Here is a 64834-nt window from a genome sequence, read left to right on the forward strand (position 1 = left end):
GACTTACACATGAGATTTGCATACAACACAAGCAAGTTTCTAGATAGGAGAGAACAACGAGAGTAAGTGCTATAGAACTAAGTTCTGGTCCAACAGGACAAAGGTGCTACGAGACAGTGCAACAAGATAAGTTCTGGTCCAACAGGACATAGGTGCTACGAGGGAGTGCTACAAGGTAGTGCTATGAGGTAATGTGTAGAGTGCATCAAATTTTTTTTTTTTTTTTATTTATGAAAGGAGGTATTCGCTAAAGAGCTGGGTCTTTAGCCTTTTCTTAAGGATAGAGAGGGATTCTGCGGATCGAATGGAGTTTGGCAACTCGTTCCACCACCGGGGAACCACAGAAGAGAAGAGTCTGGCTAGAGACTTAGGGCCTTGCTGAGGTGGCAGCACCAGGCGCCGCTCCATGGCAGAGCGTAGTGAGCGGGAGGGAGCGTAGACCTGAATGAGGGAGTTCAGGTAGGTCGGAGCCGTTTTGGTTATTGTTTTGTAGGCGAGCATCAAGGACTTGAACTTGATGCGGGCAGCAACTGGGAGCCAGTGGAGGGATATGAATAGCGGAGTGACATGTGCTCTTTTGGGCTGGTTGAAGACCAGACGCGCCGCCGCGTTCTGGATCATCTGCAGAGGTTTGAAAGTACAGGCCGGGAGCCCTGCCAGTAAGGAGTTGCAGTAGTCAAGGCGTGATATTACAAGAGCCTGTACCAGGAGTTGTGCTGCATGCTCAGACAGGTAGGGTCTGATCTTCCTGATATTGTATAGAGCAAATCGGCATGACCGAGTAACAGAAGTCACATGCTCCTTGAAGGTTAGCTGGTCATCAATCATGACACCCAAGTTCCTGGCAGACTTTGTGGGTATGAGCTCAGTTGATTCGAGCTGGATGCTGATTTGTTGTTGTATAGAGGGACTGGCTGGGATGACAAGGAGCTCAGTCTTTGACAAGTTAAGCTGAAGGTGGCGTTCCTTCATCCAAGCCGAGATGTCGGCGAGGCATGCCGATGTCCGCGCCGAGACTGTGGGGTCGTCTGGCGGGAACGACAGGAGGAGCTGGGTATCGTCAGCATATGAATGATAAGAGAAGCCATGTGAGCGGATCACTGCACCCAATGTGGTGGTGTATAATGAAAAGAGAAGGGGTCCAAGCACTGACCCTTGAGGTACCCCTGTGGACAAGTAGTGGGATTTAGACACTTCCCCTCTCCAAGACACTCTGAAGGATCTCCCTGAGAGGTAGGACTCAAACCAGCAGAGGGTAGATCCTGAGAAGCCGAGCTCAGCGAGTGTGGAGAGGAGGATTTGGTGGTTCACCGTGTCAAAGGCGGCCGATAGGTCAAGTAGCAGTAGGACAGAGGACTGACCGGCAGCTCTAGCTGATCGCAGTGTTTCTACTACAGACAAGAGCGCAGTCTCGGTAGAGTGTCCGCGTTTGAAGCCAGACTGGTTGGGATCATACAGGTTGTTCTCAGAAAGGAATTCAGAGACTTGATTAAAGACCGCCCGCTCAAGTGTTTTGGAAAGAAAGGTGAGTAGTGAAACCGGCCTGTAATTATCAACCTGAGATGGGTTGAGTGTAGGTTTCTTTAGTAGCGGGGTAACCCGGGCTTGCTTAAAAGCAGTGGGGAACACACCCGCTGAGAGTGAGGAGTTGATGATGTGCGTGACTGCAGGGATAAGTGTGGGAGAGATGGCCTGCAGGAGGTTGGAGGGTATGGGGTCCAACGGACAGGTAGTGGGACGAGAGTCAAGTAGTAGTTTGGAGACTTGCTCTTCAGTGAGATGGGAAAAGGACAGGAGTGAGGTCCTGTTAGTTGGTGGCAGCAGACTGAGTTGGTCAGGCTCAGAGAACTGATTACTGATGGTAGAAACCTTATCAGTAAAGAAGGATGCAAAGAGGTCAGCCGTGAGCAAACTTGAGGGTGGGGGTGGTGGAGGTTTGAGGAGTGAGTTAAAAGCTGAAAATAATTTGCGAGCGTCCTTGGCGCTGCTGATTTTATCCTGATAGTAAGTGGTCTTGGCATTTTTTAGATGGGAGGAGAATGCCGACAAGAGAGTTTGATAGTCGGTGAGGTCAGTGGGATCACTGGATTTGCGCCATTTTCTCTCCGCTGCTCTGAGCCCCGCCCGTTGCTCTTTGATGACACCGGTGAGCCATGGGCTAGTGGGGGTTTTATGAGCAGGTTTAGATGAGAGTGGGCAGAGATTGTCTAGAGAGACAGCTAGTGAGGAGCAGAGTGTGTCTGTAGCCTCATTGACATGGAGTGAGGAGAACTTATTATGAGGGGGCATGGTAGCCGTGACCTCATCGGAGAGCCGAGCCGGTGTGAGGGACCGGAGGTTCCGTCTGAAGGAGACCATTTGCGGCGGAACGTGAGGATGTTCCGGCAAGGAAACCATGAATTGAACAAAGAAGTGGTCTGACAGATGTAGGGGAGTGACAGTCAGATTTGCCGTGGAACAGTTCCGAGTCAAAATCAGATCAAGTGTATTGCCCGCTTTGTGTGTGGGAGCGGTGGAGACCAGTTTGAGGTCAAATGAGGACAGTAGTGTAAGGAAGTCAGCCGCTTGGGGTTTGTCAAGATAGAGATTCATGTCCCCCATGACAATCAGTGGGGTGCCATCTTCAGGAATAGCTGAGAGTAGCATGTCCAGTTCAACAACAAAGTTCCCCAGTAGCCCTGGTGGGCGATATATGATAACCACAAATAATTTGACAGGAGCGGTAACCATGATTGCATGGTATTCAAAGGATGAGTTATTGCTTAGAGGGGAAAGTTTAGTGAATTTCCAGTCTTTGGAAATAAGGGCCCCTGTGCCACCTCCACGCCCAACGGAACGGGGTGTGTGGGAGAAAGTGGAGTCAGCTGAAAGCGCAGCTGGTGTGGCTGTGTTCTCTGGACGGATCCAGGTTTCGGTCAGGGCTAGGACCTGAATGTCGGATAGGTTTGCAAGTGCTTGGATAAATTCTGTTTTATTTACAGCAGACTGACAATTCCATAAGCCAAAGGAGAAAGCAGAGGAAGTAGCAGAGGCTTTTCTGAGAGAGTAGTGATTCTCAGGATTGCGCTGTCTTTTATGACCAATGCGTTTTTTGCGGTTGCCGTGGATGACAGGGATATATTGATAGCACATGGTGAGTGCGAAGGGAGGCCAAGAGAGTAAAAGAGAGTAGCTTATGTGTGTCCTTGCTCAGTGGACTCGCACAGGTAGACTCGAAGGTCTTTACCCAGTTAGGTCTTCACACAAGAAGGACTGACATACAAGGGCTGACGCTACAGCACAGCTTACTTGTTTAAATACCAGGAAATGCCACGGCTGTGCCCAATCACGGCTCGTTAGCAGGGCTGAACCCGCCCCATTCAGATTTCCACAACAAAGCAACAGATAGAGGGCGTGACCCGCGTCAGCTGACCCACCTATTGAAACTCAGAGAGTGAAACCAGGAAGTGCTCAGCCACAACAAAGCCTGACAACAGCCTAAGTCCAAATCTAACACAGAAACAAAGATTCTAAACTCTTACTGACCGACTGCTGTTTCCTGTCCTAGATCCGAGCTTGTTCTGCTTTGGAGCTCAGTTCAATCTCTCTTTTTAAGAGTTTAGTGAAAATCCCGCCCCATTCAGATTTCCACAACAAAGCAACAGATAGAGGGCGTGACCCGCGTCAGCTGACCCACCTATTGAAACTCAGAGAGTGAAACCAGGAAGTGCTCAGCCACAACAAAGCCTGACAACAGCCTAAGTCCAAATCTAACACAGAAACAAAGATTCTAAACTCTTACTGACCGACTGCTGTTTCCTGTCCTAGATCCGAGCTTGTTCTGCTTTGGAGCTCAGTTCAATCTCTCTTTTTAAGAGTTTAGTGAAAATCCCGCCCCATTCAGATTTCCACAACAAAGCAACAGATAGAGGGCGTGACCCGCGTCAGCTGACCCACCTATTGAAACTCAGAGAGTGAAACCAGGAAGTGCTCAGCCACAACAAAGCCTGACAACAGCCTAAGTCCAAATCTAACACAGAAACAAAGATTCTAAACTCTTACTGACCGACTGCTGTTTCCTGTCCTAGATCCGAGCTTGTTCTGCATGAACGCGGCTTTGATCTCAGTGGCTACAGTGAAGATTTCGGCTAAAAAAGGATGTAAATGACGTCTTTTCAAGTTGGGACCTCGGAGTGTCCAGAGACTTGGATTACGCCGGACGAGCTGTATGGAGCCATTTTATGTTTGTTTTTTTCGGTTGTTTTTTTTACATTTTAAGACAAGTCCCCAGCAACTTCGGTTGTTTAGGAGAATGCTGCAACGCTGTGTTGCTGTGAAGCTCCAGGATTGTTTTGTGGACTAAGAAACTTCACCTGACTTTCCATCGGCATGGGGGTGAGTAAATAATGACTGAATTTTCATTTTTGGGTGAACTATTCCTTTAATATTGAACGTATCGCGTTTCCAAATTGCACCAAATCCGACATTGCACTTCCTTGGGTCCCCAGCAATACACCCACCAAGTGTGAAGTCGATCGGACGAACGGTTCTTGAGATATGCGATGGACACACACACACACACACACACAGACAAAGATTCCTTGCTTTATAGTATGATTTACCTTACTTGTATTACTTTATACTTTCCTATACTTTGTTCTGTCATTGTACATAGGATCAGTAAAGTCCAATCTTAATCTTAAAGGTGTAGAGTATTTTAAGCATCTTTGAGTATTTGGAAAAGTGCTATACAAATGAAATGTAGTATCATTATTATTATTATTTTCGGAATGTTCCAGGATATCTTGCCTATTCCAAAACGCATGGAAGCATAAATTCATGATTCATAGTCTACTGTATATAGTCATGAATTCATGAATTTATGCTTCCGTGCATTTTGGAGAAAAAATAACATGTTTGTGACATTTTCCTATAATATACCACAGGAATGACAAAAGTACCATAAGGAATGTACCACATAACCTGTGGTACAGTACCACAGGAACGTGTGGTACAGTACCATGGGAACGTGTGGTACACAGTGGTGGAAAAAGTACTATACAAATGAAATGTAGTATAGTACGTTGCTACTTTTACTTAAGTAAAAGTAGCAACACCATAATGGCATAATACTCCAGTAAAAGTAGACGTTCTGCATTCAAAAGTTTACTTGAGTAAAAGTATAGAAGTATTAGCAGTAAAATGTACCTAAGTTTTAAAAGTAAAAGTACTGCATTAACCTGTAAGTATTTTAGTATTTTAATGTTGTAGGTCTAACTGCTCCATATACTGTTGGGGAGTTTAAACTCTAACAATGCAACATAATTTATGAGCTTATCGTATGCTTTGCATGTAAAACCTTATTCTGCAGAGTAACTCCAGCCTTCAGATAAATGTAGTGGATTAAAAAGTACAATATTTCCATCTGAAATGTAGTAATTTCTGTCAGGCAAGAGTATTCATCATCTTCAGCATCTTCATCATCACCATCATCCTTCTTGTTCTTGTTCTTGTTCTTCTTCCTATTTATTATCATTGGAATGGCTCTGATGAAAACGGGCCTGATAATACATGATCATTCATTGGATCATTCTGGGATCGCAGGAATATTTTGTAATATTTATTGTGGTTCTGACCCTTAACCTCATAAGTATTTGGTTGCTTATAATGTTGACTATTTCAGAATTTAAGTTTCCTCCCTGTTTTTTCTCATTATCTTCTATTGGTTGTAATTGTGGGATATGTCATGTTTTAAACCCTCTGTCCTCCGTGCTCTATCCCCATTTACATCTGAGCCACTGCTAGATCCTATTCTTTGCTGCTGTAACGGCCCAATTTCCCCACGGAAATCATTAAACATTAAAACTGCTTGGCATAGGGAGAGACTGGATCAAGTCAGAGGCAATCCAGTCTCAAACCAAACACTAAAATTTGTCTCTTCCCTCACATTCGCTCAGAACAAAAATAACTGACCATTAGTGACTTTATCAGATGGAGTTTTAAATCAAATAAAGCCTAAATCAACAGTGTTTTTTTAATCACCAAAACTCAAACTGCAAGTCACAGAGACCTTAAAGAAAAGAACAAACTTCTGAAAGCCCTGAACCCAGAAGTAAATAGCAAAACCACATAAACAATTGATAGTCTAGTTACACAGACACTACTGACTGTAGTAGAACTTACAAATCTTTACAGAAATGAAATTATACAGGCTGCACATTATTTTTGATATCATTGTTGATATATTTTATTGGGGGAAAAATACAAGGCAAAGGGTTTGTGGGAATTTGGGGGATATAAGGGGGTGGTTGGAAATGGGTGTAAGAGGGTTGGGTATCTGTGTGTGTGTGTGTGTGTGTGTGTGTGTGTGTGTGTGTGTGTGTGTGTGTGAACACAGGTGTCAATGTGCTCAGGTTGTTCGCATGAAGAATTTAAGGAATTTGTTGGAGTGTTAGTTGGAAGTCGATTCCATTTTCTCCTCCTTGTTCTTCTTCTTCTCCTTGCGGGTTGGAGTTAGGGCATCGATGAGCCTTCAAAGCCAGCTACGCTTCTTCTTCTTGTTTCTCTTCTTCTTCTTCTCACCGATGTCCCACTCCAGATGAGCAATCTTGTCCATCATGAAGCTTTCCTTCTTGGTCCGCTCTCGCTCCATCTCCTCCAGGGCCTGCTGGGTGTCATTTTTGGCCCTGAGGAGACCGGTCTTTTCCTCCTGCCACTGGAGGAGGCAGCTCTCCTGCTGCTGCTCAGCCTGCTTCAGGGCAGCCGTGATTCTGGTTTCTTTATCACTTCGCTCCTGCTGAGCCTGCTGGGAGGCCAGACACTTCTCCAGGGCCTTCTGGGCCTCCTCTTTCTCTTTTTGGAGAGTTTCCTGAAGCTGCTCTGCTTTGAAGAGAGCCTCCTTCTGTGCGATGTCCTGCTCCATAATGTGAAGCTCCAGGTTGAGGATGGCTGCCTGGCTTTTGTTGGCAGCCAGAGTGTTGAGGCTCTTCTCTCGGCGGAGCTCCTCTCTCAGCTCCTCTATTTTAGAGTGCAGAGTCTCCTTCTCTTCCTCAAAGGCCTGAATCTTAACGGCCCACTGCTCTGCATCTTTTTGGCCTTTTTGCAGCTGGAGCTGGAAGCTCTGGGATATTTTTCTAAGCAGTCTGGGCATACCAGGTCTTCCTCTCAGCTGCAGGGGCATTGTCCTGGATGACTTGCTGCAGAACCGTCATCTGGACATTCTGCATCCGGCCATTGAGTTTAACAATTTCCTCTGCAGCCCGGGCAGACTGGGTCTGCTGGCAGAGGGCATTCTTCTCCATCTCAGCAGCATTACATTTGATGGCCTTCTGAAGAAGATGCATCTGCTTCTCCTGCACGTCCAGACTGAGCTTTAGAATATTTTCCTCCAAAGCTTTGGTCTCCTGGGGCCGGTTGCAGCAACAGGGCTTACGCCTGGTCTTAAGCTAAGTCGGTCGTAACTTGGCTTTCTAAGTCCAACCTAATAGTTACGCCGGTTGCACCATCTAGGCTTAAGCCTTTCTCTCACTAAGACCGGGCATAAATCTTACGCCTAGTCAAGAGCAGGCGTAAAGTCAAAATCTAGGCCGTTTCTATAGTAACAGCACAGCTTGACAATGGCGCGTCTCTTTTATATCGACTTTACAACGAGCGGGCTTTTAGACGGGAGAGAGTTATTCGGGACAGAAGCAATCCATTGGACATATACAATGATTGAGAGGTTTCGATTCTGTAGGAGAGATCTATTTGAACTTACTGAAGAGCTTGCAGTTTGTGTCGGACCACAACGCAGCGTTGTCACCCACGTTGCAGCTGCTAATGGCACGTTTTTACGCAAACGGTGTGTTTCAAAACACAGTTGGAGACATGATCAGCGTCCACAAGTCCACCCCACTGAAGTGGAGTCGGCAGGGATGAAACAACGATTCCGCCAGGCCTCCGGCATTCCTGGGCCCTCATTTATCAACAGTGCGTACGCACAGATGTGTGCGTAATGGGTGCGTACGATAATTTCTACGCAAAGTGTGGAATTTATCAACTTGTACTTGTACTTAGGAATGGGTGTAAATATAAGCACAGCTCTGACCATGCTTACGCACAGCATCCAGTGGTAGAATAGGGAAACTGCAAATAGAAAGCATTGCGAGTGAACAGTCCCGGCATGCATTAAACAATCTCAACATCCACATGTGTTCTGTATTTTCTTTTATTAATAATCAGAAACAGACATGAAGCCTAATTGGTGTCAAAATCTATAAAAGACATCTGTGACAGGTATTTGAAAATGTAACATGGCTCATCTTGCATTACTGGAAGATTTAGGACACCATGCGCTCCGCAGGGAGCACGTTTTCAGAGAGCGCGCTGATCTGTTTGGTGAGAGCACAGAGTGGCTTCTGAGTAGGTACCGCTTCCCAAAACAGATATTGCTGGATTTATGCCATGATTTGGGACCTATGTTGGAGCGAGAAACGAAACGCACGAAAGCCATTCCTGTGCATATCCAAGTCCTGTCCACCCTGGGGTTTTTGGCCACCGGCACGTTCCAGCGTGAGGTTGGAGATAGATCGGGCATTTCCCAGCCCTCAATGAGCAAGATTATGCCAGCAGTGTTGGATGCCATAATTTCCCTGGGCCCGAACTACATCCAGTTCCCTTACACGGCTCCACAACAAGCCGAGATCAAACAGGGATTTCACGCTATCGCTGGATTTCCGAATATAATAGGAGCAATAGACTGCACTCACATAGCAATAAAAGCACCATCACACAACGAATTTAATTATGTCAACAGAAAGGGGTTTCATTCCATCAATGTACAGATAATCTGCGATGCGCATTTGGCCCTGTTAAACGTTGTTGCCCGGTGGCCTGGAGGAACGCACGACTCCTTCATTGTGCAGAACAGCTCTGTGGGTGTTCGTCTCCAGGGAGGAGCTGTTGAAGATGGATGGCTCATTGGTGAGTGTTGCAACATGTTTAAAATGCTATTGCTTAATTAAAGTTATTAAAACGTATCTCATCTGTAGGTGATCAGGGTTATCCACTGAAGCCATGGCTCATGACTCCCTTAACCAACCCGAGGACCCAACAGGAGCAGAATTATAACCGGGCCCATGCGCGCTCTAGATCCACCGTTGAGCGCGCAATAGGCCTGCTGAAAGGTCGATGGCTGTGCCTGTCTAGAACGGGGGGAACACTGCAATATCGGCCTGAAAAAGTCTGCCACATCGTCATGGCTTGCTGTGTGCTCCACAACCTGGCCATCAGACAAGGCGTCCCGCTGCAGGAACCCCCAAGACCAGACGACCCCATACCTGACGCAGAGCCTCTACCACCTCCTAATGCCGCTGCCATTCAGACAAGAGCTGGGATCATACAGAGATTTTAGGTAAGTCTGCCCATTAGCCGAGCTTAGAAAAATAAGAGAAAAACATTTTTCAGCATGGTGACAAAATGACTGACATCACAATATTAGTTAACAGTCTAAGGTTTATTAACCATTTGGGTTGCACAGGAAGCAATTTGTTTTAGTGATGCATTTATTTCCATCAATACATTGGAAATGTTTGTGAGTTGGTCCTTTATTTCAGTTATTGCTTTGGTCGTGTCCTCTTGATTTTGTAGAACCGCGTCAGTCAAGACCCTTGGCTCCCGACGCACCAAAGGAGGTATGGACGGCCCCTGCCCCTGCTCCTCGACCACGGGACTGGCCAAAGTTTCTGAGTTATTTAGGAAAATATATTTTCACATTAATGTCAAATTTGGTTTAACATAAATAACATTTATTTCATGGTTAGTCTGTCACTTACAATAATTTTCTCTTACACATCGAAATAAAGGTTTTCAAACACAGTGGTTTGTTTCTCTTACCGTCAATATGGATGTTCGATGGTCCAGGTTGTTCTGTGGGTACAGAGTCACTGTCTCCATGTTCAATGATGCCAGAGAGAGCTGTATTCGCCAATGATGCTGGCAATGCGTGTGTCTAAAGGTGAGAGTTCTGCTGTGCTCTGTCCTCCTCCAGTTGAACAAATATCACGCTTATGTGCAGTGACACGTTTCTTTGCACTGAGTTTAATATCAAACCATTTTTTTTTAATTTCTGACAAAGATCTCTCCTCAGATCCTACAGAATTAACTGCACTCGTTACCATCTCCCACGCAGTATTTTTTCTTTTGTTAGTTACACCTGCACTAAGTGAACTAAACAACAGCTTTTGGTTGGTTTCTACTTCAGCAACAAGCACCTCAATTTCGGTTGCAGAAAAGTTTCTTTTCTTTGTTCTCTTCGCCATAATTCCGGTGAGGAAAAAAGCAATTTTCACGTGGTTTTTAAAGGGATGTTTTGTTACCATATATGGTTAATTAGGGGCGTTTCTGAATGCAAATTACCTCGAACGTGCACGAGCATGGTGGTTTAGAACGTGTGGGATTTATCAACGCTGATTACTTACTGGTGTGCGTACGACCGGCGTGCGCATGTTTGATAAATACCGATTTTTTTGTACTTAGGCACATTCTAAATTGTATTCGTAAGAGAGAATTTAGAACCTTTTCTACGCAATGTTGATAAATGAGGGCCCTGGCATCGTGGGCTGCATCGATGGGACTCATGTCCAGATCCAGGCGCCATCTGAACATGAGTATCTTTATGTCAACCGCAAGGAATACCATTCAATCAATGTTCAGATTGCTTGCGACGCCAATTATAACATCTTTAATTTGGTGGCAAGATGGCCTGGATCTACCCACGACGCACGCATCCTCCGGGAGAGTGTGTTATACCAGGACTTCGAGGCTGGAAGAATAAACGGGCTGCTCCTCGGCGACAGTGGCTACCCACTGAAACGCTGGCTGATGACACCGATAATCGCTCCGAGGACTGAGCAGGAACGTCGGTATAACACCATCCACGCCACCACTAGGTCAGTTGTTGAGCGATGCATCGGAGTCCTCAAGCGCAGGTAAGCTACATAATGTGCATATCTTACAAAAACTTTCCCTTGCACAGAAACTATAATTAGCCTATTTCTTCCATTACTCCCACTTAAACTTCAGTAATTGCTTTTATGCTGTCTTTATTCTGAATTATTCATTTCATGCCTAAAATTGTCTGTAAATGTATGCTGAATAACTGAACAAATGTGTAAACATGGAGATACCTAACTTGGAAAATGCAGGATAAAGCTAAATAAAATTGAAAAATAAAGGTCAGCACCATGGATAGCGCCATGGGCGGAAGGGGGGAGAGGGAGACAGAAAATGACTATCCATGGTGCTGATACGTTGATCAGGACAGATCACCGCACAAAGCAGAGCTGACCAAGATATGCGCGCAATCATCGCCTCATGTTAATTCTAAATATGAAAGAGACAAAGATAAAGAAAAATAGACTAAATAAAGAAACAAACAAACTCGCCACTTAGAGAGAAATTTGAGCCTGACAGCACCCTAATCATTAGCTATATTTTCTAGGTTTCACTGCCTTCATGGGGAGATGCGGATGCACCCTGAAAGAGTCTGCACCGTAATAGCAGGGCGCACTGTCCTCCACAACATCTGTGTCACCAAGAGGATCCCCCTCCCCAGGCAACACCGGTGCAGGTGGAAGATGTGCACCCTGTGGTCCCTGACTAGTCCTTACACACATTGTTAACGCCTTATAAGTTCAGACAGATCTCTCTAACGGTTTCAAAACATCTTAATCAGCTCCTTGTCGAACTGTTTCCAATGTATTGCTTCAGTTCAAAATAATTCCCAGCTAAATGTCTGCTCGTTGTAAACCAAATATAAAGGACATATACAGAAAACGAATATAAAGAATTGACAGCGATGTTTGTAAATAAATATTTTATTGTTTACATAAGATTGTGGTTGATTATTATTGATATTATTATTATCATGTTGATTTAATTCAAAACCACATAGGACCGATCCTCCTCTTCAAAAATACGAGAGGAAGGCCTATTTAGTTGTTGTTGGAGCAACTGTATTTCTAATGTTATTTTCTGTTTTTCAAGCTCCAGCTTTTCCTGCTCCGTCTGTAATTTTTTGGTTTCAGCCTCCACTCTGAGGATTTCCTTCTCAAGCAGCATCTGCTGAAGATCGTCCTGTCTCCTCCGTTTTCGTTGGTGGTGCTCCGCTGCTGCTGGGAAAGTTTTGTGGAGGAGTGGCATCAGTCGAGTCTGAAATCAAATAGCGAATTCATTAAATCTGGCCCATACCGTTATGTGACAATTTCTCAATACTTAACGTTAGCCTAGTTTATTGGCAGATTTTATTATTATTAGTTTATTTAGCTATTGTTAAACTAACAAACTAAATAAATAAATAGCCTAAATAATAAATAAATGGGTAGTTTATGTGGAATACACACCTTCGCAATTCACAGTAACGTTACTGCTCTCTTCATGAACATCCATCTATAGAGAGACATCACTGTCTTCCAGCGGTTGGTCGATACTGCTGCCGCTTTCCACACCGACCAGACCGGTAAAAGCAGGGGAATCCTCCCCAAAAACATCAACAATGATGTCACTGTATAGTGAAGTTTTCGGGGGAGGACTCCCGCCGGTTTGATGCATTTTTTTTTAAAGAAACATCTTTCTTTGCCTTGTTCAGGAGGTCTTTCCACTTTTTCCAGACATTGTTTTCTGAACGAAGGCTGCCTGAATCTGAACAATCATTTACGGCGTCTGTTATTTCTTTCCAAGTCGACTGCTTTTTCTTGTTTGTTATAACGTTGGACTGCTTGGCAGTCAGCGTTTTCTTGTGCTGGCTGTACAGCTCTATTAATTTCCTGATTTCAATGTCCGTGAAATTGCCTTTTCTTTTTCTTTGTTCCTCCATAACGTTGAAATGATTAGCAACAAACTAGAAAGACAGCGGGAGATTGTTAACAATGTATCCTAGCAACGCACGCCGCTAGACAATAGCCATAGTCGCGTGGGCATTCACATGGACGCGCATAGCTAAGACCGGGCGTAGTTAAGACTAGGCTTAAGTTTGGTTGGTGCAACCGACGTAAAGTCCATTCTAAAGACTGGTCTTAACAAAGACCGACTTAGCAGTTAAGACCAGGCTTAGTAAAGACCAGTTGGTGCAACCCAGCCCTGGCCAACAGGACTGACCGTACGGGCCTCAAGCTGGAGGGTCTGCTGGTCTACATCATGCTGCAGTTTCTGCAGCTGTAGCAGGATCTCTGCAGCCTGGGTCTGCTGACCAACAGGCTTTTTCTCCAGCTCAGAGGCATCGGCATTGATGGTTCTTTTGGACCTGGGCCTGTTCCTGGACCTGGTTCCGGCCCTGGCCAGAAGAGTCCAGGTCCAGAGGCAGCCTGATATTATCTTCTGCCTCCATTATCTTCTGACAATCCTGGCTGCTCCATTTCCTCTGGGCCTGGGTGTGTTTCTGGTTCTGGGCAGGAGAGTCCAGTTCCAGCCTTTTCCATTTCTTCCCCTGTCTCTTGTTCCTCTTCTTCCCTTGGAGCTGGGCTGGGACTGGCTCAGTCTGCCTCTCAGCAGGGGATTCCAGGCAGGCTGATTTCTTATCAGTACTGATCTGACAGGATGAAATATTTATTATTCTCAGGCAGGTTGCAGGCAAAACTCTGTGTAGCGGCTATCGTACAAATGTTCGTTAGCCGCTGAGAGGCTAAGTAGGGGAGGCTATCTGTCTGACTCGTTGGCTTCAATAAAACACGTTGACTCCGCGGCTGAGTTTTGATGTTTATTTGTGCAGTCCGTAGCATCTGACAATGCGGTGTGCATACTTGAAAACAATGCCGGTTGTGTAGAAACAAAAGTGTAAAACGTACGGTCAACAGAAAATAAGGACTCCCCACTCACCCCCTCGCTGCCTAACCAAACTAACTGACTAACAAACAGGTGATATCCCTTCCGCAACCAACACACACCCCCCCACGTCATGCCCCAAATTACCGCAAGTGACGGTGAAGCAGTGTGAGCACAACACAAACACATACATGGCTCCTACATTCCGGCCCCTAATTATTATGACATAACAATAATAATTACACAATAACACGTAGGCTATAGGAGACAAGAAAAAACAATCAAAGAAACTTAATCCGGTATCTCTTCTTTGAAATCTTCCTTTTTCTTTCTTCTCTAGGCCAGAGGTTACTAGCACTTAGCCTAGGTCAAGAGTGATCTTTACCACCACTCTTAAGTCATGTCAAGTAAGTGTAGGTAAGTCAAGTCATGGTAAACCAAGTCATGTCAGGTCTGTAGTATCCATCAGCACTCCTCTGTCTCTTGAAGAAGACAAATCTTGGTGACAGGCCTGTCCAGACAACCGGTTTGCGTCTTGATCTTTACTTGACGTACAAGTCCTCTCCTGTCTGGAACAGCTGCCACGACCTTCCCTGTGATCCATGAATTACAAGGTGTTGAATCTTCGAGACCCTGTTGGCTACAAAGGTTCGGAATCTAGATGTCTCATTTTTGATATACTTCAACACTGAAGTACTATCAGTCCAAAACACTGAGGCTGCATTGAGCTGCATTTGTAGCTCCTTTCTCCATAGCTTGTCCATACGAGCTGCTACCACGGCAGCTGTAAGTCCCTTGCGAGGGATGGTTACCTGCTTTAAAGGTGCCACCCTGGCCTTGCCCATAACAAAAGCACTGTGTAGCTGGGAGCGAGCATTACAAGACAGCAAATAGGTGACTGTGCCATAGCCATCTTCACTTGCATCTGCAAAGTGGTGTAACTGTGCAGAAGTTACTTCACCAAAGTCCACAGGCTTTAAACATCTGGTGATCTTGAAGTCTCCCAGCAGATGGATCTCCTGAACCCAGTCTGTCCATTCTTGAGCTATAGGTGTTGGTATTTTGTCGTCCCATCCAAGCTCTTTCCTGCACAGATCCTGCAGAATTTTCTTGGCCGTGAGGATCACAGGGCAAAGGATTCCAAGAGGATCATAGATGGAACTGACAGTGGAGAGGATCCCCCTACGTGTCAGAGGTCTGTCTTGAATTACTATCTTGAACTTAAAGGTGTCAGAATGAACACACCACTGCACGCCCAATGCTCTTTCCACTGGAAGTGTGTCATGATCCAAGTTCATATCTTTAACCTCTTTTGCCCTCTGCTCCTCAGGTATTGCTGCCAGCACATGACGACTGTTGCTCATCCACTTTGTTAGCAGAAAGCCCCCTTTTGCACAAATGGCTCGAAGATCATGATAGAGATATACTGCCTCCTGCTCAGAAGCCACTGATGCAAGGCAGTCGTCCACATAAAAACTGTTCAGAACAGTATCGACCACTTGTTGGCTGAAGAGCTCTTTGTTGTCTTCTGCACACTTCCTGAGAGCAAAATTTGCACAACTCGGGGATGAAGTTGCCCCAAACAAATGGACAACCATCCTGTACTCTATGCGCTGTCTGAAGTCTCCATTGGGCCACCAAAGAAACCTCAACAGGTCTGCGTTTTCAGCTGGTATTCGCACCTAATGGAACATGGCCTCAATGTCTGCCATCAGAACAACGGCCTCCTTTCGGAATCTGGTCATGACTCCAACCAAAGTGCTGGTTAAGTCAGGCCCTTGGAGAAGTTGTGCATTAAGTGACGTCCCTTGGAATGTTGCTCCACAGTCAAAGACAACCCGGATTTTTCTTTTCTTGGGATGGTAGACACCGTGGTGCGGAATATACCTCACTTTACCGTCACTGTGTTCAAGGTCTTCATCTGGCACTCTCTCAGCATAGCCCCGTGATATGACGTAATTCATGAAGGCAGTGTAGTCCCCATGAAATTTCATCTCAGTGAAACCTCCTTTTCAGGTTCAGGGCACGCTGCTCTGCAACTTTGCGGTTGTTCGGCATGCTTACCTCCCTCTTCTTTAAAGGTAAAGCGATGTAATAATGGTCATCCACAAGCTTGGTAGACTTCTTGGCCATATCACTGAACTGGCAGTCCTCCCTTGACGGTCCCAGTTGTTCATCATGACTGCACTCAGGGAAGTCTGCTTTAAACTGCTGTTTCCACAGTTCATCCAAGCTCACTACAGAAATTCTATTGATGGTGATCTCATGTTGTTCACCAGAAGCTGCAGCACTGCTGTCTCCGCCAAGAGGTCCATTCACAGTCCATCCCAGCATAGTCTTGATAGCATATGGCCCATCATCGACACTCCGGATGACTTCTAATGGTTCCAATGCTTTGGGCACATCCAATCCAATCAGAAGCTCAACATCTGAATTGATCTCAGGTAGATGCACATGTTTCAGGTGAGGCCACCTAAGCAGGTCTTCCTGTCGTGGAATGTTACCTCTGTTCACCGGCATTTTCTTCTGCGTGAAGATACCAGGTAACTCACAATACTGGTCACTGTCCAATCCAGCCACCTCTAAGTCTGGGACAGTGCAGCTCTCCACAACCTTTTCTTGACCCATGGTGCGCAAGAGAATCCTTGTTTTCCTCCCTGAGAGATTCAGCCTGTTCATCAGACCCACTGTGCAGAGAATGATGCTGAACTCCCTTGGTCTAGGAAAGCATAAGTCTCCACTACTTTATGCCCCTTCTTGGATTTAACTTGCACTCGAACAATGGAGAGTTTACAATCTTGATCACCGGCCCCAGTAAGACCACTGGTTTGTACTGCAACCAGAGTGCTGCCCACTGCTGCATCTGAGTTGATCTTAGCTTGCTCTGTCCCTGCTCCTTTCTCCTTCTGGTGGATGTGAAGCATACTAGGGTGTTTGGAACCACATGCCTTACATGAGAGACGCTTCCTGCAGTCCTTACTGATGTGCCCTGTACACAAACAGCCAAAACAGACTCCATTTTCTTTCAGGAAGGCAATCTTCTCATTGTGAGCTCTCTTCTCCAATAGAGAGCACCACTCCAATGTGTGTCCACCTTTGCAGTACAGACAAGCTGTTTTTCCTGATGAGCTTCCCTCCTTCACTCTGATTTCAGTTTGAGCCTTTCCTTCCATGGTAGCAACAGTAGTAGCAAAATTACTCCCCTTGGGTTTCAAGCGAGGTTGAGTGTGTATTTTACCTCGGTCTTTGTTCGTTGTTTATGTTGGGGCATCCTGTATATCCCCAAATATAGGATCAGTTGCAATCTTCACCTGCCTCTCGATGAAGTCCACAATGTTCACAGTAGCCCTGCGGTGGTGCCTCTCTTGAATTTCACAAGCTACCGTTCTCCACCTGTCTCTCAGCTTGTAGGGCAGTTTCTTGATTACTGTAAGCATGTTGACAGGCATATCCGACTCACACAAAAAAGTCTCAAAAACAGACTATATGTGACGCGTTCTATCATTTTCAGTCGGAAGTCGCAACGGCGCATTTGTGGATAAACATGATTTTATGAGAAAAGATCGATTTTTGGCTGTTTTGGGGTTTCACCATATTTTAATAAAATAAAGCCTTGGCTTTCATTCTGTGTAAAAAATATTGTGAAATTCAAACGTTAAATATAGTTTTGAAGCTCATAAAGGTCGGGTGACAAGCAGAACTACTAGCTTAGTTTGTCAACAAAGCTCGCATTCCTCATGTTGCCAGGTTTGCGGTTTTCAATGTATTTGGATATGTTATAAATGCTGTAGGACTTAAAACGCTGTTTATAAAGTTTGTCAGGGTTGTAATGTGGAGTTTTGTTATTGGTTTGTTATTTGGACTAGTTTCATTGATCATTGGGCTGTTTATGGGTTGGGTTTAATTGGCACTGGGAGGGTTTTATCGCTAAGAACCTGGCAACACTTCTCCCCGCCCCTCTCTCCCCTTACTACTGTGTGTGTCCCTTAAAATTATGAATGAACATCTGCATAGTAACAGGTTGACCATGTTCACTTTATTGTCCAATTAAAATTATTGTTTCATCCGCGGGAAAACGTAGTTGTCAGGCATCTCAATCTCTGTGTGTGTGTGTGTGAGAGAGAGAGAGAGAGAGAGAGAGAGAGAGAGATATAGATATAGATATAGATATAGATATAGATAAAGATATAGAAATGAATTCCCGTGAGGCAGAAATTGCTAGATTGTCAAACTCAATTTCTGTAAGAGGAGCAGCGACTGACGCGCAATGGACTGATATTATATCAGACTACTTTTTAACTCCGGTGCCGGAGGATGCGCGACCTGTCGAGAGTGACACCGGTGAGTCTTCCTCAGAGTCGGACAGTCCACACACCAACAATACGAGCCCTGAGGCTACAGGCGGAGAGACTGAAGTTGAGGAGGAAGATATTTCACTTATGGCAGACCCCGCAGCTGAGGCTCTCCAGTCTGTAGATGGTGCCTATGTAAGCGAGGATTGTGGCCACGAAATCAGTGGCCCGCGACTACCGGTGCCACTGTAAACTCAATGAAGGAGGGCCATGTTATCTGTTTTTCACACCAGAGGAGATGGTCAAGAGAAGGGACCAAATTAGTGAAATGACCAATGGTAAGTGCTTGCCTTTCTCCTATTTTTTGCTAGTGATTGAGGGAGAAACAGAGAGAGAATCGGAGGTGACCCCCTCTCTCTCCCTCTCTCTCACTCTGTCTCTCTGTGTGAGTATGTGAGAGAGAGTGAGAGAGAGAGGAGCGGGGTGGGGTGGGGTGGGGGGCAAATGGAGAGAGGGGGCACTTCGACATTAATTTAAAGGGTAACACTATAATAAGGGTATAAATAACACAAAATTTAAATATGAAGTAATACAATAATGAATGAACTGTCAGGAACTTATAGCTGGAGATTAAAAAAAGGAATGATTCATACCTTGGTCACTATTACTTAATGTTGGGGAATACCATTGTACATAATGATTTGGTATTAACTATTTAATGGTGTTAACTAATACATGTGATTATTGATTATTAAAACATTAAAAATAAATAGTCATTAATTGATGGTAAATATTTTATTGCTGCCATTGTGATTACAGGAATGTCATTGAAGATAATACCTTTGTGTCATTTTACAGATGAAAAACATCTGGTGCTCCTGGGAAAAATTAGTTCACACATGAACCACTCCAGAAATACTACCTGCTCCAAGAGAAAGAAACAACAGGAGCGTAAACACCAGAGGACATCTTATTTCCTTGATGGCCAACAAATTTGCCGGGAAACCTTTACGTTCCTCCATGCAATTTCACAACACAAACTAACAAAGATAATACAATTTTACAAGGAACATGGATTGGCCCCAAGGATGAAGAGATGTGGTGGACGGCTGAAGTGTAAGAGGGTGCTAACCATTGAGGACATCCGCAGAGTTAATCAGTTTATCCACAACTTTGCTGAAATCCATGCCATGCCACTCCCAGGAAGAATCCCAGGGTTTAAGAGGACCGATATTCATGTGCTTCCCACAACTGAGACCATGTCCTCTGTGTGGCGGAAATATAGGGGTCAAATGCAAAAGAGTGGTCACCGTGCTGCTGGCAACAGCACATTCCGGACGCTTTGGAAACAGCTGGCTCCAAATATTGTTATTGGTAGACCAATGACGGATCTGTGCTGGGTCTGCCAAAAAAACAATAACGCAATCTACCGCAGCTCCAACCTGCCAGAAAGTGACAAGTCAGCCAAGCTGAAGATGCAGGAGCAACACCTCCATATTGTCGGCATGGAGCGTGAAGCTTACCAGGAGATGGTCACCAGTTGTAAAACAACAGCTGGGATGCTGGACATCCAGCTTGGCCCAAATCCACCCTGTAGCCAAGATGTCACCATGCACTACAGCTTTGACTATGCACAGCAGGTCCACTACCCCAGTGACCCTCTGCAGCCTGGGCCCATGTATTTCCTTGTTCCCCGAAAGTGTGGAGTGTTTGGTGTATGTTTTGAAGGTGGGCCTCAGCAGGTTAACTGCCTCATAGATGAGGCACACTGCACCGGCAAGGGCTCCGACGCTGTCATCACCTACCTCCATCACTTCTTCTCTCAGTACGGGCTGGGGGAGAAACATGTCCAGCTGCACTGTGACAACTGCTCTGGTCAGAACAAGAACAGGTATCTCCTCTGGTACCTGGCTTGGCGTTGTATGGTGGGGCTCCATGACAGCATCTCTCTTAATTTTCTGATTGCTGGGCACACCAAATTTGCCCCTGATTGGTGCTTTGGCCTTTTCAAGCGGAGGTTCCGTCGCACACCTGTGTCCTGCCTGAAGGACATCTGCGAGGCTGTCAGGTCCAGTACTCCGGAGAGCGGCATCAACATCCCTCAGCTGGTTGGTGATGAGTCTGGGGAGATCTTCGTGCAGACCTACAACTGGCACAGCTTCCTGACTCCCAGCTTCAGACCACTGCCAGGGATGAAGAGGTATCACCATCTCCGCTTCACCAGTGCAGAGCCTGGAGTGGTCTACGCCAAGGAGTTTGAGAACACCGAGGAGGAGTCCTATGTGCTGCTCCGTCCAGGAGGTGTTACTGACCCAGAAGCAATGCCCACTGAACTGAGTCCACCTGGGCCGGATGCCAAACGCCAGTGGTACCTATTTGAGAAGATCAGGGAGTTCTGTACAGAGGAGACAAAGGACATTGTTTGCCCAAAACCATCAGTGCCTCATCCATAATGTGCAAGAGAGTGAATGAATGAGTGTTTCCATGTTCACAGTAATTTAGTGTTGTGTTATCTAAGCATTTTTGGTAGTAATTGTTTTTATATGCATCCTTAAATCAAACATATTTAAAGTTATGTTTCAATTGTTTTACTATTCCTGTTGTGCTTATTCTATTTATTCTAGTGCTTGTATGTACACAGTTAACTTGAAAGATCATCATCCTTATTCAATCATCAATCATTTAGTATTGTTTAACACCCTGTTTTATTCTGTTCGTTTGTGCATGTTCCTGCACGATTATCCATACATGATTGTATGTGAATGTACAAGTTCACAGGTTCTTATGCAGGTCTGGAAAGAGTGGGAAAGTATTGTTTTTCAGTCCTGGTAGATACCGTATTTCCTCTAGCCGGGTCTCTCTCCGATAATGGCCGGGGCCGTGGTTGACACAAACGAATAAAGGCCGGCCCCAAATACATGACGGGGAAAAAAACTCTGTGAATTCAACAAGCGTGAATTCGCCATAGCTGCGACCACGTACTGTGCAGCTATAGGCCACCAAAGGGTGGGGAAATTTTTGTGGACCAACCAACCGACCGACCGACCGACAGAGCGAGCTATTGAGCTGCTGGTTGCTAAAAACAATGGTGGATACGGGTAAACTCCTGGAGGAAGTCTCTGGAGCATGCCGCCGCCGTCGATTACCGTAATTATCGTAATGCATTGCAGTAACAAAAAACGGCTACCTAACGAACCCCAACAGAAGCAGTTAATAAAACAAGGAGGCTTCATACTAAAATATGAGCAAATATACCAGAGGGAATTAGAAATAAAGTCCTGTCTCTAATATAAGCCTGCTTCCAATAAAGGCCTGGTAGCCTCTGCAGTTGAGGTAAATAAAGGCCCGTCCAATATTAGAGGAAATACGGTATGTAAATAATTTTTTACTGTATAGTTGGAGTCCCACTATTATTTAATGTGTTATTTATTGTTATGAATATCAATTTTCATCATTAGACTGATATGGCCTGGTTGACCTATGATATGACGTAGTTAATACCTTTGGTCAAGCCAAAGGCATCATCATACTACACAAAATCTTCAAAATCACGTGCACGTGCATGTGCACGTGAATTGTGCACGTGGTTGTGCACGTGCACATGGAGTGTGCACGCATAAATAACCATGTGCACATTAGTTTGCTTCTCCACATACTGTGAAAAGTTGAATTTCAAAACGTTTGTGTGTGTGTGCGTGCGTGCGTGCACACATGCATATCTGCTTGAGAGTGTGTGTGTGTGCGCGCGTGTCTGTGTATGTATGGGCACTCAAGACTGCAAATGTAATGTTAGTATGTTATGTTATGTTTGAATGATTTCTTTATTTGAATAAATGTCTCAGGATTGACTTCAAACTTTGAGGCCCTTTTTCTCAAAAACATAGTTTGGAAACAGTCAAGACATCAAGGGCTGCATCTCACTCAATCTTTGGAGTACAAAGATAATTTTGATATCACCAGAAAGCTTAAATTCTCCTCTTTCCAACAGTGTATTAAACTCAAAATGGTTTGAGGGGTCAATGTGACTGGAAATGATAGAGCAGGTCACATATGCTCTCAGAGCCTTCACATCCTCAGACCGAATTGGTGGCCATGAGAGAGCCTTTTCCAAATAGGCCGATGCAATTCTCTGTTCATTTCCAAAATGCTCCTGCAGTAAAGCCTTGGCCTTGTTGTATCCTCTGTCTGCAGCCATATGCTGACAACTTCTGACAAGCTCCCTTGGCTGCCCCCTAGTGTATTGTTCCAGGAAATGCAGGCAGTCTCTTGCATTGTCAGTCTTTTCCTCTATGCTGTGTTCAAAGGCTCTCATAAAGGTGCGGTACTGCAGGGGATCTCCGTCAAAAATTTGGATCTCTCTCTTTGGCAGGGAAGAGAGATATTGCTGCCGCACCAGCAAAGCTGTTATTTCATTTTGTCTCTCCATTATGGAAAAAACATGGTTCTCTTCATTGTCACCGGCAATGATGGCAGGAATGCGAGCATCTCTATGCTGAGATTGTGGAGGTGCTACAACATTTGATTTTGAGCTCTGTGACATATACTGGATTGTTTCTGACTGAACACCTGCAGCCATTTTCCTCTCTTTTGGCCTTGTGCCGATCACATGGGAGTCAGCAATTCCACTGTCTGGGAGGGTTTTCCCATATTTTCCAAGTCGGTGTGGAATGAATGAATCGGCATCAGCATTGAAAGTGTGACCCCTTAGGAATCCATGCCATTGGACTTGCGAGATGCAGAGCTGTGTACAGCAGATCCACCAGAGGTTCTTAAAACATTCACTTTAGCCACAGATGCTGCTATTTCCACTTCAAGTTCGAATTTTTCCTTTTGTTTCCTTAGCTGCGCCTCTTGCTCCTCAAGAGCATGCTTGTCCTTCATCATCCTTTGGCGGGCTAGGAGGGCAGCCATTTCAGCCTCTGCCTTGATACGAGCAGATGAAGTTGTGGAAACACTGGACCTTGATCCATGCCTTCTACTGCTAGTATTTGAAACACTGTCACACGGCTTTATTTCATCCAGTGTCTCAACAGCTAGAGCATTGTGTTCTTTGTTCAGTGGAGAAGCATAATCATGAGAATCAGGCTCATCTGCTGCTTCCAAGCTGTGCAGGTTTCCATGAGGCCTTTCCTCGTCAGGTGCCTTCGCAGTGTTTTCATTACTCTGTTGGTGTGATCTCCCAGTTTCAGAAAGCCATTGCTTTACATCCGTTGTAAATCCTTGGTTATATTTATTGATGCTTGTGAACCACACATTTTGTTTTTCCTGTTCCACAGAGGGAATTAAAGGCAGCAATGACTCATGCAATGAAATGCTATCCTTAGACAGCTGCAGCATATTTTCTAGCTGGGATTGCACTTGTGAAGCATTGTCATTATTTTTCATGAGCTCTTTCAAAGCAAGTATCACACTCTTTATTTTCATCACCTTGGTTTGGCGCTCTTTCTGGAGACTTTCAATTTTGAAAACCAAAGCCTTTTCAGTGAGAGTGATTGTTCTCTTTGGATTTTCATTTTCAGGTCCTTTAGCAGCAGAACCAGTCCCCGATCCACTCATGTTGCCGTTCCTCAATAACGCTTGCACAATAGAACATCCAAAGCAGAATCAACATTTAATGGCAGACAATGCATGAATACAGCCACAGCCAATGCATTCCAAAAAACAACATCCAACGTCGATCGCCATGTTCAAACCATGTACAAAGATGAGCGAGTATTCAGGCCTCCATACAGCGAACAACACAACCCGGGCAATAGCCATCAACACACCAATACGCAACAATCACGTCCCCAATGGACAAGCGGCAGTAACCCATTCAAACTGCGTCAAGACACAAACAAATACACAGCAAGAATAAACTTTGGGTTACACTGGTTGCGGTGCGTTGCTGTCTGGTTGTTCTCCCGGAGAAAGTGATCAGCTGGTCGGATCCCTCCTCGTCGGAATGCCTGCATCTGACAATGCGGTATGCATACTTGAAAACAATGCCGGTTGTGTAGAAACAAAAGTGTAAAACGTACGGTCAACAGAAAATAAGGACTCCCCACTCACCCCCCCGCTGCCTAACCAAACTAACTGACTAACAAACAGGTGATATCCCTTCCGCAACCAACACCCCCCCCCCCCCCCCCCCACGTCATGCCCCAAATTACCGTAAGTGACGGTGAAGCAGTGTGAGCACAACACAAACACATACATGGCTCCTACACTCTGACTGGAAACAAATCACTTAAATTCCAAACTGTTAGACTTTTCCATGTAACCTGAGAATTCATAAATCGTTTCAATTAACTGTGCAAATGACTGTATATAACAGTCCTCCCCCGAAAACTTCACTATCTTCAGCATGCATAACACGTAAATCATCTGCATCTATTTAAGCATCTCTATAGCAACAAACATAAGAGACATACAGTATAGGCTACATAATGCTATAAGACATACTGTATTAAAACACAACATAAGGCATTTGAAAGCAAACTTAAAGGCATTAGCCTCCATCAGGTGGCACAAATATGAATAAAAATGGGCAAAAAGTAAAACCTGATAAAAAAAAATGACTTAATGTAGCCTAATGTAGAACAGGGCGGTGGGAATCTGAGTATTTCAAATATACAAAGCCATTATGTTTATGGTTTTTCCAATAAATGCCTTTTCTTGTGACATAATGAATATTTGCTGTTTCTACAGTAGCTTCACTCCAATAGTCGGCTAATTAAAATAGCTTGACTGAGGAAAATACTGTTTGGTGTCCAGGCCTCTGTGATGCTGTGTGGGATTTAACATGTTGAACTGGTGACCTTTTATTTTTGTTAAGAATCACTGATGTAGACAAAAAAAATACATGATAAAATGTTACGAAAAAATCACTACGCTAAGTGTTGCATATGAATTGAAAGCATCCTTAAAGGCATTAGGCAGTGGGAATGGGAGACAAGGGTCACAAAATCATTCAAGTTTTATAATCTATTCTAATTTTATTTGACTGCTGCTGTTGTGACAAATTGGTTACAGTCTATCCATCCAAAGGTTTGCTTCTTTTAGCCAAGCCAATTAGCACGGTGGTGACTGGATGACATTAGTTTGGTTCTTTTACTTCCATTAGCAAACACTAACCTTTATTGTAGATAGATCAATCTTTTACAGTTCTTGAGTTCTTCTTGCCTTGCGTTTGTTTGATTTGGATAAGAACTGTTTCCCCTGCCGCCATCCAACTACACCAAACTAGGTGCACAGGTGCATATTAATGCCTAATTGTGAGAACCACCACCATAGCTGTGCTATTGCCCCCCACTGGCGTAGAGTGAAAATAACTATGGCTAAAGACTAATATCAACCAAATTTAAAGACCCTATAGACAACTTTTTTGCTTTAACTTATCATTATGAAGTAAATGTTGATTGCACAGTGTAATGGCTATAGTATAATGACACCATTGGCGTTTAGATTGGTTCCCTATAAGCCTCGCTTTCACTGAGAATGAAGGCTCCATTTATGGCACAAAGGAAGTGCGTCATCCATTGCGCAACCAAAAGAGGAATAGGATTTCCTCTGCCTTACTCTGCCTTTATCATAGCACTGAGATCGGGGTTTCTAGTTCAAATTGGGATTCTTACGGTTGTTTCTTGCTTTGGACAGTAGCCAGGCTGCTGGCGGTAGCATTAGCCATGTTGCTAACGCTACCGCTAGCAGCCAGAAAATGAACCAGGAGCTACAAGGAAGCCAGGACCAGCCAGAAACAAACATCTATGTTTGTTTCTGGAACAAAAGAAACAAACATCGAACTATGTTTGTGTCTGGCTGCTAGCGTTAGCAACGTTAGCCATGTTGCTTACGCTAGCTAACGCTAACAAACAAATGATCCATTGTCCATTTGATAATCTAAACAAAGAACACGTTTTCTTGCAGTGGCCTTTCTAAAATGAGCAGTGGTGAAAGTTACTATATTGTGTTATGATCAAGGAGTTGATAAGCAGACAGATGGTTTGTTCTGTTGCGCAGAGCTAGGCTCTAACAGAAAGCGATCCAGTTGTCTTTGCGACAAATCCTTTACTTAAGTGAAAGTAGCAATACCTTAATGGAAAAATACTCCAGTAAAAGTAAAAGTTCTACATTTAAGTAAAAGTATAGAAGTATTAGCAGTAAAATGTACTGAATTATCAAAAGTAAAAGTCCTCATTCTTTCAGAGTGTTAAATTATTGTTGCATTAACCTGTCAGAAGTATTTTAATGTTGTCGGTCTGACTGCTCCATATACTGTTGGGGAGTTTAAACTCTAACAATGCCACATATTTTATGAGCTTATCGTATGTTTAGCATGTAAAACCTTATTCTATAGAGTAAGTAGTGACACTGTACAGCATCTGGACTTGTAATTAAATTGTGTGTGACTTAAATTGTAAAAAACAAAAAACAAAACAGCTTTATGTCAGCCGTTATTATTGGATTCTTCTGGCTCTCGTGGACGATTACACCGGCTTAGAAGGTAGTGCGTCTATGAGAACAAATAGTTCTGATCCAAATAGAACACAACTATTGACAGGAAGCTTGGTTTTTTACAATTTTTTCAAGATAACATACTGATTATATGCGTGATTATACTGTGAGCATTTATCATAGTTTTCAAAGACTGTTGTGTACGCCCCTAGGTTTCTATTGCATAAAAAATAAATGTTTAATTAAAACCACATCCTTATCACTATCCAGATTAAGAATATGCACTGTGTAAACACCAAAGTGTAAATGATATGTCGCTTAAATTGGGGTCGCACACGATGGATAGTTTCTTCGTTAAGCACTTATTGTATTTTATTACAGAATGTTTTCAGCCCTCTGGCCTTCATCAGTGTCTAATAGTAACTAGTATTTCTCCTCTATATGTAGGGAAACTAAACATCGCACAAAAAGTTCGGATGTATTCGGATGTATACATGTATTCAACCTTTTACATCCCCCCCCCCCCTGCTCCCACCCACCCATATCATTGACCTCCTTTCCTAAAATACACCATCAGCACATCACAGAATAAACAAGACCAAAAGTTCAACAAACCCTGCAATGAAAAACAATTTGAGAGACATATCATTTACAGGGGATTTTCAGGGATTTACAAAGCAAGATCTTATTTTGTTGATTTAATGTTGTAATGAAATCATGCTGAGATGACGAGATCACCTGTGTCTTTCCACACACCTGTGACAATATAAACATCGAACAAAAAGTTTGGAACTTTGTGTTTGGTAGATTATTTCTCTGTTGTAACAATGCTTCTTGGCAATACATTTTATACCGTTGGAAAGCCTGTTTATTTCCCTTTTAAATGGTGCCTCATTTGTAAGGAACATGCATTTGTGGGATGAGCAGCACAGCTGAGTATGTGGGTTGCGCTCATGTAAAATTTGCCAAATCTTCTCTGCCAATGCCAAACAGCTTATTCTGCTGTTGCTATTGACTCTTGTTTGGTGTTGTTTGGTGGATTGGATGATTGAAGTCTATCAGTAACAAGGAAGAAACAAGACATATTGGCAATTTTACAATTTATTCATTTAACAAACAGTCAGGAGCCTCAGTAGCGTGTGGAAGAACCATACACAGCCACAACAGCCTGGCACCTCCTCCTCATGCTGCTCACCAGCCTGGTCACACACTGCTGTGGGATGGCATTCCACTCCTCAACCAGGATTTGTCGCAAGTCAGCCGACGTGGTTGTGTCGGTCACTCTAGCACGCACAGCACGCCCAAGCTGATCCCATAAGTGTTCAATTGGGTTGAGGTCAGGACTGTTGGCAGGCCATTCCATTCTCTCTACTCCCAAATTCTGGAGGGAGTCTCTGATAAACCCCGCTCTGTGGGGGCGAGCGTTGTCATCTTGGAGGATGGAGTTCGGTCCCAGACTGTGGAGATATGGGACTGCCACTGGTTGCAGAATCTCATCTCGATATCTCTCTGCATTGAGATCGCCTCCGATGATGACAAGCCTCGTTTTTCCAGTGATGGAGATGCCGCCCCACACCATCACACCGCCTCCACCAAAAGGTGTTACTCTATCGGTGCAGCAATCAGCATAGCGTTCTCCCCGTCTTCTCCGCACTTTGACCCTACGATCCAACTTCCGTAGGCAGAATCTGGACTCATCGCTGAACATAACGTTCCTCCACATGTTCAGGTTCCAGTGCAGGTGCCAATCAGGTACCTGATTGTCAGCACCTGGGGGTACCGGAAGCTCAAAACAAGAGTCAATAGCAACAGCAGAATAAGCTGTTTGGCATTGGCAGAGAAGATTTGGCAAATTTTTCATGAGCGCAACCCACATACTCAGCTGTGCTGCTCATCCCACAAATGCATGTTCCTTACAAATGGGGCACCATTTAAAAGGGAAATAAACAGGCTTTCCAACGGTATAAAATGTATTGCCAAGAAGCATTGTTACAACAGAGAAATAATCTACCAAACACAAAGTTCCAAACTTTTTGTTCGATGTTTATATTGTCACAGGTGTGTGGAAAGACACAGGTGATCTCGTCATCTCAGCATGATTTCATTACAACATTAAATCAACAAAATAAGATCTTGCTTTGTAAATCCCTGAAAATCCCCTGTAAATGATATGTCTCTCAAATTGTTTTTCATTGCAGGGTTTGTTGAACTTTTGGTCTTGTTTATTCTGTGATGTGCTGATGGTGTATTTTAGGAAAGGAGGTCAATGATATGGGTGGGTGGGAGCAGGGGGGGGGGGGATGTAAAAGGTTGAATACATGTAAATGAGCCAAGTGTGTGCGTGAGTGCCTGTGTGTCAGTGCCTGTGCGTCAGTGCCCGTGTTGTGGGTGTGTGTGTGTGAGTGAATGTTGGGTTGCACATAGAGTTCCAGGACAGATCATATGATGTTTTCCCTCAGACAGGAAAATGGGCAGACGCTTATGGATGCTGAGAGATGGACTGAAGCAGGTGTTAGCCCAACACAGGAAAGCCAAGGATCGGAGACAACCATATATCAGCAAGGCTCTTTATTCCTTTGTAACCAATGGCCACCACTGCTGCACCAGTGTCTGGTTCTTGCAGTCCTGCATGTGGAAACATAATCTTCCCAAGTAACAAGTCATGTATACTGTATATATAGCCTATGTGCACTCTATCTTCTATAAACAAATGGATAAACACTTTCAATATACAGACTACAGACACAACCAAGTACATGCATGGTAAATACTAGGGTTTGACTGATTTGGGTTTTTGCTTGCAGCTGCTGATATGTTGTTACCATCTACAGTGTCTCAATTATGGGGGATGGGATGCTCTCTTGTGTTACAGCCCCACTTTGTCATTTAGGCAGATGAATGTATTTTTATATAAAAATCTTGGCTAGTGCAGGTGGGTTATCAGCCCAAGATATTTATATATATATATATATATATATATATATATATATATATATATATATATACACATATATTGTATTATTATTATTTAAACTTATATATCTGCCAGACCCTAGTAAATACACATTTACGATACTTGAACAAAAACACATTTGAAAATTGTCTCAAGCAATTGAACTAACGTGGTTGTATTTGTTGCACTTTCACTACCTCAACAAAATAAATATTACTAGTAATTTCTCCACGTTCAGCTATCTAATAAAGCCTAAAGGCTCTCTTACAGTTTTTTTTTTGATTGCTAACATGCATTGGTCAAAACTGAAGTTGCATTGTCAAAACTCTTCACACAGTCAGCGAAACAGAAGTCTATGTGGACCAAACTGAATCATTTTTCATCGTTTTCACACAAAATGCATTCAATGACCACATTTTCCAAAATCCATGAACTCTTTTCTCATTCATACTTCACCACCTGCAAAACACTATATGCAGCACATTTTTCAAATGCTAACACACTGTTTTCAAAACAGAATGATGGCAAATTTCGTGCATTTCAGCAGTAACCATATTTCAATATGATATATATATACATATATATATATATATATACACATGTATGTATGTATATATATATATATAGAAATATCTTAGCATATATAGACAATCTTAGCAGAATATTTAAAAATGAAAAATGAAATGATAATAATAAAATTAAATAATAATCATTCCAAACACAGCTGAAAGCTTTTAGTCTCGTTACCAAACAGACAAAACTATACATGTTGTTGTTGTTGTTGTTTTTTTATTACTGTATTATTGCAGCCCTGGAATTTCAGAAAATTGTTCAGTAAATTTCAGTAAATTACTATATGCAAAGATATTGAAAAAATAAAGGATATTGAAGTAAATTCAATTGCTGCATTTCTGATTCATTCTTGTTACATATACTTTAGTACAGTCAAAGTGAAAAGGTGTTATTCTTATTCTATAATAAAATACTGATTTATGTGAAAAGTCATTCAAACTTCAAGGATAAAAGTTCATCATTTATGTAATGCTCCCTGTTGTTAGTGTTTTTTAGGTCAGTGTGTTATGAGTGACATTGTATGCTTTCTGAGTGAGAATTGTTGCCAGTGTTATGGTGGAACAAGCTTATTTTGAGACATGTATGAAGTGTTTTGGTGGTTTGAGTGAGTTTTGGAGGTGAGATTAATTGTTTGGCCAAGATGCATGTTGGTAATGCAGACTGTATGAAGAGTTTTGAAAAAGTGGTTTCAGTATTGACCGATGCTTGTTAGCAATTGACAAAAACTGTAAGGTTTAGGTGAGGAGTTACTTTGCAGTCATTCTACAGTAATTATACTCTGCACTTAGTATGTATTATCCAGTGTCTGTCACTCTGCCTGATGTAATTAGTATTGGATGGTTAGGCCAAGTAGGGTCTCAGTGCACTATAGGTGTTTGAATCGGTGGGTCAGACTTGTCTTGTAGTGTTATTCTACCCCACATTGATGGTTAATATCTTATCCAGTAAAAGCATTCAGTATGATCATGTGACATTATTCTGCGGTGACAGTCAACCTCCCAGCTGTAATTCGTAATGGGTGTTTGGAACATGTAGTGGAGAAGTACGGTTTTAGTGTACTGCTCCACTGCTGTTTAAAACGGTAGATCAGCGTGTTGTCGTTGGCGTCGGAGAAAGTCAGACAACCTCTTTCCCAGTCTAGCTGAACTCTGACCCTCCGTGGCCTTCGCCTCAATCTGAGGGGGGCGCTGTGGCCGGGGGAAGCGTGGTACTCCCCAGAGGAGAGGGAGACAGTCCACAGGTCCCCAGCACGGTCCGTGTTAGTGTTCGAGGCAGGGCTAGGGTTTAGATCAGTGTTAGACCAGTGCTCTGGGCTTGAAGACCAGTCCTTCCTGTGGATGGTCTCTCTGGACACGCCGATAGACCAGTGACTGTTGTCTCCAACCTCCACCTCCCAGCTATGCCTCCCCGAACTGAAGCCCTCAGAGCCCAGGACACTCTGCAGGCACACAAACCTCTCTGGGTTGTCTGGAAGAGACTGCTCCTCGCACACAAACACACTCGACAGGTCAGTAGACACACTTAAACACACTGAGGCTGTGTTAGGGTCCAGGGTCACTGGAACTGGGAAACACATGGACATGCCAGAGAGACAGAGAAAGACAAAAAAGAAAGTTATAGACATTCAGGAAGAGAGTGAAACAAACAATGTGTAAACTTTGAAAGAATACATTCTTAGGCTGTGATCAGATAGGATGTTTCTCGTGCTCAACTGTGAAGCACAGCTGTGACCGTCACTAGGCGCAAGGAACACAGCATCCTTCTTGTTGCTATGCAAAACAAAGTTTCACAACAACTTGATAAGCGTCAGCTAGCTAACTTGAAGTAACAATAAGGACAATCTCGGAACCCATCGTCTATCGGTCTGATGACGATTAGACTCTGGGGGTGACGGCCAATATTTTGGAGTTTCCGGTGTAGCCAGCGGACATCTGGGCCAAGACTTCCTCTTCCATGCGCCGGTCATTGTTTACAGTCCGATTAGCAACTTGAGACACGAGAATGGAGTTTGAGTTGAGAGACGACGTCTCATATGCAGATATCTGTTTATAGAGATTAGCCGAAATGTTGTCTGGACCTAAAACAGCTACAAAAAGTATCGATGTTTGTGTATTGTATGGAGAAACGTTCGACTCTCGCATCTCAAGTTGCTAATCGGACTGTAAAGGATGACCGGAGCACAGAAGAGGAAGTATTGGCCCGGATGTCCGCTGGCTACACCGGAAACCCCAAAATATCGAGTCTAATCGTCGTCAGACCGATAAACGATGGGTTCCGAGATTGCAATAAGGATAACTTTGAAAATAAAACTGGACTAGAAAAGGTTAGCAACTGCTCTGCTTGCTCTTGAAGAAGAGAATGAGGATCTCATTCTGAAAATAAGGATGATGTCTTCCTATGGAGAACGGAGCACCGACAGTTCTCTCATCTCATCCAAGAGCTCTGCCTGGATAGAACCCGTGTCAAGAGCTATTTTCACACTGACATCATGTGCGGCGCAGTTAAAGTTCACGTTCATCTTGGAGTTCCCCAGCGGCGCACTCTATAACACACCGTGTCCAAAATGCCAGGTACATAGTTTGGACAAGACGCACCTCTGTCGTGCCCAAACAACTGAAAATTACTGAGGCGCAGGCACATTCAAAAAAACGTCCATGTGATGATTGGCCCTCATGCTGCTCTGGGCCAATCAGTAACAAATATGTCATCTAGTTTTGACCTGTAATTGTATCGGAGTGGAGGTATCTGTGATATCACACATGACACATGGACGGACAAATGAACGAACTAACAGACGAATGAATGAACAAACGGAGACCGATCCATAGTCCGTATCAATTTCATCATGGAGAACCATTATAAATTAAAGTATATATGCATTTAATTAGTAGTCATGTAGTTATGGGTATATTATGGGTATCTACCTCAAATTGTCTCACAGTGCTGTATGTGTTAACTCACAGTACTGGATGATGTTCTGCATCTTGTCCCAGACACGGTGCTGCAGACAGCCCTGGTGTTTGGCCACATCAAGCAGAGCTCCTGACTCTTCTTCAGGCTCCTCTATTTTGCATTGAGCCCTGAGAGACACCAGAATTAACTAAGGCCAACTAAGCTAACTCTAAGGCGTACTCTCTCACCTAACCATCACAATCCTTCCTCTGCCCGTGCTCTAAACAGCCCTGGGAATCAACACAAAGCTAACTAATGGTAACTAGGGTTTGACTGCTATTTTTGAAGGCCAATGCTGATATTTTTGGAGTGAAGCTGTTGATAGCCAATATTCATTATCCTTAAATTTGACCATTTACATCATAAAAAATTACACAGGCTCAGTGTTTCCCCCAAATGTTATTCTTGTCAGGCTGGAAAAGCCTCTGAAACAGTATTTAGACCATCATGAGTCACTTAAATGCTCCATTGCAACCCAAACAAATGAACTTCTTTGAGGTGGGTGATAACTTAAGATCCATTCATGTGCCAATTTCAGGGGCTCATTCAAAACAGCTGTTTTTAGTCAAAGGCCAATATCGGCCCAGTACATCGACAGACCGATAAAACTGTCTAAACCTAATTGTAGTTGACAATAATGAATATTTTCAATGTATTTCTACATTGTGCAGCTGATGAATATGTATCTGTTATGAAATGAGATGTTTTACAAGAGGCTAAAAAATAGGAACTCACCTTTCAGAGGCCCTCTTGTAGTTCTGTGGGGAGAAAGGAGAGACATGAACTACAAGTAGGGAATCTAAACCTGTGTAGCTGCTCTCTGCCAGCTGTAAAAATCACCATCACCACCTAGATACGATCATAATAATTTAGATTGTGTGGGGCTACTGGCTAGTATGGCGTGTTAGACAGTTCTATTTTTACTGAGCTACCTAAAATACATTGCAATACAAAATGAACAGGTTTTGATGGGCCAACGACCAACTGGACTACCACAGGTTTTACAGTGAGCCAATGTAGATGTAGCTAAACCTTTTTCATTCATAGCGTAGCGTGCATCATATAAATTCTGGCATATTTTTTGAGTCATCAAACCTAGCCAATGCTTTTAATTCGTTCATTAATACGATTCTTGTGTCCAGTAGGCTGATTATTTCATGTTTTTTCACAATTAAAAAAAAAACCCTACACTGATGAATAAGAAGGAATTTTCTGACCATTAGAGGGCGACGCAAACCGCAACACATTTGTAAATAGCACACAGCAAAGCCACTGCACTATGGAGGCCTTCCAAGGACATACATTGCAGAGCAGCATGCATAACTGGTAACTGGTCTCGCTTTGACAGATTGTTCTCCCACTGAAGGTTACCCACAATGACAAGTGAAGAGGTAGGTACCAAGTTTACTAGTTTAACAAGTTTCCTCGCTCGCTTCATTGACTCCACCATTACGAGAAAACTTTTCAGGAATGGGAGAGGGTGAGACCCTTTCAAACAGCAAGCTAATTTAAAAACCAAGCTAGTTTAAAAAAAATGAACAGCTATACGGAATGGCCTGGGAGGAGCTTCGTTCTGGAGCAGAATTTGACAACAAGCTTAGAAAAGAGGTGAAAACCACAGCACAGCTGGCCCGCGTGTGTGGATATTGGTTTATATCATTATGTCTTAATGAAATCTCTGCATTAGTTTCAGGATTGGTTATAAAATGTGATATCGCTTATTGCAGGTACACATTTGCCAGCCGGTTAAAAGGGTCTCAGGCTTGAAAATGTAATAAGTGGAGTTCTGATGAATTTCTATGTTCACTTATTTTGTTCCTCTGATTTGCCCCTCTATAGGCATTACTGCTTGGTTGCATCATGGATGCATTAAATTCGGGCTGCATACAGACTGTTCCTGGGATGTGTCCGCCATGGTAAAAGTCTGGGGAAAAGAAATCACCTTATACTTCCTGTCTGTGTCTGTGTGATGAAAGATTCCCCTCTCATGATGGACAGCATCGTGGCCATGTGTAGGTGGAGGAGGCACAGTGGCTTATGGTTTCATTGGACACTGTTTTCAATGTGAAATACCATAATCTATACAGATGGATGCAGAGTGCACATTGCCTGTCCACAGCCAAGCTGCCATGTAATCTGTCAATAACTGTGATGTTTGTAAGAATAAACTTCTGGACAGTTTTAATGAGTGAAAGAAAAATAAAGCATTACATAAATCTTGTGCAGTGTACATTCTGTTAAAATTAACTTCCACCTTTCTAAGGTCTTTACACTGGACAAGGCTCAGATTATAGTACTGTAGCAAATCTAATCAGCAGGGCAAATACCAGGCAGACAGCATTACTGGAATGAAAAATTACACCTATTTACACATTAATTGGTGCTAATGAAATGACAATATATCAGACAACGAAAAAGTAGCACAGCGTTGTGTGCTTTATAAGATGATTCAAAGGAAAGTATGAGGTTAATGCTGTATTCTTTTGATGTTGAAAGAAAACAAGGGGAGGGAAGCAAAATTCATACATGCACATCTTGAAAAAGGTAATCTTGTGTTGCTTGGTGGCTTGCAATGTTGGGTGGCAGACATGTTTTTTGGTTCCTTCTTCTCTATTATCTTTGCACAGGTATGGCAAAACTTGAAGAGATCCATCCAGGACTGTGTGGTGATGGAATCTGACTCTGTACCCGTCTCTGTACTCAGTGTCGATGTGTCATCTGGATAGCTTTCATCTAAGGGGTCATAGCAGTGATGCCGTGGTATTTTTAGAACTGGAGGAGCCCCCCAACGCCTCTCTGCAGAGGTCTGCTCATAGCCAAGTCAGAACTCCAGTACCGCAGAGGTCTGTGTTGTTTGATTAACGTCAGAGCAGATACATGTGGAGCAGATATGAATGCGTGAACGCAGTGGAGTTATAATTAGAGTCATGTGGCTGAAGCAATACTTGTATTCAGCCGAGCTGCATGAGATGGGCAGAGTACAGTTAATAAGGAGTTTAAGTCCAGGTGGAACTTTTTTTCTCCACTATGAGTGAAGTCTAAACCACAATTTGGAACTAAAAAGTGAGAGAGTTGTAGTCCAAGCTGTAACCAGGAAGCAGGAGCATGTGCTGTAATTTATGGGAATAGCTCTGGTTTACCACCTTGTTGATTTCTGATTTTAACAATAGTATTTTAATGAATAACTGTGCAATGTATTTATTTATTTGTTCATTTTGTATCCCGAACAATACAGAGCAATGTTTCTCAACCCCCCCTCAAGGACCCCCTGTCCTGCAACTTCTAACTCCAACTCTGCTCTTGCACACCTGATTCGATAAAGGTGTCATGAGAATGTGTGGCCCAATGTAGAGAGTAGAGTTGGATTTTGTATTTCCCTGCAGCCTGGATAGATGGAATGTTGGGTAGCTGTGGCTTCAAAGCCAGTGGCTATGCAAGAATTAAATAGGCAGTGTACATTCCATCACAGTCCCTGCTATATTTTGTTTTCATGTTCATAAGTCTAGTTTGTGTTGCCTATGTGTGATTTTAACATGTTTAATTCCAACAAGTTGCCACTATAGCCTTTAGTAGGACTCTGTTAGATAAAAAATGTTAAATCATGAAATATTGAGTTGTTGGGGAATATTGAAATGGTTGTTTAATTCATAGTATTCCCATGATGTCACATACATTTCCTACCAATATGGCCCTTTACAATACACACAGCTCATTGGCTGTGTTTGTCATTTGATTGTAATCACCTGTTATTTTCCTACCAAGATGGCCGTGTGGTGATGTAACAGAATACTATCAATAGCCTACTGTACACAAAGCCTATTCGTTGCTGTTGGATTGCAGTTTGTTGTTTGTTTACAAAACACATTTGCAGTTTGCAGTAATGTCCTTTTTTTTATTTGGCTTTGAATCTTTTATTTTCAAGACTTTTCAAGTAATGTTACTTGTAATGTCAAGTAATGTCACATTTAACTCAGGTTGGTTTGCAAAATGACATACAAGAACCTTTTACTACTGTTCTAGTTCACTATTAATGTTATGAGAAAAAATAAGCCAAAAATTGTTTTAATAAAGATATTTTAAATTGACAACATTGTCTCCAATCTCATTTGATATAGAAATAGTTTATTTGTATTTTATCCACACTCAAATATGAATAATTCAGTGGCTCAGTTTGCCCCCAAGCAAGAACCACTTTTTTTTTAAGATGTTGTATTTTCATTCTTCTTTCATTTAGCTGCATTCTTGCCAGTTAATTTGAAAATCAACATCCTGAAATATGGGTGGAAGCATTTGTTTTAGTCTTAATTTTTCCTTGCCAAGATAACATTTTGAGTAGAAACTGGCTCATCTTACCCCGCTCTCCCCTACTCTGGGAACCGAGGACCAGGATCGAAAACCACGGAGTTTCATAGTTAAAGCTACAATCCAAGATTTGCGCTTGCGTGCATGCTCAGAATGTAGTTTGTTTTTAGCAAAAGCTAACCTTGCTTGCTAGCTAGAATGCTGATGCTAACGAGCCTGGTAATAAAAACAAAATTCCACTTACTAGTATAGCAAGACTGTAGCTAGCTCTTTGTCGGTGGAAAACCCTTTAGAGTTTTTAGTGCTCTCCATTTGAGGAATGTTGAGCCAGTATTGATCCAGTGCCAGCAATAGCTAGTCATGCACAAGTTTCTTTTCCGTGCGCCATTTCTTTTAGGTGGAGGATTAGTAAATGTAGAATCTGTCTCAGGTTACACATCACTACTGCTAACGTTATATCTTTTTAGATGGTCAGTTATAGAGCTGCAACGATTAATCGAGTAGTTGTCAACTATTAAATTAATCACCAACTATTTTGATAATCGATTAATTGGTTTGAGTGTTTTTTTAAGAAAAATAAGTCAAAATTCTCTGATTCCAGCTTCTTAAATGTGAATATTTTCTGGTTTCTTTCCTCCTCTATGACAGTAAACTGAATATCTTTGGGTTGTGGACAAAACAAGACATTTGAGGACGTCATCTTGGGCTTTGGGAAACACTGATCCACATTTTTCACCATTTTCTGACATTTTATAGACCAAACAACTAATCAATCAATCGCAAATTGTAGCTTTAAGGAGTTACCTTTAGGAAGAGGAAGTCCTCTAACCCCATGGCCTCTTTTGTCTCTCTGACAGTGCTCGTCAGCACTCTGATGTCATCACTGATCCTGTCGATCTTCTCTTTCATCCTCTGACTTTTCTCTTCCTCTTCCTGTTTCAGCAATGACATCAGAGCTGCCTCCTCGTCGCGCAGGTATTGGTGCATCTTCTCAAAGTCCTCCTTCATCACCTGGGACGTGTGTTCTGATTGGCTCTGAGCACAGGTGTATGAGGCTTTGTGTTAGGAGTTGCCTTCTCTCTGCACTTGACACATTTTAAAACTGCACTAGGCAATTTCGCACAGTGAAGACTTCCTGCCAGTGACCATACTGACACCAGAATTTGATTTGGGCAAATAGGGTGAATCTATGGCGTCTCAATAAGGAAAGATGGATGCTCTACTCGGTTGCAGCCCAAGTCATTTCAGCTAATGAGTGTTTTTTTGCATACCATCCTCAGGTGGGGTTTTTGAAGGCCAACATAATGCTGTTATTGGTGGATTTAAGCTGCCAATAGCTGATATTTTGTGCTAATATTCAATTTCTTTAAATTTGACCGTTTTCATGCAAAAAAAAGTCTGCTCCTTAAGGCAGGTTTGTTACGTGCCTTACAATGCAGGTTTTACAGACCGTCACACCACACTAGAATGATTTTTCTGGTCAAACATATAATTAAAATAATGGCAATTCACTAGTTGTGGTCAGGGTGACTGACTGGCCAATAATCCAATTTTTAATAAAAGGCCAATATTGGCAAGCGCTGAATTGCTCTAACCTTACTACAGGGTCCAAAAAGTCTGGAATCAGAAGGATAATGTAACACATTTTTTCTTGTTACACTTGTTTTGCCTTCCCACACTAGTTGTCAGGATGGCCAAGTTAGTCTGCAAATACAGCTGTGGGTTTGAATCCCACTGAGACCTTGTAGGTGTGATCAACCTGATAAAAGTAACTGTATACTGCATACCTTGATATGAGCTGCTGTGTCCTGCCAGGTTTCTCTGATGGAGGTCAAAGTGTCTAACTGGTCCTGGAGAGTTCTCACGGCAGATCGCAGCTCTCTCTATAGACAGAATATCAGGGCAAATAACAGATACACGATATTACACCTATTACACCACCATATATTATGACAAAAGCACAATGATGCACATTGCGGACACATGAAACATATGATGCAGGCAGCCCTTGGGCCAATCAATAACAGGACGCATCATCCCTACAAGTTTAGTCAAAATTGGACGAGTGGTGTAGCAGTTATGGCCTTTCAGTTTGAAGTTTTTACCTGTATTTATGGCGGCCCCATCAGGCCAATTGGTGTAATTTACAAGGAGGTGATAGGTGATATGTTTGTAGGAAGTTTAAAGGATAGGTTTGTCGTGGTTGGACCTACAGTATATATTGTATAATTTGTCTCTGACATACCTGTAATACTTGGACCCACAGAAAATATTGGCTCCCGAGTCAGCTGTCGGTTGAAATGAAAAGCTCCCGTTGCTAGCCTCTTGCTGCTAATTAGTGGCCCAAACAGGGTATGCCAAAATATCTAAAAAAAAAAAAAGCAGGTTCCACAGGGGAGTTGAGAGTAAAAGGAAAAGTTGCAAAGTACATTAAAATTAGTTCATGGTGATGATTTCATGACACATGCACATGATGCCAGGTAGAGTTTGGGAGAAGACTCTCCAATGACTGAACATGGTGCAGTGATCCTGCTTTCCAGGCTGTGAAAAAAAGCTGTTGATTGGTCACCATCGTTTTCACATGACTGGCTTTTATGGAGTTATTCTGACATACCGCCTTTGGACTTGTTAGCAGCAAGAGGCCTAGCTGGAGCTTGCTGTTTCAAATGACAGCTGACTCGCAAGTCAATACTGTCTGCGGGTCCAAGTATTCCAAGTATGTGAGAGACAAATTATATATAGGACCAAAATTGACAAACTTATACTGTAATGTAAATTGAACTTACAGTGTAGGCGTAAAAACGTTGCCCTTTAACTGTAGTAAGCCCCATCAGGCCAATCGGTGTAATTTTGTAATCACCAGATCACTGCGAAAATGCGAAATTCCATCACCCAAGTTTCATAAAAATCAGACTAGTGGTATATATTATTATATTATATATTATTCAAAAAAGTGAAAAATAGTAAAAAAATTACAGCACGCATTTCAGCCCATCATCAGCCAATCCTATTTCTTATCTGTGTATTTAAGAAACACCTTTGTACGTGATATGATCTTTGCACTGATGGGCTCAAACGTCCCCAATGTTTTGCACTTGCAGCCGTGGGCATCAAGAGGCACATTCAGGTCAGTCAGTCAGTCAGTCAGTCAGTCAGTCACCAACGCTTCGTGAGATGGCCTCTAGGAGGGCGTCTCTGGCTGCCAAAATTCACCTATAGGTTAAATGCCACACTAACACCCACACACTGAGTCCCACTCGTCGTTAATTTATGAATGTCCATATCTTCTGCTGCCCTACAAACTTTAACAGTAGGTAACTTTTTTACTTTGTGGTATTTAACCAATAACCATGTCGGGGTAGCAATTTGTCAATGCACCACATTGAATTGAAATGAATTGAACAGGCGCCATGGGCCTGTACAGGATCTGTGCTTGTTTAAGAACTGTTTTTGCTATCTCAGCTCCCTGATTTCCTTTTTTGAGGCTTTATATGCTGTAGCAAATCAGTTTGCAGGTTCCTCTATTGTCTAATGTCATTTGTTTACATTATATATACATTGATATCTATTACACTTTTTTACTTATTTCATACTTAATATATTTCTTTTCTCTTTTTGGTATATTTTCATTTTTTATTAATATCAGTATGTAGTTCTATTGCTGTTACTTTGCAGACCCTCATAATACTGTAATTCTATTTTTTTCAATACATTCATTCATGCATTTCTACTTACTGATATATCAGCAAACCAATATATTGGTCCTACCCTGTGTTTAATACTCTCCTTTACTCTATTCTTATTTATATTCTACTTTTCCTTTGCTTTATCCTATTACTATTTTGCTGCTGCAACAAGCCAATTTACCCACGGTGATCATCAAAATATCATCTGATCTTAACATACAACAGACTCTGTTCCAGTTATCTAATTCTATAACACCAGAGGCCAACATCATACTGATACTCTAAATATTCATTTATATGGGTCAAGATCAACGCAGTTACTGTAATAGCGTTCTTTCCTCCCTCCCTCCCCTTTGCATCTGACCTTCCAGTCCAGGACAGCCTCCTGTATGGAGCAGCACTGGTGGTCGTCATGCTGGTCTCTCTGACACTCCTGGCAGACCGGTTCTTCCTCCTCCAAGCAGAACAGACTGAGCAGCTCACCATGCTGCGGACAGAGGTCTCGTTCCCTGTCCGGATCCCCATCGCCATCCCCATCCCCGTCCCCATCCCCGTCCCCATCCCCAGCTTTCACCTCATCCTCTCTCCCCCCGACCCGCTCTCCAGCTCCGGACGTAACCCCGGGCCTCCTGGGCTGGCCCTGAAAGAGGGCGTCCAGCAGAGTCTGGAGAACAGAGTCCATCAGCTGTGATCCATAGCAGACGGTGCAGCCGTCCTGGCCCACCTCCCCCTGGCTCAGCTGGATGCATGCCGGACACAGCTTGTGGCCGCAGGGCAAAACCAGGACGCCCACCGACTGGCAGCCCGGACACTCATCCTCTTCTTCGGGTTGGTGGCTTGGCGATCCGGACTCTACACTTTGACGGCCTGGATGCTGTTGCTCCTCTACAGAATCAGAGCCTGGGCAATCCTCTGTAGACTGGCAGCTTAGAAGTACAGCCTCTCCACTTGGTTCTTCGTCTCGGTCCCCCGGTCCCCCTTTCTCCCCATCATCAGCCTGGTTGGCCCTGTCTGCCATTGTCAGATCAGCAGATGACTGGATAATTTTAGCACGATGTAATTCTGTCCCAGTTTACCGCTGTGCGGATTCTTTCCGGTATCCGTTCCTGACTCTCTGGTCCAGGTACATGCCAGTGTCCGAGTTACTCTTCAGTCCAAACAGATTCTGATCTTTGCAGTAGTTTGCAAAACCACTTGTGCTCAACTGTAACTACAAACTCCTCCCACTCTGCTCCTCTTCTCTCCTGCCTTCCCTTCCTCCTCCACTCCAATAAATACAGGGAAAGTTCTATGTCTTGGTATGAAGATATATGTGCGTCTGTATGGATATATTGTTAATCAAATAATAAAAATAATAGTAATGATGTGTCATTGTTGCAGTAAGTCATTATAATTAACAATGTATTATATTTCTAACACACTTCATTAAAAATGCCAGTGTTACAGAAAAAAAACAAGATTAAAACACAACATCAAAGCACATGTCTATGCCTGTAGTGTTTAAACACAAATCTATTTTTAGCATTGTTGAAATCCACCACAATAATGCAAGTCTGCCAGTAAATACATATTTCATCCCTCCAGTTTTGCATGCTGTGTGAGCCATCTGCTGGTCATACACTTTTTGCATTTGTGAAATCATTGATACGGATACAAAGGAGTATCAAAACTGCTTGTCAGAAGAAGTGGGATTCGGACCCACGCCTCAGTTTAGAGACCGGAAATCCTGGTGTGGAGGGGAAGCAAGTGCAAGAAGAAGAAAATATACGGTGTGAACTTTGTGATTCCAAATTTTTCTGACACCCTGTATAAAACCCCCTTTTTTTACTGCTTGGGGCTGTTATTTTATTTTTATTTTTGCACAGTGATAAAAGATAAAAATCAAAGTTAGAAAATATGATAAAAGCGCAAAAACAAGAACAGCAACTTACTTGATTTTGCCGGTGAGAAAACAAAAATCAAGATTATGCACAAAGAAACAACTGGCTTGCATACCAGAGTGTAAATGACAACAGAACACAATGTGGTGGAAAACAGTAGGACAAGAAAAAGATCCATAAAATGACATGGGAAATAAAAATAAAATGGTATAACAGCTTATCAAGAGTGAAGCAAGTGGAGTTCAGAATCTGTACAAAATGGCAGCTCTAGAAAGAAGCCAGATATCCACGAGAATAGGAAAGATACACTGACTGAATACTTTTAATGTGGACAAGACACTGATGGCTTTATTTTATAAATCCTTTATTGAATCTATTTTAACCTTTTGTTTAATTTCTTTGTATGGGAACCTTACAGTGCAAAACAAAAATCGTGGCCAGCTCTGACCACCCACTCTTGGAGGAATTCGTTCTTCTCCCCTCTGGGCGGAGATACAGGTCCCCCAGGGTAAAAAGCAATAGGTTTAAATTTTCCTTTGCTCCAAGTGCAATAAATACGCTTAATTTGCACTAAACCTTGACTGCACTGCTCAGCAGCACTTTATTATGGCTACCGTTCCTATGGTTTGATACTTTTAATGAACAGATACATTTTTGGTTGTTTGCTGTAACTGTTGTGATTAATGTCCCATGTCCTCTTGTATGTTGTGTTTGTGTTTTTGCCCTCTACTGCAAATCAAATTTCCCCTCGAGGGACAATAAAGATCTGAACTGAACGCCACCAAACAACAAAATGGGCAGAGAAAAGCAAGGTACATCACTAATCACTGTTTTTTTTTTTTTTTTAACAGTGTTCAAGTGCTTAAAGGTGGATTTTTCCTTTCAAATTGTCTAGTGTGACCGAGTGTTTAAGGTAAATCATATTAGAGTGCACTACTACTGCTGCATTTTTACTCCATCCCCAAGCGGAATTACTTAGGAAATTCAAATTTTCCCATTTTCAATCATCAAAAGTATTGTTTTCATAGGCAGTCCAATGAGAAACAATTTTATTGCATAATATTCAGTTCATCTTCACATTAAAGGATATGGCTAGTGTTTTTAAAATACATTTATTATTGTCAACAAATCTTATGAAAATAACAAAATCAACAACGCGTTTGCTTTACTCCTGTCACTTTCTGACTTCCCACGTTCCGTTTTTAGCCGTCAACCCGGAAGTCATTGGCTCCAACTGTAAGCTAAAAACCTTGAAATCCAGCTCACAAAGACATAGTTTCCATTTTAAAAATCACTAACTGTTACCATGAAAAGTCAGGCTGTTGTAGTTATTACCAAATCAAATTCAAATGGGAACAAATTCTTCATTACACCGGAGACTATTTTCTGTGCTACAGAACTACTTTCCTGAGATCACAAAGTGTTTACAGCCGGCTTATTAAGTTGTTTGAGGAAAAAGTGGTCCGGCCCGGTGCATCATGATGATGAAATATGCTGCAGAGCAGCAGCATGGCTCTGTGACGGGTTTTTAATCATTTTTTTAATACAATGGAGTTCTATGGCTGCTGGGACATGGCTGCATTGGGCACCGGCTACATGGACAAGACTTGTTGGCAAAAATCGGGGTGCAGTGGCAGCTGCACCACTTACATAGGACAGGTGCATGATGGGGAGTTTGTCAGAATACAGAGAGAAAAATGTGTCGTGGCCCTCATAATGTGTGATGTGATACTGATGAAGTGTCATTACAAATCATATGGTAAAGTTGGGAAAAGTGACTCCTTAAAAACTCTTTAAAATGACTTTAGGCCTAAAAGTTTGGACAGAGACCTATCAAAAAATAATCTAGGGATTATCCTGTCTCCTTGCAGATTAGAGGCCATGTTTTGTTCTGGAGTGGCTCAACTAATTTGTTTTTTTAATAAACACCATTAGTTAAAATTAGCCTGGGACAAGTCTAGGGGTACTTTAAATAATTTCTGCAAAATGTTTGCTTTTGATCTGGACTGCACTTGATTCCCGTCTGTGAAATGGGTCTAATAGGTTTGTTGCAAGTTTGTTGCAGTTTGTTCTACAAATTGGTCATTCAAAGAACAATTTGAAATGATCACTGGCTGACAGCAGATGACTGGTCGTACTGAGCAACTCCCTGTGTGAATGTGAATATAAATGTAGGAGTGTGAAACAGGGGTTGCTAGGAAATGCTCAGAAAAATTGTAGGGAGGTTAGAGTTTTTTGCCTATTAAAAAAAAAAGACATAAGCATCCTGTAATGTGTGAGATAACATGGGTTTATTCTATAGGGTCATGAAGGTTTCCCTCCTCCAACTCATTAGAGAAAACCCAACCTGAGATACAGAGAACTAGGACTTGCTGATGAAAACAACCTCTTTGTTTCCTCTAATTCATTTTACCAAACAACTAAAAGTCACTCTTTAAAACTTGCTCAGCTTAATAGCCACATTACTTAATCAGTCTACAATGCAGACTGATTTAACAGAAAAATATCACTGTTCTGCATGTCTCTCACAGTTATGCAAAGTAGAACTCTTCAAGCAACAGCCCAAACAGAGCTTTACCGGAACATCTACGTCTGTCTGATTTGAAAAATTTCAACTTCTATCTTAACTTCTTCTTAAATATTGCACACCATCTCCATGAAACAATATAAATATAATGTAAGCATCTATGTTTTTGTTTGTGACCCCCTTCCCACCTGGCATTAACACGCATCCTGGGTGATATTCAAATAGGGGAAAAAAAACACATAAATGTACCCAAGACACACTGAAGAACTGATCATCCAAACCACCTCTGGAGGTCTCTGGACACATTTGGCCATATTAACAACAAAGTCTGAATGCAGTGGAGGAACTAAATGCAGTAAATGCAGGAACTAAATCTTAGTGTACAGAAACAAGGAAACACAAATCAAACAGGTGTCAGGCAGCTTGGACAGTAACATACTTGTCAAAAATGGATCGTCAGGACACTGGTGGATGGGGAACAAGCGAGATGAGATGTTTACTGCCAAAGGCCCGGTACATGGTCTGCACAAGCAATGCAAAGAACACCACAAAGGGCAATGCAAGGGGTATTTCTCGCATTCTGACATGGCAAAAAGAGTAGTCCGAATTTTGTAACCTGACTAATGCATGTTCCAATGTCATGTGTTTCAAATAGACGCGCTAAATGAACAACCACACACATCCAGAAACATTGGAAATGCCTCTCTTCATGCAAGTTCCACATGGGCAAAACGAGAGATTAAAATTCCCCTTTACATTCACAACCTATTTAAAGGACGTATGTATATTGCATCTTCTTTTCAGCGTTGTCTTTTAGCAGTGATTGATAATGGATAAAAGTATACATAACTCTACAGTAGGCATTTTTTAAATACCCCACTCAGTGGGACTGGCTCCAGGTTAGTGGCTTTGCTGCCCCCATGTGGATAAGCGGTGTATAACCTCAGACTGGTTTGGTTTGCCTGTACTATGAGCTGGTTTATGTGCCTGCCTTGTGTTAACTATAAACCAGGCTTAAGTATTAAGTGTTTTGACAAGGTGAAGAGAGGTACGATTTCAATGTGTAGAGGCATTTTAATGTCGGGTGCAAATGTAACCTGGCAAAATCATATCTAGAAATGCATGTTGAAGCCAGGTGTTCAGGAGGATTTTATGTCTCTAGAGTCACTTCACGTCTTCCTCCTCTTCTGGCCTCCGCCCTCTCCGTCCGATGACCCGTCGTGATACTCCTCTGTCCGGCTCGCATCCGTCCAGCTGCGAGGAGGGAGTGTTTCCGGGAAGCTCTGCCCGGGCCCCAGCACCTGTCTGACAGTCACGTTCACCCTGGAGCTCTCCATGTACCTGGAGCACACCGTCCAGTCCTCCTCGGACACCGGCCCCACTCTCTCCTCCTCCTGGGCGTGCGTCTCTAGAGCCGGGCGGCAGGGGTTTTCCCGGGGCGCCGGCAGGACGCGCGGCACGGCGTGGTAGAGGAGGCGGCTGGGGCCCGACATCACCATCACGTCCCCGCTGTGCATGTACATGGCGGTGGCGGGGTCCTCTCTCCGGGTGCCGCCGAGGAGGAAGATGGCCGACTGCCCGAAACTAGCGGTCAAAGCAAGACGCGTTCGTTACATTCGTTTTCAGCGGTTAAGGAAAAAGAACAATTCTACAATGCTTTTATTTTATGTAATGATTTTTATGTAAAAATCCAACCTTATCTATAATTAATCAAAATTTTATCGAAATCGCAATATGGCCTACTGCAATTTTCACATCACAGGAGCCGCAATATTTGTTAAAGGTGAAATGTGTCAAAATACCATTTTAAATGAAATATTGTGGTGCTGCAGAGATGTCCTGGCCTACACATCATATTCTACAGACTTAAGAAAACATCTTTGTTTGGTACAGATCCCCGCAAAAATCACACCATCATCATTTGAATACGTTTTTCAATGAAAATGAGAATAATGATGTAAAAATTATCATTCCCTCTAATATCGCAAATCATATCGAAATTGCAATATCAGTCAAAATAATCGCAATTAGATATTTTTTCAAAATCGTTCAGTCCTAATGTTGGTCTTGTTCACAGTTATTGATTGGAGTGTCCTATACCATAATGACAACATATTAATTTCCTAAAGTGATTAGTATTTTCCTTTTCACACCCAACTGATAATTTGTTTTTGACACATTATGTGATTGGAATTGTGTCTTATCAATATAACATACACAACACACAACAAAAACGTATGAAAATGATTATGGTGTGATTTTTGCGGGGATCTGTACCAAACAAAGATGTTTTCTTAAGTCTGTAGAATATGATGTGTAGGCCAGGACATCTCTGCAGCACCACAATATTTCATTTAAAATGCTATTTTGACACACATTTTGCGGTTAACAAATATTGCGCCTCCTGTGATTTGAAAATTGCAGTAGGCCATATTGCGATTTCGATAAAATTTTGATTAATTGTTCAGCCCTAACCAACATCTCTCTCCCAGAGAAATAAACCATTTGTAGAAGTGTTATTCATGTTAACTGTACACATCAAATATTAATTACAGTGTCCTATACTACCTACATAACATATTAGGTTAGACAGATCGGGACAATGTTGGCCTTTTATTAAAAATCTGATACGGTCCAGTATAGCCCACCTCTGATATGATGGAGGTTCCCTCTCTGACCACAGCTAGTCAATATGTTTTTATTATCATGTCACACTGAATATCAACACAAAACATCAATCCAAAAATAAGTGCATCGGCCTCAAAAACACACATCTGTCTAACCCTGTATCATATTAGAATTCTTTCCTCTCAGCGGTTTTGGCTTCAGGACTGTTCCCCTCCTCTCACCTGAACGACAGCAGCGGCCGCGTGTGATCCAGCTCGGACTCGTCCACGTGGATTCCCAGTGAGGAGTCGGAGCGGTAGTAATTTAGGATTCCCGCCTCCGCGTCGAAGCCCGGGAACCCGCAGGCGGCTGCTATGTGGCAGGACAACGCGTGCAGCTCGCTCGGGAAAGGCGTGTGGTGATTTGCCGAGTACGTCTATGAACGGGAACAACATTAAACAAATAGAATGAAGGAAGAGAATGAAGAATAGAATGAAGGAAGAGACAGAGGCCTTTTCCTTCAAATGCAATGGAAATGATTTATCCATCTCTGCTGAATGCAATGTGTCGCCATACAGACACTCAGTCCCACCTCCTCTCATTCCTGTAGTGTTTGGGAAAGTACAATGCACATAATGTGCATCTTTAAAATTAATTTAGTCTCATATTCACTCTAAATATCATTGATAAATAATTGATAAAATAAAATACAAAACATATTATTATTATCATCATCGTTCTCGTCGTCATCATCATCATCGTCATCATCATGGTGGAACCTAAAACCTTTCCCCTAGAGCAGTGATTCTCAACCTTTTTCATATCAAAGACCCCTAATGTAGTCCACATTAGGGCCACGGACCCCCATTTGATGAGATTTTGTCTCTTGAATTCTTTATTGTTAGATATGATTTTGTCCAGAATTCCATGACTATCTGTATTGTAGGTAGAGAGATAACAGAGGAACTATGATCCAAATAGTCATTCTTCTACATTCTCTAATTGTGTTAACTTCTTGTAAATTAAATAATGGTGAAGTTTAACAATTCATCAACTTGCTGGGGACCCCCTGGAACCTTCTCAAGGACCCTTGGTGGTCCCCGGACCCCACGTTGAGAACCGTTGCCCTAGAGGATCAATGAAGTGCAATCTTATCTTATCTTATTATGGATTTCAATGGAGAGCTTTAGTGTCCCTGTTCTAAATGCTGTTTCAAAGGTTTTTTCACCCATTGATGAGATTTTGTCTCTCAGACCCAACTCCAATTCCAACTCCAATTCTATGACTGTCTGTATTGTAGGTAGAGAGATAACAGAGAAACTATGATCAAAACAGTCGTTCTTCTACATTCTCTAATGGTGTTAACTTCTTGTAAATGAACAACAATAATTGATCAGTTTGCTGGGGACTCCCTCAAGGACCTCTGGTGGTCCCCGGACCCCACGTTGAGAACCACTGCCTTAGACCACCGAGTCACCAAGACATCCCAGTAAAATGTATTTTGTGTGCATAGAAATGTATTTACCATTATAAATACTGGTATTGTGCATTGACTTGCCTGGCAGCATCCTATTAGACAACGAGGTGGGGTGTTTACCTTGGTGTTCCAGTTATAATGATAGCCCAGGGTGACCCAGCGAAGCCGCTCCAGCAGTGTCTTGGGTTCCCTCTTACCGGAAGGAGGTAACCTGTAGGGATCCAAACAGAGAGGGCAGTTAGAGAGATGCCGGTGGTAACAGGTTCAAATTCCCAGGGCAGCTGGGAAAACTGGGGTGGAAGAAGTGACGCTTTCCCCAACCTCAATAACAAATCGTGAATTTATTCTCCAGCCGTGGCCAACAGTGCAAGACTTGGGGAAAGTTGACTGACACCTGTGAGCTGTCCAGTACACAGAGTAAATTCTTAATGAGAGCTAGAGAAAGAGAGCATGAATAGAACACCCTGTGATCCAGCTGACTGTTGTATTAATGCTCATACTGCGAATATTTCACTAAAATACAGTACAGGCCAAAAGTTTGGACACACCTTCTCATTCAATGCGTTTTCTTTATTTTCATGACTATTTACATTGTAGATTCTCACTGAAGGCATCAAAACTATGAATGAACACATGTGGAGTTATGTACTTAACAAAAAAAGGTGAAATAACTGAAAACATGTTTTATATTCTAGTTTCTTCAAAATAGCCACCCTTTGCTCTGATTACTGCTTTGCACACTCTTGGCATTCTCTCGATGAGCTTCAAGAGGTAGTCACCTGAAATGGTTTCCACTTCACAGGTGTGCCTTATCAGGATTAATTAGTGGAATTTCTTGCTTTATCAATGGGGTTGGGACCATCAGTTGTGTTGTGCAGAAGTGAGGTTAATACACAGCCGACAGCCCTATTGGACAACTGTTAAAATTCATATTATGGCAAGAACCAATCAGCTAACTAAAGAAAAACGAGTGGCCATCATTACTTTAAGAAATGAAGGTCAGTCAGTCCGGAAAATTGCCAAAACTTTAAATGTGTCCCCAAGTGGAGTCGCAAAAACCATCAAGCGCTACAACAAAACTGGCACACATGAGGACCGAGCCAGGAAAGGAAGACCAAGAGTCACCTCTGCTTCTGAGGATAAGTTCATCCGAGTCACCAGCCTCAGAAATCGCAAGTTAACAGCAGCTCAGATCAGAGACCAGATGAATGCCACACAGAGTTCTAGCAGCAGACCCATCTCTAGAACAACTGTTAAGAGGAGACTGCGTGAATCAGACCTTCATGGTCAAATAGCTGCTAGGAAACCACTGCTAAGGAGAGGCAACAAGCAGAAGAGATTTGTTTGGGCCAAGAAACACAAGGAATGGACATTAGACCAGTGGAAATCTGTGCTTTGGTCTGATGAGTCCAAATTTGAGATCTTTGGTTCCAACCGCTGTGTCTTTGTGAGACGCAGAAAAGGTGAACGGATGGATTCCACATGCCTGGTTCCCACTGTGAAGCATGGAGGAGGAGGTGTGATGGTGTGGGGGTGTTTTGCTGGTGACACTGTTGGGGATTTATTCAAAATTGAAGGCACACTGAACCAGCATGGCTACCACAGCATCCTGCAGCGACATGCCATCCAATCTGGTTTGCGTTTAGTTGGACGATCATTTATTTTTCAACAGGACAATGACCCCAAACACACCTCCAGGCTGTGTAAGGGCTATTTGACCAAGAAGGAGAGTGATGGAGTGCTGCGGCAGATGACCTGGCCTCCACAGTCACCGGACCTGAACCCAATTGAGATGGTTTGGGGTGAGCTGGACCGCAGAGTGAAGGCAAAGGGGCCAACAAGTGCTAAACACCTCTGGGAACTCCTTCAAGACTGTTGGAAAACCATTTCAGGTGACTACCTCTTGAAGCTCATCGAGAGAATGCCAAGAGTGTGCAAAGCAGTAATCAGAGCAAAGGGTGGCTATTTTGAAGAAACTAGAATATAAAACATGTTTTCAGTTATTTCACCTTTTTTTGTTAAGTACATAACTCCACATGTGTTCATTCATAGTTTTGATGCCTTCAGTGAGAATCTACAATGTAAATAGTCATGAAAATAAAGAAAACGCATTGAATGAGAAGGTGTGTCCAAACTTTTGGCCTGTACTGTATGCTGGTAGGTGACAGAATATTCCATAATACAGGCTTTGCATCACAAATCATCAAGCAATCATGGCTTGCACCATCATGGAGAACCATTGGAGAATTGCTCTGTGTGCAAATAATGTCTAAATATATAACAACCAGACTACAAAAGCAGACATAGGCTACCTGAAAACGGCTGATGTGGTGTGGGTAAAGGTGTAGGTAATGTTAGTAAAAGTGAATATTCTGATAAGGTATATTTGCTTTCAAATGTAGGCTACTGTGACACAGCACATTGTCTCGTTTTCAGCCAAAACACTCTGAGTTGTAGCTTGAGAAGAGTCAGCTCAGTTAACCTGAACAAACTGCTGGTTTTTGGCTTTGTTAGCTAGCTAGCTAGCCAACATGATAATTTAGAAAAGTAAGCAATATTAATGTTAACATGCAACTACTATCCACTACTAATGCTAGCTTCTACTAGATATGTTAGCTAGTGCACAAATCAGATGTGTTTGCAAGAACACAGTGATTATCAGTTCCCAGTGAAGAACAGCACAGAAACTAACCATGTCTTTTTCATACTGTTGCAACAGCTGAGTCGTAAATTTAGAAACGCAGGGTGGGTTACACCAACATCTTCGATTACTTTTGTTGATTATTGCTGAAATCTTACTTTAAATCATTTAAATTCAGGTTGAAGTCATTCATCTTAGATTAAGATTAGATTACTACACTAGGGTAACATTTCAATTGTGCAACACAGGCCTGTTTTTAAATTTAGGTTATTCAAGTTGAGGACCTCCAATATGGCCGCCAGAGGTCGTCACATCAACGGAAAACACTACTGAAAATGCTTTAAGGCATGACCAACTGCAGTGCACTGGCCCAGGTTTTGGTTAGAGTTGTTCCGATACCGATACCAGTATGGGAAATGCCTCCGATACAGCCTAAAATGCTGGATCCGGTATCGGCGAGTACGCGAGTCTATGCAGATATCACGTAATTTATTAGCCCCGAAAAAAATCAACTTTAAAGTAGTTTCACCCAGATAAAATGGCCGTTTTCCCGGAAATCTATACTTATATAATAAATGTATATTGTTACTGTACTATTTAAAATTTTAAATGTCTTTTATTTTACTAAATTGTGGCTGCACTTTTTAAAGGAATTGTTATTTATTCCTAGATGTATTTATTTATGCTCTTTTTCAGTTATGACTGACTGTCAAACTAGATAATAAAGTTCTATGTCATTCATTTTCTGTATGTATTTGTTCATGTTTTCCAAAGAGTTTAACCTGAGCCAGGCCATACAACAATTAGTAGTATACAGCTGTTAAAAAATAATAATAATATATATATATATTTTTGGACACACTGGTTTCGGATCGGTACTCGGTATCGGCCGATACGCAAGTTCAGGTATCGGAATCGGTATCGGGAAGGAAAAAATGGTATCGGAACATCTCTAGTTTTGGTTCTCTAAGTGAATACTGTGAGATAAAACCAGTCCAATCTATGTGAGATCTGTCAGAGTGAAGGGGCAATAGAAGGGCGGTATCACCTGAGGGCCTCTGCACTCTTGCCCCAGATGTCCTCGGTGTCGGTGGGCGCCATGTGCATGTCCAGGTTACAGACGTTGGGTTTCTGAGGGTAGCTCTTCAGACACTGCCTGACCCAGAAGGGCTGGGAGCCCAGCAGGAAGGGGTTGGAGATGAAGATGAACCCTGAACAGCAGAATACAGGACAGTACCGGGTTATGGAACGGCATATTGAAACATCTTGAACAGGGTTAGAAACATAATTGGTTGCCAATATATCTAGCTGATATTGTAAGTTAGAGATGGGATCTGGTCCGGTCAGTGTCGTCCACCTGGTATAATGCAGTGTGATTGATTACAAGCCATTACACTGGTTGTCTAAGGTAAGTTTTTTGTATTATTATTAATAAATTATGAATAATAATAAACATTATTTCCATAGCAGTTTTCAAAACACAGCTAAAACAAACAGAAGAAAAAATTATTCAGCACTGAAATAAAATACAATAAAAAAAATACAAAATACAGTAAAATAAGGGGAGGACTATAATAAACAGTGTGGTAGATACAACACAATTAAATAAGCAGTACCAGAATAAAAGAATAAAAACATCAATAACATAAAATTACAAACGCTGTTTCCAAAGCTTTTCCACCTCGACAAGAAAAAAATCTGAAACACTGAATACTTGGAATTCTATGGTTAAAATTGATATAAATATACTTAAAATAAAATGTATGCATAAAAATGTATTTACCATTAAATATCAATATCAGTTGAACCCTACTTTCAACAGTCTATTAGAGAGGCTTTTTCACCCAAAGAATACAAATCTGGAGGAAACACTGAATTTTTGTGGTTTTTTTTTTTTTTTTTTTTTGTAATTTTTGGGGTATTTTGTTTGTCATTTTTTGGGCATGAAAATGGTTAAATCGATCAGCAGAAAATATCGGTATCGGCCTTCAAAAACCCATAATGATCAAACCTTACTTCTTACAAATTATAAATGAGAATGTTGTATTGATGTTCATGTTCGCTTTCAACCAGATCTGGGTTTCTCTATTGATTAAAATATTGTATACAGTATTAGTCTGAGAACTCTGATGTCACATTTTGTCCATTCTGATAATCTTGGTACAAAGACACTGTTCAGAGGCTGAGACCTTATAAGACCTGATGGGGTGTGTTTACCTGGGTAGCCCTGCAGACCAAAGGCTTTCCAGTCTCTGACAGGCCGCAGTCCAACCCTCCTGGCCTCCACGTCACTCACTGCAGCAGGATCCAGTTTAGCAGAAACTACCTGTCAGTCACCACACAGACACACACACTGGAAGTTTCACTAACTTTCATTTTATGTGTAAACCAGTTACATAAGATAAAATGAGAATTTACTGAGCCCTGTGGAAATTAGGCCACTGCAGCAGCAAATAGTAATAGGATTCAGCAGGGCAAAGCAAATAGTAGAAATACTGTAGTAATAAAACAATAAAAGCAATAAAGTAGGATAGAAATATGCTGCTGACAATTCCAACAAGTACACTATAAATGTGGAAACTATGGGAAAGAAACGGCGTACTAAGATTTATGATAACATTTCCAGTTGCTAGTTACAGATGTTACTAATTGTTTACTTATAGTAAGTATGCATTACTAATTCAAATTGTAGGGACAGGCATTTTCTGCTGCTATTGTGTGCTTAAATTCTCTTTTTCCTGGCTGAAATAAAGTTCCATCTAATCTTATCAATTGCATGGATGAATTGATTAGATTCATCAGTTCACTGAATTGACTGAATCTGCAACTGCATCTGTCAACAGCATGTCACAGAATCTAGACAGACATCATTCAAAGGTATCAGGTAAAAATGATAGCCTGATAATCATTACATGTGGCTATCCATAAACAGTGGTGGAAGAAGTACTCAGATATTTTACTTAAGTAAAAGTAGAAATACCACAGTATAAAAATACTCTGTTACAAGTAAAAGTCCTGCATTCAAAATGTTACTTAAATAAAAGTACAAATGTATTAGCATCAAAATTTACTTAAAGCAACAAAAGTAAAAGTACTCATTATGCAGAATGGCCCATTTCAGAATAATACAGTATATATTATATTATTGAATTATAATTATTGATGCATTAATGTGTAAGCATCACTTTAATGTTGCAGCTGGAAAAGGTGGGGCTGATTTCCACTACTGTATATACTGCTGGGTAGCTTACAGTAAACTATAATAATACATCACAATTTATTAGTTGATTAAATTTTGTATGAACCTGCAAAGTAACTAGTAACTTAAGTTATCAAATAAAGGTAGTGGAGTAAAAAGTACAATATTTCCCTCTGAAATGTAGTGGAGTAGAAGTATAAAGTAGCATAAAATGGAAATACTCAAGTACAAGTACCTCAAAATTGTACTTAAGTACAGTATTCGAGTAAATGTACTTAGTTACTTTCCACCTCTGTCCAAAAGTGAATAATGGGTCTAATGCATGAAAATTGCCGTGGCTCAGCAAAGGTCAACGGGCCTCGTTCCCCGTTGCGCTTGCGCAGTTGGTCCCACATCTGACTACATCAGGCTGTCACTCACTTTTAAACCTCATTTTTGTATGAAAATCGGGCACGTGCACGCTTCATACCAGCATGGACTCTTGTTTGGATTGTAAACTACAAGAGCATCGCATTAGAATTGAATTTTGAAATGCGTAACGATAGTTGGGGGTGATTTTACTACCACAAAATACAGGGTAGTCTACAGAGGTAGCAAGTGTCAGATTGTAAAAACACTATCTAGTCTGCAGAGCTACCACACACCCAAGCCTCTTTTTCCTTTTATATAGTTAAACATATTCCCTCACCTTTTCGCTGCATAAACCTTTCGAGAAGTCAATGACATCGCTGAAGTCAGGGGGAGGGTTTCTTCGCTTGTAAAACTTGAATAATTTCCTAAATGCATCTTCTCCATGCTCCACCATGGAGGCTGCCATCTTGGCCATCACTAAACTGACCTTTCAACTCAAGCATATCGTGACAGAGGAACGCGTCTATAATGTCACGTATTTCAACCTGACCTCAAATAATATATATGAACACAATTTTCAAAATACAACAACACATTTTTCTTACGCCTAAAATAGCAAACCGACATATTTTTCCATGTCGCCATGTCCCAGTTTGCATCACGTGATAAAAGTCATAGGTCAGTGGCCAAGGACGAAACATGGCGTCGACTAAGAGAATCTTCGAGGTGTTTGTGTCTAAAGTACCATGGACTTTAGCAAGCAGTAAGTTGAAATTTAATTTTCAAGCACCGTTCCTATTAGAGGCTACGTGGGACACGGGACTGTAGGCCATAACTTACATTTTTACACCGCTGTATGCTAAAAGTGTAGCCTTGACATTACTGCCATAGCCACCTAGGTTAGCTAACTAGCCCCGCTACGTGCCTGTGTGGAGCATTAACGTTACCTTAAAAAATGCGGTGTAGAGAGACCGTCTTGCTGTCGCCAAACTCTGTTAAAAAATCTGAAATTTTAATGTTTTCTTGCTTATCGACAAGCATACATACCCGGTACAACCCGGTTTCTGAATAATAAGGGGACCATTTTAAAATCGGCATGCACACAATGTAATAAGTAGCACATATATCAATTGAATTTCAATTTGGTTGTCGTCTCTCCCACAGTCTTCTGAGATAAAGTAGCTAGCGCAGAGTGGGAGCAAATTCTAAAAAAACAACACATTTTACTGAAATACAGTGCTGCTTGGTGGATTATTTATATATGCTGATTTTCCTAGAAGACCCCAATGATTTATGAAAGGTTATAAGCAAGGAACCATCAAACCATCAAATTGCCATATTTTTTCCATGGGGCTTTGGAATGCAATATTGGTGCCTAGCCAACTCGTGACTTGTACCCATCACTCAGTGTCATTTTCCTTTTTCAGAGGAGATGAAGGAGTACTTTGGACAGTTTGGCCTTGTGAAGAAGTGTGTACTGCCTTTTGTAAGTTCTCACAGTATTAGAATGATTTTTAAAAAAATCAAATATTTGGTTTGTGTGTGACTGTGTTTTCTGTCCTGCTAGGATAAGGACACGGGCTTCCACAGAGGGTTCTGCTGGATCGGATACTCAACAGAGGAAGGCCTGAACAATGCGCTTCAGAAAGACCCACACGTACTGGAGGGAGCCAGGGTAAATGTCTTCAAACAAGACTGATCATATCTGTTTTTTTGCTAGTTGTGGTCTTTTTAAGACTTGATGGACATGTAGACTTTTGATTTGTGAGATAGAGATGAGATGAAACGAATGATTCCTGTCCTGATTGGGTCGTTGGCAGCAGCAAAAAGGAATAGGATACAGCAAAGAATAAAAAAAGAAAATAAGATAAAAAGAAAATGGAATAGAAGCACACAAATAGAATGTAAAGTAGCCAACAAAACAGCAGAAATAATAAACACAATAGAGCAATAAAATAACCAATTATGGGGCTTTATAAACATATCCTGCTGACAATTTCAATATGCTTTGTATTTGTTAGAAATATGGGTGAGGGGGATGGATTACTAACCAGTATGGATGAAGTTACAGTTGTTACTGCAGTTGCTTATAATAGTCCATTCACCCACAGTATATTACTTCCAGTAATGTTATTTGTGCATTAATCTAATCTCTGTTGCCACAGTAGTAAAATAAATTAACTTCAGTCATCTAATTCCACTTATGGTAGTCCAAGTTGTAAGCATTGTACTTCTAAATCAGCTTCATAGTATTGTGCTCACTCAAATTTGGTTATCATCATATCATATTATTAAGTGGAAATGTATGAATGAAAAGTATGCCAATGCGTATGAATCTAAAATAATAATAATAATAATAATAATAATAACCTTTATTTGTATTGCACCTTTCATACATAACATGCAGCTCAAAGTAATTTACATCAATAGAAGGCAGATAAAAGACAGATAAAAAGATAAAATTCATATATATTTGCATATATTCATATGCAAAATGCATTGCATTAAAAGAATCAAATCAAGGAAAATAGAAAGATAAAAGAACACAACAAATTCTCCCACTTTTAGATGCACATTGTGAGTGAACCCATATGTTTTTCTGTAATTTTCTTTTCCCCTGTCCTTCCTGATTCTACTCTTGATCTGATATTTACGTCAGATCTCACTGCCTAAGGCAGACGAGAATCGTAGCTTCTCCTCTTGGTCAAAAATAAGCAACATACTTAAAAAATAAATGTATGCAGAATGGAATAAGGGAGAAATTTAAAAAAATATTGTGATATATGCACTGTATACAGATGGATTTACCCTCTTCTTTCCTTTCAGCTCCAGGTTCAGAGGAACAGGAGGGCGTTTCCAGGGCCGAGGTTAAACAAATACAGCGAAGAAGACTGAAGCCGTGTGTGAATCGCTGTGTGTATGAGAGAGAAAATGATCCACTATTATGTCGTCGTTCTCGGGTCCAGATTCACTAAGATTCCACTAATCCACCGAGGCTGGCACCCTTTCTGCCCTAAAGCCCCTGTATAATTGGAGCGTTCTCTGATCTGATGTGAGCGTCTCAGATGGAAGCCACTCTGCTCTTCCCTGTGCAAACCTTTACTGAATCTGGGCCTGAGTGTCACTGTCAGCTGTATAAGGCGACAGTCCTTCTTACTTGTAATGGTGATGATTGTCTTTGTATTTATTGTCATTGGTGTTTTACTGCTGCATCTCCTATCACCATCCTGCCACACACTGTCAACAGTGGTCGGACAATACACACTTCATAGGTAGATGTATTTAATGTCGTTTACCTATTCAAACAGCTGTGGCAAATTTCCCAACATATGGCAATAAAACATTTTGTTTTCATGTCTCTTGCTTCAGTGATTCTCAACCTTTTTTCATATAAATGACTCCTAATTTAGTCCACATTAGAGCCGCAGACCCCCATTTATGAGATATTTCCTCTAGGACCCAAATCTGAGAATTTATTTATTGTTAGATATGATTTTGTCCAGAATTCCATGACTATCTGTATTGTAGGTAGAGAGATGACAGAGAAACTATGATCAAAATAATCATTCTTCTGCATTCTTTAATTGTGTTAACTTCTTGTAAATGAAATGATAGTGAATTTAACAATTCAGCAATTTGCTGGGGACCCCCTGGAGCCCCCTCAAGGACCCCTGGTGGTCCCTGGACCCCGTGTTGAGAACCACTGCCTTACTTGTTCAATTGCATGGTACCAAGTGTTGTTGAGTTGTGGTTGGTAGATAGATACTGAAGCCTCAGTCTGAGAGGAAGATATAAACAGTGCGAGCATGAACGGTAGCTGTAATACTCACCTTTTGATACCATGAAAAGTAAACATCATCTGGAATTTTCTAGTTTTTATTGCTCTAGATCATGAAAAAAGCCAGCCTACTCATTTCTGACAATGTATTACAAATGGAAAACTAAGACGCCTTCACACCCTTCAGTTAATACTTAGTCGAGGTGCCTTTGGATAACCTGAAGGCCACAAAAACTAGCAAAATTTGAAAGGGTGGTTCGACTTTTATCCGCTGTATTCGCTCTCAGAAACCCCTGCTGACACCTTAGAAAAGTTTCCGCTTTATACACAGATGTCCCATGGGGAGAGGGATCAAATCTCAACAAAGAGCGCACAAAGCAAAAAAAAAAAAAAAACTTCAAGCACATTTACTGCCAATACCCAAGGCAACTAGAAGAAATGCTGTACTCAGAAAAAGTGCTGTTACCTTTCTATTGGAGAAAAGACTCACACTTGAAGCATTTCTGTACAGTCGAGCACACTTACAGAGCCAAAAGGAATTCTAATTTTTAGGAAACTGAGCCAGCATTAGTTCAAATGTAAAGACAAATCCCAAAATGAAAATGAGATTCATAACCATTAGCCCTTCGTATAGCCAACGAATGCATTTCATGTCATCTCACTGCCTAATTTGCATACGTAATTCAATTAACTATATTGCAATGGCAAACCCCCCACAAGAAGTATTCAACCTCATCAGACAGCAAATTGTATATACAATATAAATGCATATAGACACTACATGAGTATAATATAGGTTAATACTAGAGGTCAATACAGTGAACATGCCAAGATAAAAGCATAAAGTCACATAGTATCCAACCATATATCCTGGATAGATACTGCATTGTTCAGTTAGGCCTATCAAAGAAATTATGGTCTTGTTTCATGATTGCAAGTCTGTCTTCATTAGATAATCTTCTTACATTTTTGTGCCTATTCGGTAAATTCCATATACATAAATCCAAACACAATATCAGGGCATTTTGCATAGACAGAACTGACTCTCTATCTAAAGAGAAAACGTACAAAAATACATTAAAAACCTTTCACATATTAGAAAAAAACAATACTAGAGATAATCAGTAATTCTCAGGTATGATACAGTATATGAATACTTGACAGGAATTGTACTATTTTTCATGGGAATAACATGGCTCTACCTATTCTATTTCTATGTTCAGTTTCTCTTTTGGATGAACAGCTGACCACTGTGTGACGCGCGTTTTATACGTCATCCTGGTCGTATGGTGAGAATGAACCTGCGACGATCAAGACATGATTTTTTTTGATAATAATAAAAAACACGCCGGCCCATTATTGATGGGTGAAGTAAAAGTAATATTTGTCTTCATCGTGCATGTATTATGCAAACCTTTTTGTTAATAAAAATATCAGCGTCAATCTGGTTTAGTACTATATTAACCAGAATGCTTTGCGCGCCGTTCACGTCGAAAACGTAAACAAGGAGAGGTCGAAACAAACCCGGCGAGTGAATGACAACGCGTGTGTGGAGTGTACACATTGACAAGGTAGCCTAAACGTTTACTCCCCGTAGTGTTTTCTTTCTTTTTCTTTGTACAATTTATTCACGGTTTTTAAATGTGGATGTATTGGAAACACTGACTGTATTCTGCTGTATGGCTCGTACACGCCTGGTATAAGTGCAGCAATTGTCATTGCATAACTGACAGGCTGGTTTTTAGCTAGTCCAGAGTCCCGACACTTAAACGTTAACTTCACGCCAAACCAAATCTGGTAGTGTAATGTAATCTTGCTTACTGACAAACGTACATACCCCGTAAAACATAACGTGTGTTTATTTTTCTGAATCATTATGGACCACTCTTCAATTCGGCATACATCCGACACACCAAGCAGTATCTATTTTAAGAAAATCTCAAGTTTTTGTATTGGTTCATACTGCTCGTCCCTACAGATTAATTGCTCGCTCCCGCTCACCACGGTCTAATTTGGTGGAAGAAGTCAGTGGGAGAAACAGACGAACCAGTTGTAAAAAGTGGTAATATCATTGGCGCAATTGCCACCTGGTGTTTTTGGTGTATGCCGAATTGACAAATGGCTCTAGTTTGTTAAACGTATTAAATCCGTGCCGCATATATATATAGGCTATGTGTCCGCAAACAAGAAGACATTAAATCGCCGGATTTGTGAATGCAATTTGGCGTTACGGCCTTTGCATGCAAGAGACAATTGGAACCAATCACATCATTGTTGCTAGTAGCTAATATCATTGTGCGAGTGTGTCCATGTGGGGTTAATGTAGGCTATAAGTGGGGTTATTGTATAATTGATCAATACTACACTGGTTGTCTATGGGAAGCCCTTAACCTGAACTTATTGTAATGCGTCATTTTGATCACATTTTACTATTATCTTGGGTATAAGATATAAAAATGTGTGTTTCATGGTCTAAATGTTGCTTCAGTGACTTTTCCCCCTGCCAAGAATAAAACGGGGAGAAACACTGATTACTTGGAACTTTTTGGCGTGAAAATGGTCAAATTGATCAAATTTTGGCACAAAAGAAGGGAAGATCCACATTCTGTTTCGTATGGAACATGCCAGGGCCTTGCACAGCCCCACTGGCCTTCCCCTCACTTACGTTTTGGCCCATATGTTGCACAAGATGTGAAGGCACCGTAACCTGCGGTAGCTGAAAATCTACCATGCGGCATCAGGCCAATGAACTGAATGAATGAAATGAAGTCCCATTACTTTCACCTCCTGGAAAACAGAGTATCTTTAATGGTGACCTCATGCTGCACTAGTAGGCATAAATATAAATTCCAACCAATAAAACCATCACAGATTTTTGAACAATCCCGCCTCTCCCATCAAATAAAACTGCCTTTCTCTCCCAGACTGATATTCCATTGGTTTAGACTTTTGGAAGATCCCTCCCCACGATATGTCCCGCCCCGAAATCCTATTTCAACAGGAAATGCATCAAATCAAGAAAGTAAAGAATCCGTTTCATGGGGTCTTGAAGGGCTCTGAAGTGAACTTTTGGTGCCATGCGTGCAAATCCGCAATCCTGCAGACTTCATAGGGTTTTGTCCATAATTCATAGTTTCAGTGATGCCAATAAATGAGGACACTGGGGAAGCGTCCAAAAAATGTAAACACACCAAGCATGGCAGGTATTGGAAATATCTATCATGCAAGTGTAGTGTTTTATTCCACTTGAGCACACAGGTGTTCAGACAAATGTGTTTTGCATATGATTTCCGGTAACGCTCCATCTTCTGGGTCCACAATTTCCTAGAAAGAAACTGATAATTTCTTGGGAAGTTTCCTGGAAAGAACTATTTATTGGAAAGATAATAGAGGTAGAGGTCAATTTGGTAACCAAAGTCATTATTCATAGAATTATATACCGTAGTTATTTGTTGAATTCCTTCCTCTAATTTCTAAATTTCTATAAAACTACATTATTTCATAGTTCTGTCTTGGAAACAACAGAAGAAATTGGAGGAACTTACCAACTACCAACTACCATTGAACTCTTTCTCTATTTTCCCTATAACTAATCCATAATTTCATGGTTCGTTCCAGGAAACCTCCTAAGAAATTAACAGCTCCTTTCTAGGAAATTATTAGGAAATTGCGGACCCGGAAAATAAAGCGCTACCTGATTTCCAAGTCTGTTTTCATCCGATCAATGGAAACATGGTCAAGTAGAGGCAGCAGTGCAGTTGTATCCAAGACAGCGTTTGATGTCACGAAGCTTGTCTCTCTACAGCTTTTTATACTATTTGAAGGTGTCACACCCTCATGCACTACACTGAACTCTTAGTCCTCAGACCAGAGGCTAGACATCAATATTCCATCTGTGTCTCTGCCCTCCCGCCTCCCACAGTGCCTCTCATGGCTGGTCGGCTGCTGAAAGTCTCCTCCCTGGCCACAGCGGTGTTTGCCTCCTCTGGGTTTTACCTCTACAGCAGGCAGCTGGACCCCAGCGACCTCAGCGTCATACGCTTTGGACGAGCCGCAGCCACCGTGAGTTACTGCAGGACTTTGCCCTGTGGGTCTTCATTTGTGGGCTAACAATCTACAGTAGTAAAAATCTTGTTGAGTGACTCCAACCTAGGGCTGAATGATTTTGAAAAAAATATCTAATTCTGATTATTTTGACTGGTATTGCAATTGCGATATGATTTGTGATATTAGAGGGAATGATCATTTTTACATCATTATTCTCATTTTCATTGAAAAACGTATTGAAATGATTATGGTGTGATTTTTGCGGGGACCTGTACCAAACAAAGATGTTTTCTTAAGTCTGTAGAATATGATGTGTAGGCCAGGACATCTCTGCAGCACCACAATATTTCATTTAAAATGGTATTTTGACACACATTTCGCCTTTAACAAATATTGCGCCTCCTGCGATTTGAAAATTGCAGTAGGCCATATTGTGATTTTGATAAAATTTTGATTAATTGTTCAGCCCTACTCGAACCTAATCTTTTTTCCCCTTCAAAAGGGAATTGAAAGGAGTCATTAATGGATGACGTTTAAGGCGTTTTGTTGAGAGCAGTGGTTCTCAACATGTGGTCAGTGGACCACCAGGGGTCCTTGAGGGGGTTCCAGGGGGTCCCCAGCAAATGTTAAACTTTGCCATTATTTAATTCACTACAAGTTAACACACTGTCCAGTGAAGGTAGTGACTGCTCTCATGTGGCTTTTGTTGATAAATTCTTGGCCTAGTTCATTTAAAATTTTGCGGCGTGAAATGTAACCAAGCCAGTGCATAAATGCTACCAAAGCTCCACCTCAGCCCTTGATTTGGGACTCAAATGGCCTATAGGTTTGAAAACAGCCTTAATGATATGTCTAGACCTCTACCCCCGCATTACCTTGCCACTGTCAGTTAGCTGCTAAATAGTTTGCTGCCGGAGTGACAATACCATAGAGTCAGGGATGTAGTGGAGGGCAAACCCACCAAAACTCTGTTTAACCTCCTTTTAATTGCGGAATAATGCCTTAAAGGGCTGACACAAATTTTGATCATATGAAATTCATAGTATATCATAGTAAGTTGTATCAAACTGATGTAAGTTACATAAAGATAGGGTCTTCTAAGGAAAAGAGCATAGATTAATGGTTTTCTGAAAATATATATTTTTGTAAATATTGTCTTTTTCATTTAACACTACATCATTTAGTGCAGTATTGGTGACACTATAATAGCCAATACAATGACAATACTCTTTAAAGATGATGCAACTAATAACTGAAGCCTCATCTTAGGAAGAGGAAAAGGCTTTCATTCCAAAATACTATATATCTATTTTGATAAAAAATAAAGTGTTAGCTGAAATTTGTGGCGAAAAATACA

General features: G+C 41.8%; 3 protein-coding genes across 3 annotated transcripts; 1 reads left to right on the top strand and 2 right to left on the bottom strand.

Moving 5' to 3' along the window:
• Positions 1-31003: 31003 nt before the first annotated feature.
• LOC139667398 (E3 ubiquitin-protein ligase TRIM39) lies at positions 31004-41988 on the bottom strand. Its single transcript, XM_071546846.1, has 6 exons — positions 41335-41988; positions 39072-39167; positions 38089-38319; positions 33718-33740; positions 32992-33110; positions 31004-31593 (listed from the first exon to the last, which is right to left on the bottom strand). Exons 1-6 carry the CDS (start codon positions 41986-41988, stop codon positions 31004-31006), a joined length of 1713 nt encoding a protein of 570 aa, XP_071402947.1.
• A 3034-nt stretch (positions 41989-45022) lies between these two features.
• Positions 45023-56127, bottom strand: alkbh1 (alkB homolog 1, histone H2A dioxygenase). Its single transcript, XM_071546845.1, has 6 exons — positions 55990-56127; positions 54320-54428; positions 53151-53313; positions 49582-49672; positions 48227-48420; positions 45023-46961 (listed from the first exon to the last, which is right to left on the bottom strand). The coding sequence occupies exons 1-6, from the start codon at positions 56125-56127 to the stop codon at positions 46547-46549; spliced, it is 1110 nt and encodes a 369-aa protein (XP_071402946.1). The 3' UTR covers positions 45023-46546.
• A 207-nt stretch (positions 56128-56334) lies between these two features.
• Positions 56335-59010, top strand: slirp (SRA stem-loop interacting RNA binding protein). Its single transcript, XM_071546844.1, has 4 exons — positions 56335-56415; positions 57080-57138; positions 57220-57327; positions 58479-59010. The coding sequence occupies exons 1-4, from the start codon at positions 56352-56354 to the stop codon at positions 58545-58547; spliced, it is 300 nt and encodes a 99-aa protein (XP_071402945.1). The 5' UTR covers positions 56335-56351; the 3' UTR covers positions 58548-59010.
• Positions 59011-64834: the final 5824 nt, after the last annotated feature.

The sequence above is a fragment of the Centroberyx affinis genome, unplaced genomic scaffold (assembly GCF_046629955.1).
Source record: "Centroberyx affinis isolate AG114_WGS23_722 - 3 ecotype Tasmania unplaced genomic scaffold, CSIRO-AGI_Caff_v1 ptg005489l_1, whole genome shotgun sequence".
Lineage (NCBI taxonomy): Eukaryota > Metazoa > Chordata > Actinopteri > Beryciformes > Berycidae > Centroberyx > Centroberyx affinis.

Bases quoted from the DNA above. Each gene is read 5' to 3' on its own strand.
- slirp (XM_071546844.1), top strand. From the start codon at position 56,352: ATGGCGTCGACTAAGAGAATCTTCGAGGTGTTTGTGTCTAAAGTACCA. The intron at 57,139-57,219 runs GTAAGTTCTCAC...CTGTCCTGCTAG, and splicing joins AGAAGTGTGTACTGCCTTTT to GATAAGGACACGGGCTTCCA. The intron at 57,328-58,478 runs GTAAATGTCTTC...CTTTCCTTTCAG, and splicing joins ACGTACTGGAGGGAGCCAGG to CTCCAGGTTCAGAGGAACAG.
- alkbh1 (XM_071546845.1), bottom strand. From the start codon at position 56,127: ATGGCCAAGATGGCAGCCTCCATGGTGGAGCATGGAGAAGATGCATTT. The intron at 53,314-54,319 runs GTAAACACACCC...TCTGCTGTTCAG, and splicing joins TGGTCTGCAGGGCTACCCAG to GGTTCATCTTCATCTCCAAC. The intron at 49,673-53,150 runs GTGATACCGCCC...GGATCCCTACAG, and splicing joins AAGAGTGCAGAGGCCCTCAG to GTTACCTCCTTCCGGTAAGA.
- LOC139667398 (XM_071546846.1), bottom strand. From the start codon at position 41,988: ATGGCAGACAGGGCCAACCAGGCTGATGATGGGGAGAAAGGGGGACCG. The intron at 38,320-39,071 runs GTATGCAGTATA...ACCTGTGCTCAG, and splicing joins ACACAGCAGCTCATATCAAG to AGCCAATCAGAACACACGTC. The intron at 31,594-32,991 runs GTGAGTTAACAC...TGTGTTTCCCAG, and splicing joins GCAGAACATCATCCAGTACT to TTCCAGTGACCCTGGACCCT.